At 31.5% G+C, this 63,154-nt stretch overlaps 7 protein-coding genes across 14 annotated transcripts; 4 read left to right on the top strand and 3 right to left on the bottom strand.

The window, feature by feature from the left end:
- The first annotated feature begins 2,050 nt into the window (after nucleotides 1–2,050).
- LOC101506548 (plant cysteine oxidase 4) lies at nucleotides 2,051–7,680 on the top strand. Of its 2 annotated transcripts, none has more exons than XM_004505425.4 (6): nucleotides 2,051–2,332; nucleotides 2,856–3,164; nucleotides 3,715–3,869; nucleotides 3,963–4,113; nucleotides 7,069–7,272; nucleotides 7,365–7,680. In XM_004505425.4, exons 2-6 carry the CDS (start codon nucleotides 3,062–3,064, stop codon nucleotides 7,481–7,483), a joined length of 732 nt encoding a protein of 243 aa, XP_004505482.1. In that variant the 5' UTR covers nucleotides 2,051–2,332; nucleotides 2,856–3,061; the 3' UTR covers nucleotides 7,484–7,680. The 2 variants fall into 2 exon arrangements, with proteins under 2 accessions (XP_004505482.1, XP_012572635.1); XM_012717181.3 differs by having other exon boundaries at nucleotides 2,903–3,164.
- A 3,938-nt stretch (nucleotides 7,681–11,618) lies between these two features.
- Nucleotides 11,619–12,412, bottom strand: LOC140920653 (uncharacterized). Its single transcript, XM_073369455.1, has 2 exons — nucleotides 12,114–12,412; nucleotides 11,619–11,907 (listed from the first exon to the last, which is right to left on the bottom strand). Exons 1-2 carry the CDS (start codon nucleotides 12,410–12,412, stop codon nucleotides 11,619–11,621), a joined length of 588 nt encoding a protein of 195 aa, XP_073225556.1.
- Nucleotides 12,413–17,095: 4,683 nt separating this feature from the next.
- LOC101506881 (uncharacterized) lies at nucleotides 17,096–21,138 on the top strand. 4 transcript variants are annotated; one of them, XM_004505428.4, is made up of 4 exons: nucleotides 17,096–18,206; nucleotides 18,478–19,514; nucleotides 19,606–20,685; nucleotides 20,776–21,138. In XM_004505428.4, exons 2-4 carry the CDS (start codon nucleotides 18,489–18,491, stop codon nucleotides 20,800–20,802), a joined length of 2,133 nt encoding a protein of 710 aa, XP_004505485.1. In that variant the 5' UTR covers nucleotides 17,096–18,206; nucleotides 18,478–18,488; the 3' UTR covers nucleotides 20,803–21,138. The 4 variants fall into 4 exon arrangements, with proteins under 4 accessions (XP_004505485.1, XP_004505483.1, XP_004505486.1 ...); XM_004505426.4 differs by having other exon boundaries at nucleotides 17,096–17,392; XM_004505429.4 differs by having other exon boundaries at nucleotides 17,096–17,392; nucleotides 19,690–20,685.
- Nucleotides 21,139–25,834: 4,696 nt separating this feature from the next.
- On the top strand, nucleotides 25,835–38,560 carry LOC101507841 (serine/threonine-protein kinase EDR1). Of its 4 annotated transcripts, none has more exons than XM_004505430.4 (17): nucleotides 25,835–26,346; nucleotides 27,222–27,618; nucleotides 28,664–28,867; nucleotides 29,665–29,853; nucleotides 29,975–30,219; nucleotides 30,495–30,614; nucleotides 30,845–30,934; nucleotides 33,512–33,607; nucleotides 34,114–34,212; nucleotides 34,733–34,853; nucleotides 35,472–35,760; nucleotides 36,493–36,616; nucleotides 36,716–36,735; nucleotides 36,993–37,149; nucleotides 37,631–37,919; nucleotides 38,042–38,114; nucleotides 38,265–38,560. In XM_004505430.4, exons 2-17 carry the CDS (start codon nucleotides 27,370–27,372, stop codon nucleotides 38,345–38,347), a joined length of 2,448 nt encoding a protein of 815 aa, XP_004505487.1. In that variant the 5' UTR covers nucleotides 25,835–26,346; nucleotides 27,222–27,369; the 3' UTR covers nucleotides 38,348–38,560. The 4 variants fall into 4 exon arrangements, with proteins under 4 accessions (XP_004505487.1, XP_073226299.1, XP_004505488.1 ...); XM_073370198.1 differs by lacking the exon at nucleotides 25,835–26,346 and adding an exon at nucleotides 28,141–28,273 and having other exon boundaries at nucleotides 27,479–27,618; XM_004505432.4 differs by lacking the exons at nucleotides 25,835–26,346; nucleotides 27,222–27,618 and adding exons at nucleotides 27,626–27,778; nucleotides 28,141–28,273.
- Nucleotides 38,561–38,826: 266 nt separating this feature from the next.
- LOC101508786 (F-box protein MAX2) lies at nucleotides 38,827–41,604 on the bottom strand. The gene has a single exon (XM_004505434.4). The coding sequence runs from the start codon at nucleotides 41,197–41,199 to the stop codon at nucleotides 39,067–39,069; it is 2,133 nt and encodes a 710-aa protein (XP_004505491.1). The 5' UTR covers nucleotides 41,200–41,604; the 3' UTR covers nucleotides 38,827–39,066.
- An 8,716-nt stretch (nucleotides 41,605–50,320) lies between these two features.
- LOC101488447 (peroxidase 17-like) lies at nucleotides 50,321–52,035 on the bottom strand. The gene is made up of 3 exons (XM_012717182.3): nucleotides 51,711–52,035; nucleotides 51,197–51,388; nucleotides 50,321–51,089 (listed from the first exon to the last, which is right to left on the bottom strand). Exons 1-3 carry the CDS (start codon nucleotides 51,912–51,914, stop codon nucleotides 50,475–50,477), a joined length of 1,011 nt encoding a protein of 336 aa, XP_012572636.1. The 5' UTR covers nucleotides 51,915–52,035; the 3' UTR covers nucleotides 50,321–50,474.
- An 8,011-nt stretch (nucleotides 52,036–60,046) lies between these two features.
- On the top strand, nucleotides 60,047–60,490 carry LOC101509104 (protein AGENET DOMAIN (AGD)-CONTAINING P1-like). The gene has a single exon (XM_004505435.4). It carries the CDS (start codon nucleotides 60,047–60,049, stop codon nucleotides 60,488–60,490), a length of 444 nt encoding a protein of 147 aa, XP_004505492.1.
- Nucleotides 60,491–63,154: the final 2,664 nt, after the last annotated feature.

The raw sequence follows: 63,154 nt of genomic DNA on the forward strand, positions 1-63,154 counted from the left end.
ACCGTTAAATTAAATAATTGACGAAATCGAGATAAAATTCAAAGGTTGTGTTCCCCAAATTTTTCAATAAAAACTTTAATATAGAAAACAACAAAATAATAATAATAATAATAGCATTATAAAAATATATGACGATGATCGTCGTCAAATCACAGCTATGGAGAATCGTCTAACTTTGCTCTACAACAACTCTCAGAGTAGCCGGCAGGATCTCAGCGGACAAATCTGAGTATCAAGAATATTTCCAAGACTTTAGAAAAATCTATTCTAAAGTTTAGCTAACTCTAAGAAACCATGAAAATCATTTAAATATACTCTAAGCACAAAATAATATTTTTACTCAAATCTACATTTTTCTATGAATTCATACTAGGATTAGAGTTGTGCATTTACCTCAATGAGTCTCAATCAACAACCCTCAAGAGATGGGTACCCTTTTTCTTCCTTAGAACACAAACCCTAACCCAAAAATCTCAACCAAAAGAATTTGTAGGAGTTTGAGAAATTAAGCTTGTGAGGATGTTAAATCTCTTTTAAGGATTGAGGGTTTGAGTAATAGAGTGAGAAGAAGCAAGGAGAAGGGAAGAAAAAGAAAGAAAGAAAAAAAAGCAACAAAAATGGAGGAGGGGAGTGTGTGCCGAGGGGGAGAGAGAGAAAAATAGGAGAAAATGAGGGAGTGAGATGGAAAGGGAGTGAGAGTGAGTGGGGTTAATTTGTTTTTATTTATTATTATTATATTTATTTATTTATTTTTAAATTTGGCATGGGTTTTGCTTTTTTTTAAACCTATAAAGTATTATAATGGTATTACCTATTCACTAATTAATAAAATTATAAATTAAATATGATATGGATGATACATCAACCTCATTAATTGCCACATCATCAAATTCAAGAATCAAGATTAGAGTTGGATAAAGTGTCATAATTTAAAAAAATAAATAGACTAAAATTACAGATAAAAAAATAAAATAAACAAAATTATAAATTATATAAAATAAAGAGACCAAAACTATATATATATATATAAAACTTTTGAAATTATTGGAAAAAAATAGTGGGGCACCTCCTATTTATTTGTTGGGACAAGTTAAAATAAAATTTTATTAAATACGTTAAAGTGACAAATTTATCCTATGAGTCAATTTCCCCCACTGACTCACGAGCCTAAAAACTCTGCTACTTGATAAGAGAGCAAGCGTGCAAGACTAGTTAAAACAATTTTAATCCTATGTTGTTCATATTTTTCATATTATAAGTCGATAAACGGATTCAAAACTAATTAATTATCAATAATTATTAAGTGTAATAAAAAGACGAAAGTTATCTTTAAAACACTCTTTAATTTTAAAACAACTAAATAAATATATATTTTCAAACATTAGAGTAATATTTTTTGAGTTTAATTTTTACTTATTATTTGTCAAAAATATTATAATATTAATATATCATAGTCAATCATATATTGACTTTAAAAATAATTTATATCTATACTAAAAATAAAGACATTATATTTTTTTGGTATAGTTTATTTTACTTTCGGTTATATTCTTTTTAATTTCAATCCGTTTTATCGGTCGATTGCAGTGCTAACCAAATTAAATTAACGTATATCTTTATTTTTTTCTAATTATAATCAGTCAACTTCACTATTTTATTTAAAATAAAAATTACTGTGTATAATTAATAAACGTTAACGCAATAAAAAAATATACATATAGATATTAAGTATTCGTCTGGATTCTAGTCACAGTAGAGATAAAATGTTTTTAATTAAATTTGAAAATTGTGAGTAATAATATAAAAAATTTACATAAAAAATTTAAAGAAACTATATATAATTTTTTAGGATAAAAATAGTCACAATAATTTATTTATATAGAAAAAAGTCACAATAATTTTAAGAGTAGCTTTCTCTTAAGAAAATGAAATTTACCCAATAGTCTTTATATTTATCCTGAGTAAGTCAAAATCAACCATGTCAAATTTTAACAGCTGTGAAGAAGAAGAACATGTCGGACACACCTGGTGTTTCAAAACGGCTCTAAAATCCACAGAAAAGCTGAAAAACAAAGCAAGGTGCAATTTTTTAATGAATTTTTTATTCCAAAAAATAGAGTAATGACGTGGATAAGATCTTCGTTGGGACCATTTTGTTTTCACCCTTTGTTCTTGTTTCCTCGTTCTTCTGTTTCTTATAGTAATCCCTCGTTTCTCTTTATATGCACACTCTTCCATTCACCTTCAATTCTTCAACCCATTTTTCCACTTCTTCATTACGCCATCGTGATTCAGATTATTCTCTTCCTTCAATAGTGGGTCTCTCTCTCAGGTATCATTATCCTCTGCATCTTCCATTTTTGGTCTTTTCTATTTGAATCTCGTATCCCCATTTGATGTTTTGATTCAAAAAGTAATTTTTTTTGTGTTTGCACAGTTTTTCAGCTCACCCCTTTTGTTGGGTCAGCTTCTATTTCTCGTTTTGCTCATTGTTACTTATATGGTTTAATTGACAAAGTTTGTGATATTTCTGAGATAAATGGGGGAAAAAAATCTATGCTTACTCATGAAATGTTATATTCTGTTGTGAAAATAGTTTTTACTTTTGTTAAGTGGGAATGGTGAAAGAATGAATATACTTGGTTTTTATCAATGGAAAGCTTGTGTTTATTTTATTTTATTTTTAATTTCAATATAAACTTGTGCATATAGTTATATAGAAACCATAGAGCAAAATGCAAATGGTTTATATTGTTTTTCAATGAACAATTGGTGTCCTAAATGTGTTGACGTCGTTAGTTAGTTGTTGCACTTGCTGTTTTCGGTTCTGTCATTGATTTTTTCTTGTTCAATAGGTCCATGAATTAGATTAGTTTCAAAGAAAACAGATTGCAACATGCAGGTTCGTTACCGTTGGTTTGATTCCGAGGATAAAATACAGTTGTTGTCCAATTCAATATCAAGTCCATATTACAATCGATAAGCCAGTCGCAGGGTGTTATTATCTTGTTGACCATAAGGGATTTGGTTTGAGTAGATAAGTTGGTCACAAGTTTACAAGATGCCATATTATGTACAGAGGCTTTATAGGCTGTGCAAGGCATCCTTTTCGCCTGAAGGACCGGTGTCAGAAGCAGCCATTGAAAATGTTCGGGAGAAGTTAGGTATGTTCCTTATTTACCATTAGTATAAATTCATATCTATTGTCAACTTCACAGTATGTGTGTGATGCCTAAAGATGAGTGAAAATTGTGACTGCATACAAGGATAAATTATGCTTCTTTTTTTTTTCTTTTTTGATTCTACCTTTTGAAGGGTAACTGTTTTCTCTTTAAATTTTAAGATGAATTGAGACTTGAAGCTTTTGCGGTAAACTTCATTTGTTATTGTCATTTATCGATTTAATCTTTTACTTGCTGATTATCTTTTAATGCCAATAAACAGATTATCCGTTTGATATATAATCTTATGCTGGACCGTTGGCCAACTGTTTATCCATAAGATTTTTGTTGTGTAAAATATTTCCTTACTCGTTAATTTAGATAACAGATGTGGACCTATTATTTTGAAGAGTGGAAAAAAGGGTATATAGCTGCATGATTAATTTTTTTTTTTGTGGATAATTTTCTATGTTAAATGATTTTGATCTCGCCACTCAATAGTTTTTATGCCCGACTGATACTTTCTTAATAACGCTACGTAATGTTTCTATAGATAGAATCAAGCCATCGGATGTAGGTCTCGAACAAGAGGCACAAGTGGTTCGAAATTGGTCAGGTCCGGTGTTTGAACGAAATGGGAGTCATCAGAGTCATCATTCTTTACCACCTATAAAATACTTGCATTTGCATGAATGTGACTCCTTCTCTGTAAGTGAAGTCTCAAAACTCTAGATCGTATTTCTTAGATTTGCTTTAGCAGCTGAAGTTTTTTATTAGTAATTTTTAATTTATCTTTTGCAGATAGGAATTTTTTGCATGCCGCCATCGTCTATCATTCCTCTCCATAATCATCCTGGCATGACAGTGTTGAGCAAGCTCATATATGGTACATTATATGTTAGATCCTATGATTGGATTGATGTACCCGGCTCCAGTACCGATTCATCTGAAGGTCTGTTTTCTATTGCTTTACATATTTTAATGTTACTAAATCCAATCTATAGTCCTCTGTATTTGCATGGGAATGTGGCATACCCTTCCTTGTAAATCCTTGTCAAAGAACACTAACACCGCCTTATCTAATTCCTGATCTATATATTCCTATTTGGTAATATTAAGATGGGAAAATATTTATTGAATTGTTTGAGGAATTCTTCATCACAGTCAATTTTATACATATACAAGATTTCTAATTTAATATTAAAACCTACATAAATAAGGAAACTAAGCAGGTCATATGGCACAAGTGTTATATGACAACTCTAAAAACGAATTGTATATATGACAATAGATTATATACTCCCTAACTTTGAGAGATACTTTCCAATAGTCCTCCTCAAGTTGATGCATGAAAATAATATATGTATGCATCAATCTTGTTACAGATGAACTAAATCTGAGGACCTTGAAGAGATTTCATGAGAATATTTGCAAGGTAATCATTACTCACCAGAGTTTGCATACTCAATAGTAATTTCCTAAGAGAAAACTTTTTCCCTTATGAAGTGACTACCAATTTCTATATGCTAGGTTTTTTCATGAAAAGACTAGGTTTGAAACAATGTGAAGAGCAGTTTTATTAAATAAGATCTCATCTCGTTGACACTGCCAAATTTCAATTCACGAAATAACCATTTAACCATATAAGTTCACAAGTAACCATTTCCATAGCTCAACTTTTTGTCTTAGACCAGATCAAGAACCACATTTTGCTTCTTACCTTTTTGGGAGACAAGGTTTCCACACAATACCCTGAAGTAGACCACCTATCTATAAGTGAACCATCCAAATCTGCTTATGAATATTCCACAATATTAGTGTTTCCTTTGCCTTCATCCAACACAACCCTTGACCAGAGCATTCTTAATATATCATAAAATTTGATCCAATGATCAACACGTGGAGATTGCATGAAATTTACTAATAATGCTATTTGCGAAGAAAATATCTTTTTTAGTTATTGTGAGATAGTTCAATTTCTCAGTCTAACTCTTTTTCATCCAAGATTTGAATAACGTTCCTCCTAATTGGTAATGATATACATTTCTGATTGATAGAAGTGTCGATATGTTTACAATTGATCACACTAGTTTTTTTCGATGTATCTATGGCATATTTTCTTTGTGAAACCACTACACCATTCTCTAGTTGAGATATCTAAACACCAAAGAAGTATTTTGGTCTCCCCAAGTCTTTGATTTTAAATTGTTGAAACATAGAGTATGAATTTAAAAATTGTTGAAGTCACACATTAAAAAACTTTCATATATTGAGTAGTTTTTAACTCTATAAATACTAAAGTACTACATTGGATAGAAAACATATGTGGGTTTGCTTCCATCAAGAGTATCAAATTCTTGTGAAAAGCACACAAAAGTTGGATGCATTACCCAACTTTATCTTTTCTCTCTCTTTTCTGTTCGATGTATTTCCAAGTTTATGTCCCTTCGATATTTGTACCGTAGTCCTTTTGATACTTTAGAGCGGTTTTGTATCGACTTTTGAGTGGTCCTAATACCATTATCCTTTTAGAGCGGTTTTCATGCCGTAGTCTAGTCGATTTTTTAGTGGTCTTAATACCACTATGAACGGTTTTTCTGTCGTAGTTTTTTAGAGCGGTTTTTGTAGATTGGTTTTTTGTGTCGTAGCGCATTCGATTTATGAGTGGTCATAGTACCATATTACTTTCGATTTATGAGTGGCCATAGTACCATATAACGAGTGACTTTAACTGCCGTATTAAGATTCGTTTTAACCGTCATATTGAGCGTGTAATTCTAGAACGGTTTTATATGATACAGTAGAACTCCGATACAGTATGTCTGAGTTGTTTTATCCTGGGGACTTCGTGATTGATAGTCTGTCTTGCACAATTTGGACAGTGTCGCGAAATCTCTTAAAGAGAGCGATCTAGTCCGCGACTCAATTCACTAATATCTTCAGTGACATAAATTTATTTTGAAATAGTTTTTCGAAACTCAAAAACAATAAAAATAACTTAAGAAATGTTCCTTAAACTGAGATATTCTCTCATAATTATTACTTGTAGTAACTATATCATCTATATAAACTACCAAATAAATACATCTCCCAATTGAAGAATGATGATGAAAACTGAATGATTGGCTTTGCTCTAAGTCATACCAAATTATTGTACAGCAGTACTAAGCTTTGTGAACCAAGCTCGCGGATATTATTTTAAACAATAAAGAGAATACATTACTTCAACTTACACCAAACCTAAGTAATTTCTCTCTGTATATATATATATATATATATATATATGTATATATATATGTTTTCTTCAAGATTACCATGAACGAAGACATTTTTAACGTCTAGTTGATATTACAACCATTGTCTAATAGCTGCCATAGCAAGAAGTCACACTAATGCCATCTTGTTCTCTAGAAGTAATGTATCACCATGATAACCGAATCATTTCTGCTGTCAAGTCATGCTTCTGGTTTCCTTGTTAAAATGTGATCAACATTCTTTTAGACATTTGACGGTGTAATGGATCAACTATGAAAGCTTATTGAATGTATAACATGAACTAAATGAAGGTTCATACTGTATCACCAAAATTTTCTCCAAAAAGAATAGAGAAAGTGAAGGTTCATGTATCAAATAATAATCTGTTATAATACCATTGAATAATTTCAACATCTACATGTTATGCACACACATGAACTTCATCGAAAATCCAAACCAATCAATTATTAACATTGTATTGTGATGTATAACCATGAAGTCCATTTTTTCATTGTTGAGTCCTATAATTTTTATCGAGTTTTCTTCTCTTCAAACTTCCTATCATTTTCTCCTTCTCTTGTTAATCTATAATGATTAATAATTTTTATTCTTTCTCCTAGAACCAATTTTTTTGTTAATCTGTGATTGACAGCTAGACCTGCAAAGCTTGTGAAAGATACAGAGATGACAGCACCATGTCCAACAACAGTTCTTTATCCCACAAAAGGAGGAAACATCCATTGTTTTGAAGCCATAACACCTTGTGCAGTCTTTGACATATTATCTCCACCTTACTCTTCTGAGGATGGACGACACTGCACTTACTTTCGCCGATCCCAAAGGAAAGATCTTCCAGGTAATTTCATTTAGTTTTCTCATTGATCGCGTGTTCTTTCCGAACCTTGTCAAATGTTTTTCATACTATTAACAACGTTGTTTCACATGCAGTTAATCTCGAGTTGGACGGAGTTACGGTTTCTGAAGTGACTTGGCTTGAAGAGTTTCAACCTCCTGAGGACTTTGTAATCAGGAGAGGATTGTACAGGGGTCCAGTTATGAGAACTTGAAAGTCTTTATTGTTTTTTCTGTATTTTATTTTATACCATAAATTAAATTTCTTTCTTATCTTTTGGTTACAACTTACAACAAAGGGAACAGTGTGATATATGTGAAATAATTATATTATATTCTTTGTTTGTGTAAATTAGGCATTTGGGTTTGTACATAATAGTTATGTACTAATGTAATGTGTTTACAGACCTCAGCTTAATCTGTTAGAATTTTTACCAAATTTTTTAAAATAAAACTTGTGATTGTGAGTGACTCTTTCAAAATTTTACCTTAAAGGGTAAGAGGGTATTATTGTGACTTGGTCACTATGGAATGGTTACATAATCTATGCTTTGATCTATCATGGATCACTTGTTTGGTGGTTTAATCTCAAAAGGATTATAACCAATCCAAAAAATAACTATAAATCGATTTAAAAAAGAAAATGAAAACCCGGGGACAAATGGAATATTATTGAATAAGTTTGGACTTTTTTATAATAACCGCTTAGATCAAATTTTGGATTTTTTTCTAAAAACCGAACCAAATAACATTTATAAGTTTTAATATTTATTTATTTTTTAATTAGTATAAGATTTTGCATTAAACTATTATTTGTTGGTTTAAATTAATTTTTAATAGTACTTATTTGTTTAAATTGATATATTTTATTATTATTTCATATAACTCAACACCCAATTGATCTATATTATTTTGTAATATTAATTTTTAGTATACTATATATAATATTTTGCTTCAAATTTGTTACATAAATTGTAATTTGTATCAACTGAAAATCAATCCAATTTAAATCGCATTAATTTGGATCGGATTAAATTTTTTAGTTGTTATTCAAATCGAATCAAATTGCAAATGTTTTAATCTTTGAATTGGATGAGCTTTCTCTCAAAATTGATCCAAACAGCACCGTGAACACCCATGTCGGGTAATTCAACCTTACTTTCACTAGGAATAAAAAACAAAGATTAGACTAAAAAGCTTGAAATTAATAATGATGTGGATTTGAATGCTTCCATGTGAGATTGAAAGATCTAAAAGTGATTTTTTCAAATAAAGTGACAAAATGAAAAGAGAAAAAGAACCAAAGATGGATTAGGTTGAGAAGATGAAGAATGCACCACCGTCAAGGATGATTGATAAGTCAATGTAGAATCGTCACAATGGTAAGGAAGTCATTGATAAGATTCTTCTAATCCAAGAATTCAGAGAGGAAACACATCTCAGTCACAATTTTCCTTAGAGAAATTATAATTCATTCATAAGATTTTTTATGTATCAGTACAAAATATTTCCATAAATTTTATATTTATCACTTACTATATTTTTTTTCTATTAGAGAAAATTATTTATTCAATATTTTGTGTATACTTATCAATGACAAAGACATGTCCTGTATTTTTTTTTTAATATTTATCATTGATAAATATCTGTCAAGTGTTTTTTATGTATTAGCGGCAAATACTTGTATTATAATTTTTATATTTATCACTAATAATATTTGTCTCGTGTAATTTTTTATATTTATGACTGACAAATATTTATTCCATATTTTTTAATAATATTTAAAATTAAAAGAAAGATGAAAAATAAAATAAAAGATCAACAAATATTTATTTCACAAGTTTTTAATAATAATTTTAATAATAGTGATTGAAAGTGATGATTGTCAAATATGACAACATGTGGCTCTCCAAGTGGTAATTGACAATTAGATGTTGGCGCAATGGTCAAAGGTGGTGGTCCAATTGAGTTATGGAACTTCCAAAGTTTTGATTATAATTGTTGTTTTTCAATAAGAAAAATGCAATATTAATCCTTCACATAATTTTGGGGATTTGGGGTGGATTATAATCTACACCAATCTCCATTAAGCTCCTCCACAGGTTGAGGTGGTAAATGACAGCAGTTAGAGTGGCGAGGAGTGACGCGGTCTTCGGCCATTGGTATTGACATATTATCTTTAGAATAATAATAAAAATTATAAAATTTATTTATGAAGTTTTAAGATCTAAACTAAAACTATCGAAAAATTAAATAAAAAATTAATTTAATGGCATTGTATCTTAATGAGTTCTGTTTTCAAACTTATCTTTTAAAATTAAAACAAAATATCCAAACTTAGAATCCTCCACATTTTCCTTTTTATCTTGAGCAATTTTATCATTTTACATATTAAAAAAGGTATATAATTTAATTTATGTGTATGTATGTATAAGGAATATATCAAATAAGAGAAATTTTAGAATGAGAGGGTGAAAAGTTTTATCACGAGAGATTGAAGAGTTTTCCAGAGTTAAATTTTGACAGTACAATCATACATAAATTATTATGATTAAGAGTTATTTAAGTGACACCTGATCAGTTAAAAAAGTCACATAACTTTTTCTTCTAATCTTGAAATGATTGTGTGATCAAAATTTAACTCTCTCACTCTCACTCTTTTATTATAAAATTCTTCTTATTTGATATACTTTATATGTATAATAATATAATAATATTAATTATAGTCAATTATGTAGCATCGAAGATAAATATATCTAGAAAAAAAAATAATAAATGTTTCTAACAATGTATTCATAAATTTTATTTTTCAAATAGAACTTATATTTAAGAATATAGATGATTTATTATATTATTTCTTAAAATTTTTAACAAACATCTAAATAGTAAAATATCAATATTATATATTTAATTCAAAAACTCTTCCGTTTATTTAGCATTCACTATCTAGATTTATTACCATGTAAGAACCATCAATCTTTGATTAAGAACACAAATTAAATATAACATTTTTATAAATATAAGAAAATATTGATCGTATTTAATCTAAAATATATAAATTTTTATTAACTCAATTTTATTTTTTAATACCAAAAAGACTGGTAGGAAATCAAAAAAGGCTCCAAATTTGCATCACTGCTCAGAATCAGTTGTACTTGCAGTGGTTGCCACAATTCGTTGTTTCAATCATGCAACTATTTTATGGTTGTTGCTCCTAATCAATTTCTCTTTAATTTGGTCGTCTATTTTGTTCTCACCATATTGGTTATGAACTTATGCTACCAAGTCTGTCATTGGTCCTAGTAAGTTCCTCCTTTCTGCTTCATCACTTGTAAAGTTAAATACATGCATGTAACAACTCAGTACCACACTAATTAAGGAACTCCTAGGAAGGACAGTAATAAAAGTTGGTAATTAACCTTTGGCTTCAATTTTGTGTCTTTACCCAAATAAATAAATATAAGCATCTGATTTGAATTTGATCTTTCTAGATGTGACTGAGATGTCATAATTGCAATGTTTAGAGCAAAATGATATCAGTTGAGAGAGTATTACAACTCACTAATATACCGAGTGAAGGACCTTTAATAATTCAAGATTGTAGGCCCGAGCCAGAATGGCCTAGCTAGAAAAAGAAAAATTGAGCTGCATAACCTTCATATACTGAAAATTGACTAATGTATTTAGGATGTATCTTGTACTTTAACATATACTATTGTAACAGTAATGAAACCTAAGGTACTGTGATTATAAGATTTATCAATGTTCAATCTCATATTGTGATCAAATGAAAGAGACTAGCAATGCATATTATATTTTGTATAGTATTTACACTGTGCTACGTAAAGCACATAGCTAATTAAGTATTGAATCTCATTAATTGAATTTCATCAATTGATTGAATTGAATTACAATGAATGGAATCCTACTTTGTATAGCATGCATGATCAGTACAAAACAAAATCCAAAAGAGTTCTAATTAACTTGCACAATCTCTAACTAATTCAGATAACTAACTGACTATTTTACAAAGTAGTGATATATAATCTAATATCTCCCTCAAGATGGATAATAGATGTTGATGATTCCCAATTTGGAAATGAGAGTGGAGAATGCCGGAGTGGGAAGAGTCTTAGTAAAGATGTCAACTAATTGGTGCTAAGTTTTGACATGAATGAGTTTTAGTAAGTTTGATTGAACCAACTCTCGTATAAAATGGTAGTCGATGCCGATATATTTAGAACGTTCATGGCGAGCAAGATTAGAGGCGAGATGGATGACAAATTTGTTGTCACAAAAAACCATAACTGAAGTTGGAGAGACTTCAAAGTGAACAAGTACACGGCACAATCAAACAACTTCGCTGGCAGCAGAGGACAACGCCATGTACTCAGCTTCAGCAAAAGATTTAGAAACTGTAGGTTGCAGTTTTGCCTTCAAATAAACTAAAACATCACCAAGGAAGAGGTAAAAATCAGTAGTGGATCTTCTGGTATCCACACAACTGCCGCAATCAACATCAACATAAACAGAAAGCGCAAGAGAATTAGTTGAAGGAAACAAGAGACCTTTATGTTGAAAGCGCAAGAGAATTAGTTGAAGGAAACAATAGACCTTGACCTGGTGCAAATTTAAGGTACTGCAAAAAAGATGGTGAACAATAAGGAGATGAGGTTGTCATGGCTTTTGCATATATTAGCTTAGTTTATGAACAACAAAGCTAATATCAAGTCGCAATATAATCAAGTACATGAGTTTTTCAATGAGTCATTTGTAAAGTGATGGATCGTTATATGTCATTGCTTGACTTAGCAATTTCCAATCTTAGGAAATACCTCATGTTACCAAGAACTTTTAGTTTGAACAATAACTGAAAGGAGGGCATGAGACTCAACAGTTTTGGTGAAATTTGGCTCATCCAATACAATATCATCTAAGTAAACAAGTAGAATGGGCAGAGAGGGACTTGAACCAAAAGTTAACAAGAAATAATCATTTCTTGACTGAGCAAAACCATGAGCAAGCAAGGTGGTGGAGAACTTGCAAAACCATTGTCGTGATGCTTGTCTGAAGCCATACAAGGATTTGTTCAGCTTGCAAACCAAACCCTTTTTAGCAAGATGATAACCCAAAGGAGGAGTCATGTAAACCTCTTCAAAAAGCTCACCATTAAGAAATATATTGTTCACATCTAATTGCGACAAATGTCATTTCTTTAGCCAGTTAGAGCAACACTAAATGTCATTTAAGTGACACTAACGTTTAACTTCGAGTGATTTAGTATTGACCCGACACCGACGCTAATTTGACACCTAATCAGCGTTTGTGTCGGCTTTTACTGAGTTTGTGGCCAATGCTAAAAATAATTTTTTTAGTAATGAATAAAATTAATAAAAAATGAAAAATACATATATAATAATTAACATTTTTAATAATAGATAAGACGACTTTGTTCAACTGATTAAATGAGTAATTATTTAGTTAATCAATTGATTTGGTATTTATTAAATTACAATATAATTTAATTGCCTTTGATTCATATATATATATATACAAAAGAATCTGTTAGGTACATGAATAAGTCTGAAATAATTTTTTATTTATTAATAGATGATTTTTAACTTTTTATTTATTGATTTGTTATGTGAATCAATTATAGTTCCAATTAGACTATGACTAAAAATATCATTAGTTTTATCTTAGTTTATTTTTATTTAAAATAATAATTTATACTAATCATGTATAAATATATTAGTTTCATGTCAATCTAATGTTTTGAAATATTGATTTATACACCAATCATATATAAAATGTTTATTAACATTTTCACTGCACTTAAACAATGTAATAATTTTCCATAAAAAAAAAAAACAATGTAAAAAGAATATTACAACAAATATATCAAATACATATAACAATAATTGAACACAATCACATAATATCTTTTTAGGAAAGTGAATAACACCATAAAATTCATAATATATCATAATATTTTTCTAGCATATTTTCCAAAATAGTTTAGTAAAAAGATAACTAAAATTAACCAATATAAGGTGTTAAATTTTATAAAAAATATTTAACATCTACAACATCTGGCAAGTCGACCCTTGAACAGTAACCATTAAAACGCAGCTCACGCTGCAGATGTCGTTTTACTAGATTCTCTGTGGGTTTCAACAAAAATACAATTTTTAATCATTCTAACACAAATTTATTAAGTTTCAACCATCAATAGAGTTTTAAAATAATTAAATCATAAATAAATATATTTTAAAAATCGTAATTTTTTCGTAATAGACAATTAAAAAAATCTCAATTTTGTTATATACAGAACCAAATAAAGTATATTTTAATGCGTTTAAATATATAAAAGATTTATTAATATTATTATTGTTGTATTAAATTTTATGTGAGTTTTTTTTTTTTGACAAAAAAGTCAATGTAAGTTACCGCTCAGTGTTAAGGGTGATTGGTAGGGATGAGAATATGTTAAGCCGTTCGTCAGGGGTTTATGGCTTGACCTGACCTATTTAATGAAAATGTTAGGTTCAAACTGCTTTTAAAACCTATTTATTTAAATAAGTCAGACTCAAACATATAAAAAAGTCTATTAGGTCTGACAAACCGACCTATATAAATTTTATTATTTATTAATATTATTATTTATTATTATATTAATGATATTATTTTCTATTTTAAATTCTATCAATTATATAATCGCTCAGTGACCATTTCATACTCAGTAGCAGTTCCATATTCGGTAGCAATTCCATATTTGGTAGTCGTTTCATATTCGGTAGCCATTCAATTAGTCAAAATCACTCGGTAGTCATTCCATATTTGTTTGAGAGATAATAATGAGTGCATTTGTTTCAGAAAAAAATCTATTATTTGAAACCAAAAATTATGTTTTAGGGTTTAAAGGATATTTATTTCATATTTTTTAAAAATTATTTTGTTAGAACATTTAAATGATTTAATGTGAATAAGGCTTTTAAATAGACTTCAGGGTCATGCCGAAAAAAAAGTTTATGATAGGTCGTAGGCCAGACTTAGACCTAAAAAGTAAATCGTAGGTCAAACATTTCAAAACCTAACCTGATTTATTCCCACCTATAGTGATTGAATTTCGTGTTGAAAAACTCCAAAGTAATTATTACACCACAACAAATAATTTGAGGTGAAAAATTAAAGCGAATAACTGTTTTGAGATTATTAAAAGACTAAGAAAAAAAAATATTCATTCATATATTAAAAAATATATTTTTGGTTTTAAACATGGAGCAATCCAACCCACACACATTTTTAAAGTGGATTAAATAGACAGGACCAACTAACTGTTATTTTTTAGGCTATACTTTTACAATATGATCTAAATTAAAGTATGTTTATGCAACTTGTTTTTACAATAAGGATATATTCCTTCCCATTACATAGCAACTTGTTTATGCATATAGTAAAACAATATTATTCCTTCTCGTTAGGGTCCGGAAAGATTTGGACAAGTGCTATTATCGTCCTAATACGATCATTGTTAATATTATATCATTGTTACAATGGACATTATTGCTTTGCTATTAATAATTATAACCAAATATATCCCACATTTCATCATCATTTTTCGCATTGAAGAGGAACTTTTATTGTCATTTTGTTAGTTGGCTTTACATAACCAGATGCCTGCTTGCAGAACTTTAACTTCTATTTGTCATGTTCCTAAATTCCTAAATTCCCATCGCTCATATATTGGCTAGATTAGTAAATATTAATGTATTTACACGATTTTTTCATTTGTGGTGTATCCTAATCTGAGTATTAAAACAAGAGATTCATTTCGATATAACGCAACACCTTTTAATACCATCAATCCAATCACAAATATTTTTTTTAAAGCTAAACATGATATAAGAAAAATGTTAACAAATTACTTTTTAAATAAATAAATAAATATTATTTTTAATTTTTTAATAAGTGTTTCAAATAGGTATGGCTCAAAGGGACAACTACGAGGGCTTTGATCCATTAGTTGATATTTATATTATTTTACAATAATTAGTATTATATTTAATAAAACTATGTATATATAAAATCAACATGAGTTGAGTTTAATGAAAGATGGTAGACTCATATAATTCTTTTATTTTACAATAAGTGTCATTTTTTAAATTATTATTGATGTATTTTTTATTATAATAAATATAAAATAAAATTAACATTTTAAAAATAGAGTACATATTAGTAGTTGAAAGTTTATTGTAAATAAATATTAAAATAATTCAATTAATTTAAATGATATAGCAACTTCCACACTTCATTCCATAAATTTTTGATCAATTTATCTCCAATCTTAAAATACTTATTAACATAACTTGTATGGTTAAAATTAAATATTTTTAATAGTTGAAAGATTGTTGTTATCGGAATACAAATATTTATTCATTAAATTCATAAAACAAAATAAACATAAAAATCAAATTTAAGAAAGGTGGCATTTGCCTTGCCTTGCTCGCATGAATGCAAAAATGTAGTGTACCCCACATGCTTAGCTAATATATACTATAACCCTCAATAATTGAACACGTAAAATAAAGCAAGGTGGAACTTTAATTTTCATGTGTTCCCATTTTGAACCCTATCTCCCTTCATCCGTACTCATCTCACATTTTTCATGGTCATTTAACACCTTGGCTTGATCCTTTATCACCCTCTTCTTCACATGATCCAACACTCAAGTGGCCCTTAAATTAATGCTCAAAGAACGTCGACCAACATTAAAATATATACTATCACACACCGTATTGTACATTTTTTAAAAGAGACCCTAATGATAATAATTTAAAAGTATAAATATTATTTTATAATTGTGTTTTTAATATTTAAAAGTTTAAACATTACTTTATTTAATAAAATATTAAACTTTAAGTATCTTTAAAATGTGTTCTTAAAATACATGTTAATATGATTTTTTTAATTAAATTTGTTTGTTTTTCAATACAAAAATAATAATAATAATAATAATAATAATAATAATAATAAAGAGATAAGATAAAATTGGTTTTGATATTCATCAGATAATAATATAAATATTTTATTTTAATTATAATTGTTTATAAAATAATACGACCACCATCTTTTATTATAAGTATCTTTTTAATATTATTAAGAAAAATAGATAACATACTTTAACGTGTTGTTTTATATGTAAATATTTTTAAAATAATTTTTAGATTTGATCGTGTTAAACTTTTTATGCTTTAAAATAAATTAATAGTATTAATAAAGTGTATATTTAAAAAAAAAAAAATACATGTAATAAATTTAGAAAAATGTTTATATTAAAGAACACATTTTTGTCCCAAATAAATCCTTACAATTAAGAACAAAGATAGTACATAGTGTTAGTTATTGTGATTTGTTTGTATAATTCGTTTTACACCATTTTAACCGATTAATCTCTTTAAAATATGCTAACAATTCAAAAATGTAAAATAAAATTATTTATCACATATCACATTGTTTTACACCATTCTCAACTTTTATTTTTATCATATATCACATTTATAATATTATTATCTATTTTTTTTTCTCAAGTAGTCAATTTAATGTATAAGTATATATTATTTATTTTTCATGACTTAGTAGGTAAAATGTAAAATAAAAAATATCTGACACTTCTTTAGATATATACATCTTGAATTTTTGAAAAAGTAAAAAATAAAAGAGAATAATATAATAAATATAATAAGAAAAAGAAAAAAATAACAAGGAATACCAAAGTTAATGCATATCATTAAAAAAAAAAAACTCTAAAAAATCTGTGAAAATAAGAGTCCTCTTATTACTTGCTCACTGTCTGGACAAACAGCACCAGGCACCAGCTGGTCTGGTAACTTCAGAAGTCAGAACCAAGCGGCATTAAACAAACAGTGTAGTTATACACAAACGTTAAACCATTACGAACTCTTTTATTCTCACACGTTATTTTCCACTCCCTAACTCTTTCTATCTTCTTTCACTTTCACCCTCTCATACATAGGAAGGAACCTTCCTTTTCTTCCATCTTCTTCTCTCAGTATCCATTCTAACTTTCAACGCTGCATTCATCAACTCTCCACAACAACAACGTGAGTTCATTTCTGGCTCTATTCTCTTTTCTTATCTCTCTCTTATGTCGGTCGGTGTTTCTTGGGTTTGATGAATGCTACAGTTGGGTTTGTTTGTTTCGTTGGAAAATGTGAAAAAATCACATCTTTTATGTTCTTGATGAATGGAATTTTAATGTCCCTTCTTCCTGTTTAATGAAGTGACTTTTTAGTATTAATTATTAGAATAAAATTGAACTATGGTCTTAGCTTTAACCAATGAAACTCGTGTGTGTTGTGTTGTCCTTGAAAGCGAACATGTTTGATTTTATCATGATTTAAGATTAGGAATTGGGTAGGAAGCTATACTTTCAGATCAAACGTTGGAATTGGAATTTACATAGGAAGCTTCTCCATGCCTACTCTAAATTTCCTACCTTTCATTCCCCTATTCTTGATTATGACCTTTTTCAATTTATGCTATTTGAATTACTATTAATATTTAAAAATTTCATAAAGATGAAACTGTGTCCTACTTACTATTTTTTTTATGTTTCCTATTGGTTAAGGAAAATGGAATATTTGACTTTTGTTGAGTGACTCAATTTTGAATTTTCTACTCCATAGAATGCAAAAGAAGCTGGTTGAGAACATTCTCTATTATAAGCCTATGACTCAAGTTGTTTCCATCTTGTAAAAAGCTAATAACATAGTTTTCAATGCTATCATATTCTTATTATGTGATTTATTTATTGGATGGTCCACATAGTTTAATTTTGTAGGGTAGTATCAGATTGATATATAAAATCTTACAAGCTATATATCATGATTTTGATGTGAGCTCTATCTTCATATTGTGAGTCATTTCAGTCAAACTCAATCATTGTTGTATCATTGTATCATTAATGTTTAACTAGAATCATATAGTTGATTTCTGGTTCTGTTCTTCTATTCCAAATAAAAATTGTCTTGAGATTATCCACTTTCACTAATTCATTTTCATCTTTCACTGTAATTCCTTGAGAATTTGAAATTGTGTAACTGTTAGTTTGTTTTCTTGGAATTAGACTATGAACTGATGATGCTAAGTTTGAGTTTCAATTTGACTTAACTCTGATGTTTTGCAGAAGCCAAATAAATGATACTAAAAACTCTAATGGAAGAAAAACAGTTAAATTTTAATCAGCCATTTCTATCGGTAAGGCGATTCTCATCAATAGCAGACTCAGAAGATGACAATAAAAGGAAAACTGATAAGCCATCAGCGAAACGATCTTCACTTCCTGCTTACAAATCAGACTTAAAATCAGGTCCGGTGAGTAATCCGGGAACTGTTCCTTTTGTATGGGAGAAGACTCCTGGAAGACCTAAGAATGACAGCAAATTACAACAAACATGGCCTGTCGAAGGACTTCACATCGCTCCAAAGCTTCCACCTGGACGAGTTTTAAAAGTTGAACTGCAAGATTTCGAAAAAGTTACTAAGGGCGCATCAGTTACTCAATCCAGAACAGAAAGCACTGTTTCTTACTCTCCGAGTGTTGCATCTTTGGATAGTAAAGAGGCAAATCACGAAAGACGAAAAGAAGTGATTTTGGAAAAGGGAAGTTCTTGTTCAGATGATGAAGATGAGACCTATCTAGATGCTCGTGATACACTTTCTAGAACTGAATCATTCTTCATGAACTGCAGTGTGAGTGGTATGAGTGGATGGGACGATCAAGAGGTTCGACCATCTGAAAATTTTTCGGCCGATCAACAGGCTCGTGATTTCATGATTGGAAGGTTCTTGCCTGCAGCAAAGGCAATGGCTTCTGAAACGCCTCATATGCAATACCCGTCAAGGAAGCCATTTGTTAGACAAGTAGAACAACCTAGACAGGTAAGGAAAGCAGAAAGCGGAGCCAAGTCCCATCCCTTGGATCAGAAATGGCAAAAAGTTTTGCCACATTATGCACAAGATACAAGTTGGGATGTAAGTGACGATGAAAGCGATGTCAACGATAGATATGAAAGCTATGCTCCCAAAATTTGTGGACTATTTCCTCGGTTCTGCCTTTTGAATCCATTACCAGGATTAAGAATGGAGGATAAGATTCTAAATTCTGCAATTCATGGAGTGCATGGTAAATCAATTGCTTCTCACAGAAGATCTAAAAAGGAGGTATTAATTTTCCCCCACCTTTTTTCTTTTTACTTTTGTTACACTTTCACTTTAGGCTCTAGTATTCTTTTATTCACTTTTTTTTCTGCAGCATGCAAGGACTGCTAATTATAGGGAAAAGTCAGTGGATTTCCAATCTGTCTTTACAAAAGAGAAAGATTTTCTGTGTATGCAGGAAAAATCTAAGCATGTCATTGATCCACATCGAAGAGGTTACGAAAAATCATCGGCCTCTGACAGAACTCAATTTGAATCAACCTGTGAAAGCCCTGTTGTTGAGAAAACTCTATATGTAGATTCTGTACACATGGTTTCTTCTGAAATGGAGTGTCCAATTGATCACAGAAAGGATGATTTTGAGACTTTAAGAAAAGACCTTAGCATCGATAAAAATCCTTCTGTAGATTATTCAAATGAGGATAGCAAGCACATGGTTCTTGTGAATGAGAAACCGGCATTACAGCCAAAAGATTCAGTGTTTCGAGATTCATCTCTCGTGGGTTGTTCTGATAAATCAAGTGATGATATAAAATTGAAGAAAATAACTAATCATTCCAACAGAATAAACACAGAAAAGCAAGGGTTGACCAAACTTGGCTACCAAGTCAGTAAACTAGATCACGATTTTAGTGTGATGTCAAGGTCCGAAATTTTCGAACACAAGAAAATAGAGTCGAAAAATGAAGTTTCAAGCAATAAAATAAGCTCCGACGGCCTAATTCAGAATCCCGCTCCACGGAGAAACGTGAAATTGGCTAGTGACTCGGAGTTTGGTTTAAAGAGCCAAGGTGCTGCAAAATTGGTTGATCAAGAATGCACTCATGTTCATGACTCTAATGAAAATGCTAGTGATTTGACTAGCTCAAAGAAGGTAGGTGGCAGGAAGAATGACTTGGAAAACCAACTTCCTATGAAGCTAGGCCACTTATCGACATCAAATGCAAGCTCTTTGAAGCATCCTCTAGCTCTTCCTTCGCCAAAAGCTCCTTCAGAGTCTTGGCTTAAACGCACTTTACCAACCGTTTCCTCCATGAATATGCCTTTGCGGTCTAATCTTGCTGCCAGCATTCATGCTCCAGCTCAAACTACCAATGCAGCATTACAGGATCCCAAATGGGAAATAATTGTTAAATCTTCGAATGCTCATCGCGGGCATCTGCGGTTTGCTGAGGTAATTCAGTTAATTCATTTGATCGATTCGTGCAACTGTTACACACTTATATGTTTGGTGATGCTTATATTCCTTCAAATTTTTTTCCAGGAACTAGCACCGATTCCGGAAGCTTGATTTTTCTGAAGAGTGGACTTCTGATCATTTTATTTTGCACTCTGAATTTTCAACCTTTTTGTCAATGTAATTATTTGCTCTTTGTTTTCCTCCTACAGGTTGGTCTCTTTTTTGCTTCTATATACATATATAGGTGGTATAAAGTTCAAAGCATAAATCAAAATTGTCTTTTTATCCTGTAAATAAAATGTAATAAGTTGTCATTATGTAAATCACATCATCTTAATAGTGATATGTTCCTGCAATAATTTGGAGCAAAGGTATTTTGCCCAAAAATAACTGTATCTTTAAAAGATGCTACAGAATAATTTTATGATAATGATTTCTTCAACTGTAGAGTAAATTGTTCTTAGTCTTAGTATTGATGTGTGATTAAAGTCAGATACTAAATGGTCCAAGCCATTTGTTGGCGAAATTATTGTTTGCCAATTGATTCTGAGAATTGGATTTGCTATAGAAGTGGCCTATCTAACATGAACCTTGTGCATAGTTTAAATGTGTTTCATGAGGTACATTTAGTGTGTTTGGATGGATTCGGTTAAATGTGATTTTGAATGGAATTGATTTGCTAAAAGTTCAGTTTAAAATAAAGTGATTTTTGCATGTAAGTTAAATGTAATCACTTCTAGTTATACTGCTGTGTTGAAATAAAATAAATTTTATATAACATCAACCACACATATTTTTGTTAAGTCTGATAGAAATGTAATCAATTCTATTAATTTTTGTCCTGTGGTTCCAAACACATATTAAGTAATCTCCATTTTTTTTTGAACAGAAAACTCTAAAATTGTATGACAAACAGAGATATACGATAACGAATACAAGAATGAATGATAAATTGTGAAAATGTTGTTTGGTTGGTTGATCACTAGCTACCAATAAATGCCACGAACCATCTTTTATAAAATGGTTAATTGTAGTGACAATTAATATTAAACCAGTTGACTAATATTCTATTGATAGACTAACCATAGACCTAACAAATCACATTATGATTATTATTTTACTGCAGCTAATTTGGATTCCCTTTCTTCGTGACCTAACAACACCACATATTTTTTCATTTTGAAAGATTTTAGAGATTAACTTAAAATTCTTTACTAATTTGTATGACCATTAATCTTTTATCAAGCCCAATATTATGACTAATTTGATTAATCGGATATGTTTTTAGATTTTTTCGTTTAGTTATCTAACTATTATTCGATCTTACATTGATTAATCTCTTAATTTAGTTTATCTTATCCGTAAAACAAGAGTCGTCAAAATGGACTAGTTCATACGAGTGGTTCGCCAAGCTTGATAAACTATAGGGTGGGGGCCTTAAAATTTTAGCTCGAAATTGTTTAGGGCTTTTTAGTGTGACCATATATGTCTCTTAAAAATTTGGACTAGCTCGTATGGACTACGAGTAGTTTGTATAGACAAAAACAACTTTAAAAAAATTAAGTGATGGCTCAACAAATCCCTTAAATTTGTGTATTTTTTGACATTTCTTTATCGAATTATAGATTCCGATAGTATATTTAGGGATAAGGAAACAATCATGAGATGAATGAACAATGGCAAAAAATTAAAATAATAAGTAGTGGGGTGGATTGTGTTGTCAAATCCAACCCAATATAATATACTCACGAGATACATAATCTAACCAAATTTAAAGACTAAAGTAACAAAGAAAAATATTAACAACTTTTGTATTATATTTAAAAGAAATGTTATAGTATTCAAAGAGTTGTTTAATTTTAAAAAAAATATAATAATTTTTTTAAGCTAAAAGTGGATTCGGATAAAAGAAAGTAATTAAATTTAGAGTTGCCTCGAAAGGTTGCAACTCATTTTAGTTGGAACGATCAATATTAGTAATTAGTATTGTTAATATTGTTAGTATTTTTCTAAGTGTGGATCGAATCCACAGCCTCCTTATCACTCCACTCTCTAACTCTCTCACCTCAATTCACAACTCGTTTACGGTCACATTTGAGTAATATTTTTCAACCCGTTTTAAACAAGACTTTTACCCTAATTTGATAAAAATATGTAGCTTGTTAAAGTCGATCATAAACGTGTAGTCGATCATGAGCGTGTAGGATAACTCATTTTGAGATTTCTATCTAAAACCAACTAGTTTATTTATTTGACAAACCTTCCCATATCTTCATTTTAAAGAACAAATTAAGAATTGTACTAAAAAAAAGAAATTAAAAATGTTGTGACATAATACTCAAAATACCACAATACACATGGTACACATGATTGGGTCATGAGAGGATTGAAGATAATTAAGTTGGGCTAGGAGCAATCTGATAAGATCCCAACTAATGAAGACCCAATATTGAGGACTAAGTGAAAGAGGTTAACCCAACTATAGGAAAACACATGTGAATGAATGATTATGTGTGCTAAGGAAGGGAATCTTGTGATAAGGTATTGATTGTTGTTGCATTGTATTAACTATGTTATTTAAATTCCTTTTTTTTTATGCAAGTTTGTTATATTGTGTTAGCTGTATATGATGTACTTACTAAACTCTTAAAGGCATGTTGAATGGTAAGAAAATTCTATTCATTCCTAAATTCTCTTTTTCTTTCTGAATTTTTAAATTTTTATGTGGAGTACATACTTACTCAAAAAGTGCAAATATCTAAACCCTTGAGATAAGTCAGGTTTATGATTGGTGATTTCATTTATGAATCATTCAAAATTATGATCGACCTTCAATCCAAATTTGATGCTCATGGACCCTCATTCAATCTTCCCTTGATGCCCATTCGGAATCCATCCATTCCATACTTCGCCAACATTTTGTTATGACATCGTATGAAGACGTTGAAGGTGATCTATCCAAACTTTCGCAAACGGGGTCGGTAGATAAATTTCAAGGCCACTTTAAGGATTTGATGAATAAAGTGACTGGTATTTCTAAAACCTTGATTGCTGGTTTCTCTGTCACTCAGCTGAAATATAATATTCATCGGGAATTACAGTTCCACCGTCCCCCCACATTAATGGAAACTTTTGCCATGGTCAGGGCATATGATGCCCATTTATCTGACAACCCATCTCCTAGTAAAGGTTGGTCATGTGGCCCTTTTCACATACCAACCCAAATTTTCAAATCATGTGTCCCAGCCCGACCCAAACCAATGTAACCCAAAAACCACACCTTTGCCCCGACCCTTTAATGATTTGTATCATGACACTAACTATTATTTATATAGTAATATGAGACATTTTAATTTATTATGTAGATTTATTTAAAGTATAATAAATTTCTTAGAATAGTTAGTTTGTTAAATGGAATATTAAGCGTGAGTTATTCGTGAGACTTTATTGAACATAATAACATTATTCTTAAATTGTTTGTAGTCAAGTTTTACAGTTAGACATGACACCATTAATGCATAGAGACGATTACATGAGTAGACTGATGATCACATCTTACAGATTATTGATATGAGATATCAAATCTTTATATATGTATAAATAGTAAGAGTAATATTTATATTAGATTGATCCAGAACGTCATACACCTTCATTCATAACTTAATACTTATATTAGTCTTCACTTCGAAAAATACTTATATTTAAACACCTTGAAATAAGTCAGAAGTATTACAATCATACAACTAAATTAAATACCACTTTTTCATTCATAACTTAATGACATATGAGCTATCTTACTATTCAAAATCTACTCTTTAGATACTTGATATACTAATACATAATAAAAGAACATAAATTCATATGGCAATTACTAACTTGGTCTTATTCTAGTTCTCCAGGTGTGTGGGAGCTTGCCAAGGGTTTGAATTGATTGGAGCCAATTGACCTATAGGGTCCACTGGGATCGTACCAACTTGTATCAGAATACTATTCTTATACTAGTTGAATCTACGGTTGTCGTTTAGTTATTATTCATTTTGAATATTATTGTACTTCTTTTTCATTTTTCAATCATGCTATATTTAGTAGTAGAAATAAATCAAAGGACTACTATAAAATTCACCAACAAAAATTACTAAATTAATAGCGCCAGTAAACTGTCGGTCATAGATTCATCATCATGCCAATATTTTGAAATAATTTAAATATTTGAATTGTTCGATCAGTATTAACAAGTTAATAATTAATAACATAGAAATAACAGCATTTTAGAGATGTATATATATTCAGCAAAAAAAAAAAAAAAGATAATAGGTGGGTTAAAACTATGAACTTGATTTGTTTATACTTTAATTGATACTATGAACTTGATTGGTTTATTTTTCTCACCGTATTTTTTTAATTCAAGAGTATAATTTATCTCAGTAAACATAATAAAAGACGTGTAAAAAATAAATAATTTTATCATAATATCTTTTTTATAATATTAGGAAGTAAGTATTTTCATTTATAATAATTTTTTTATAACAAAAAACTTACAAAAATTTAATACGTGACTATATATAAATACACGACAAAATAAATTACTATAGAATGTTTCTAAATAAATCGTTGATCCTATATATTATTATTCAAATTTCGTTTCATTTTAAATTAGATAGCAATACCAATACCTATTTATGTTAAATTAATAAGATTAAATTAAAAACGATTTATACAAAAGAAATATTTCTCAAAATAGAAATAAAAAGCTATTTAATACAATTAAAAATATTTAATAAAAATTTAATGACGATTGATTTTAATGGTATGAGTCAGTCTTCTACAAATATACCTACATTTAGTTTGGACAAAGTCTTAAACAAAACTACATCTAATAAAAAAAAGAAGAAAGATGTCAAAAAAAAAAAAAATCAACAAAAAGATATCAACTGATGTTTGACTAATAAATTTACTAAAGTAACTGCAAATAAATTATATATATGTTATACATGAATCACATGTTAGACCTAGGAACCCGTTAGTTAGTTGGTATACCATAAAGATTAAGAAATAAAAAGAAATGAATGAATATCTTCAGTAGTGAATAAGGTAAGTGTAAATTCTATATATGTTATACATGAATCATCAAATGTTAGACTTTGGAAGGCAAGTTAATTCTATATTAGTACACTAAAGATTAAATTGAAAGAATAAAGGGAAAGAAGAAGAGTGGGAAGAGTTTTTGATTTTGAGTCACGCGGAGTAAAGGAAAGGGAGCCAACTCTATTATCTAGCTGGCTGTCGGAGAGATCTCTCTCACCTATCGCCTCTGCACGTGACTCACCACCTCACCTCTCTTTCTCTCTCTAAACTCTCTTTTAACACTCTCATAACAACTAAAATACTCTCACTCCCCAAACCCAACGCGAACCCCATCGCTTTCTTCTCACCTTCCATCAATTCTAAACCCAAAAAAACTATCAAATCTCTCTCTCATTTCCTTGTTTACACCATCACGTTCTTCTTCATTCTCTCTCTTATTCTCTCCGCTCCTAATATTGGTGTCTAGGTGTTTCTTCTCCTGCATTTCACCGCATGAACAATTGATTCAGATTCAAATGCTATTCAACTTCATTCCACTTTTGCGTTCAAATGCTTCGATCTTCTTCAGAGGTATAATAATTATTACTACTCTTTTTTGTCTCTTCCTTCTTCGTCAACGCATTCTTGGATTTTACTATTCTTATTGGCGGCAATTTTAATTCCGTTATTTCTCACTTCCGTAGCAGTTTCACTATCACTTTAAAACCTTCTTCTCAATCTCTCTCATTGATACATTTTAATTTTCCCTTTTCGTTTTTGCTCTTATAAATAGGTTTGGATGTGTGCGTAATTTTGGATGGATGATGAACTTTGAAATTGTGTGCTTGAAAAGTTGTTTTGAGAAGCTTCTTTTTTTGCTTCGCGATTTCCGAGTTTTGATATTGTGATTGAAGTACTTAGTTCTTTTTATCAGCGTTTAATGCGTGTCGGTGTAGTGTATAAATCGTGTAAGAAAGCTAATCTTGACCGTGGAAAGAAGAGAGTAGAATTGAAGGTTTGTGTAGTATTAGAATTAGAATTCAACAGTTGTTAGGGACGGGAAAATGAAAGTAACTGAAGGAAAGGGAGATAATTGTGAATCTATCTGATCTTGTGTATTTTGATGATAAAAACTGAATAACACAGTATTTATAGTTAGACTTAGAGTTGTCTCTGTAACTGAACGAATCTGTTTGTAACGGACTGGTTCAGTTAGTAATATTAGTTCTGTAATTTTTCTCCTGTGGTTGCATCTAGAGTAATCCTAGCGACTGACACATTAGGGTCAGTTGTAACTTGTGGCAGTTTAATCCGGAGACAGGTTCTCGCACATGAGTAGCTAGGTGTTTTTAACCAAATTTGTTACGTTTATTTTGGTAATGTTTATTGACTATATTGCCTGGAAATGCTTCAGTTTCTTGTTATATGCAATCAATTACACTATACCTTGTATTTGGTTCATGCAGGTTATGCGGCCTCCAGCTTGAAGCCGTTGGAGGTGCTAAAGCATGTGTTTCAATGACTTGTGGTTTCGGAACTACCTTTAGCTTTGATACATCTCGTATGGATTAAGAAGTGCAGAGAAATGGTTTTAAATTCAGAATTTATAAGAACATGGAGAGGACACGAGAAGATGCACGGCTGACAGAGCAAAGGCAGTCCAATGTGTCGCGGTGGCCTTCAGATTTCGTTGGAAAATTGGGATCTGTTTCTTTGGGAACTCAAGAGGAGACCTTAAATAATAAAGAATCACCTAGATATACCAATCAAGATTTTATGTCACCTCAGAGGGCATCGCAAATTCTCTGGCACACCGGAATGCTTTCAGAACCGATACCAAATGGGTTTTACTCAGTTGTTCCGGTGAGGATTGATTCATGTCACTTTACTAGTCAGGATATGTAATTGCACTTGGTGTGAATGCACGAGCTTGGAGTATATTGGTTGATCATGTTATGAATGCACAAGCTCGGAGTATAGTTGTGTTTTCAATATGACTTATTGAATTGGAGATATTAATTCGGTACGATTTATAAAGGAATTTATCGGAAAAGAGTCTTTTCTATTAGTTGAAACTTGAGAATAATTAGTTGAGTTGGAACTTCTAGTTCTAGTCTCACAGTAGGAAAACATCAAATGAAATATCAATTTTTGTTTATCGTATCAATTTCGAGATATTTTTCCTTTGATTATCTAATTCCACATATTAGGACGATATTATCTTCTGTTTTGTATTATATTCTTTGTCCTTTTTTAATTATTTTTTTAATAAAAATTGGAAAAGAAGACCCATAAGTGAAACAGCTTTTTGTATGAAAGTTAAGGGTTATGCAAAGTTTACAAAATACAGCATTGAGCTCAAGTACTTAGTTATATAAATTGTAGGAAATCATCAGGGAACTTTTATGGCGGCTTGGTAAGAGTAATGTGGCATACATGTAAGTGCCAGGTGGTGCTTGGCGCAGTTAGTGGAGCTAGGTAGCAATGTGCTTGTGAAGGCTCATGTCTACTTTGCCTGGTAAAGACTTATGGCAAAGAAATAGAACTTGTCTTTAGCCTGTGCAAAATAGTTAGTGATTATGGTATTGTACTATCACAAGCGGTGGTATCAGTATCATTGATTGTTAAAGAAGGGTTCATTTAATTTTGCAGGAAGAGGTCAACTCAGCCCATTCTGGAATTTGACATGGTTTTATTGAAGCTTCCCGATGGAACTTCCTTATTTTGGCCCTTTTGTACTAAATATTTGCTTTGTAGTATAGTTTTAAAGAGCTATACGACAACCTTAAGCTCATTTATGTCATGTATTATTCTTTGAGTTTATATGTGATATCCCTGTTCTTGATGTGTAATCAAGATGCTTTCCTCTACATCTTTCATTGTCACTAATTAATCCAATGATGCGCAGGAGAAAAGGCTCAAGAAACTTTTCGATAGTATCCCTACTTTGGAGGAGCTTCAAACTTTAGGTGGCGAGGGTTTTAGGGCTGATGTCATTGTTGTGGATGCAAAGAAAGATAGAAAATTATCTATGTTGAAGCAACTAATTGTCACATTGGTTAAAGGATTGAACACAAATCCAGCAGCAATGATCAAGAAGATAGCTGGATTAGTATGTACTACTACTACTGTATCTTATTTCTAGATCTTGTTTACTGTGTCGGGATTTCCTCATATATCATTATTGCTCCATTATTGTCATTTAATAGGATTTTTTTCCTTGTGCAAAAGTGTATTTTACAACGTCAAATACTTTTCCAAATTAGTCCATGATAAGTATCTGAGCCCTTGGAGAACCCTCCCCTAAAAGCTAGCTATCAAGGGGAAGGACCAATTCACTTAAATACTCCATTGACTGTCTCGTGCTACTCGATGTGGGACTTGTACCCACGTCCCTACCATAGCACTGCCCTTGAGAGTTGACGTCTCAACAGCTGCACTCTACAACACTTTACTCAGTCGTTTCTAGTCAGCCCCTCTGTAGGTAGCCTTTCTGAGCCACCACCAACCACTCTGATACCAATTGTTAAGTATCCAAGCACTTGGGGAACCCTCCTTTAAAGGCTACCTATCAAGGGGGAAAAACCAAGCCACTTAATTACTCAATCGACCATCCCATACTACTCGAATGGGACTTAGGCACTCCATAATACCCAAGTCCCTATCATTCGATTGCCAAATTTTAAGAGACTTGTTATCCTAGTAGGTTTTTCTATTCATATTTTCTACGTTCTGATTTAGTCAACCGCAACTTATTTCAATTAAATTATTCCACCTTAATTATCTACTACAAGTTTGTTGGCAGGTACATTAATAATCAATTAATGCCTTTTATTCAATATTTATTTTATTTTCTAAACATAGGTTAAAAGGTGCTCAACATTTGTTTTGATCTTAATTCCTGCACAGGTTTCTGATTTTTATAAGCGACCAAATGTAGAAAGTCCAGCAAAAGCTGCACTTGAGGAATCCTCCCACATGTTTGAGAGTCGTGGTGTCCAGATGCTGGGGCAAATAAGGCATGGTTCATGCCGTCCTCGAGCTATCTTATTTAAAGTTCTATCAGATACTGTAGGTCTTGAAAGTAGGCTTATGATGGTAAGCTCTAGTTTATTTTGGTTGTTATGAAGTGCAATTACTCCCTGTGATACTCGTGTTTATCAATGTTCAGTCTAAAGACAATATATAATTTTGAAGGATTCTTGTTTCTCTTCGTCAGGGTTTTCCAACTGATGGAGCTGCTGATTGTGTAGACTCATACAAGCATATGTCTGTGATAGTTGTGTTAAATTCTGTGGAACTGCTGGTTGATCTCATGCGCTTTCCTGGCCAACTGTTACCACGATCAATCAAGTCAATTCTTATGACACACATTTCTGCAGCGGGAGAGAGTGATTCGGCAGAAAATGATTCTTGTGATTCACCATTAGAACCAAACAGTCCTTTATATGGGGTTTCAGATAGGTTAGATCCCGAGAGTTTGGAGACTGTTATTATTTTTTTTGCTTCGGCTTAATTACATACTTGCTACTTTTTGTTTCTCAAAATTTTGTTGTTCCTTAATTTTAATTTCATCAATTCAACAATACAATCCTTATTTTTTCAATAAAATAAAATAAAATCCAGTCTTGTATTGCAACTTCTGACTATGCATTGGCCTAATGACCTTTAAACCATCCATTTTGTCCATTACAAGAGTTCCTAATTGACTGGCATTGATTTTCTTGGCCCCCTTACAGTGCTGAAAAAGATGAGAATCTCCAATTCCATAGAAGATTTGAAACATCTTCAAATATTTCAGGTCTTCCCTTGCGAAATATGATGTTACGATCAAATACCAGTTTGGACAGGAAATTAAGGTAATACTTCTATTGCTCATCCTTAGATCTTATCCGTTAGTCTTTTTGTTTTGTTACTTTTGCTCAGTTAAAGATTCTATTCTCTTTCTTTTTCTTTTTCACTTTGAAGTGTTATTTTTCATTATGATTGATTAGGTCATTTTCTATGGTTTGTGAACCTTTTTTGACTTGATTTTCTTAAAATATAGAATACCAACTGTTTCTTATTGAATGGTTGTCAATTTCTTCAGCTTGTCTCATAGTGAACCCAACATTGCAACTTCAATTGGTCGGCGTAGTCGAAGAAAGGTCATTGCTGAACAGAGGACCGCTAGCTCAAGGTTATTCCTGATTTGTGGATTTTGGATAGATATGTGTATGCATTTTAGGTTTAGAACAAGTTGTAACCAAATGCAAAATAACTTAATAGTTTACTACTTTACTTAAAAGCTCTATAAAAATAAATCACATTTTTCCACAACCTTAAAATCCCTTTTTCTTTTAAGCTCAAATAAATGGGCCGTTTGTCTGTGTTTGTGGTGTGAATAGCCTATAGTGTTTGACAATATTCCTGGCTTATCTAATATTGTTGCCAAGAGAAAAAAACCCTGTAGTTGCCAGTATGAAGAAATGTACTATGAAATTGCCCTATACACCAGGTCTGTTGGGATAGAATAGCTGCACTCAATGATGAGTACGCTACCCAAATTTGAGGTTTTTCTCATATTTTAAAATTTTCAGAAAGAAATTGATTCAGATCAGTATTTGTGAAATTTGTTGTTGCTTTATCAGTTATCACAGTTTTCATGTTTACTTGGAACCAGTTGTCTTTACAAAATGACTCTCAACATGTAGACATACTTGTCGAGACAGAGAATGATAAAAGGAGAAATTGACAATTAAATGGTTATTTCTGATAGAGACAAGTTTAGACTTCAGAGAATGTAGTCTTTAATTGCCAGTTTAGAGGAAAATATTTATTTCTGTTGTTCTTGGCTTCACAATGTGGATATTTAGTCACTTGTCCTGGCAGACTATCCTGACTTTTGCAAGTAGTGCATGCATTTTTTTACTTTGATGTTTTCCCGATCTGGCAGAAGATGGTAGAGAACTAAAATAGCTTTTGTCAAAATTTCAAATATGAAATGGTTGAGGAAATTTCATTGCACTTGGCCCAATTTCATGAAGAGCAAATTATGTTAAATAATAATACTTTAATTATTGGAATTAGACAGATTTGTAGATAAATGACCATATTGTCTTCAATTAGGGAGCACCTAATATGGTCCCCAAAAGTATGAATTCACCCGTGGTCCTCGTTTTTAGACTTCTAATTGCCGGTTAGCATTTTATTATTTTTTATTTGATGCTTTGTAAATATCTAATTTTTCTATTGCCTTTACAATTCTGCCCCATCTTCTACCCATTGTTGACACACAGTTAACTTGAGACAAACCCATTCTTCTCTTCAAACCACACAGATCGACTCTAATAGCCAACTTATTGTGGCAAGGATGTAACTCTAAGACACAAACCTGTACATAAGTCGTTCACCTTATTATTGTTTTGATGGCAAAGATGAGATAATGGTTATTAGATCCCTGATTACTTTGCTTCTGTGCTGTAAACTTTGTACTTTTTTCTACTTTTTTAGATGCTGGTATATATGTTTGCTGGGTGAGGGTTTGATGTGTTGTTCACCATTGAGGTAAAAGGTGCAGTGTGTTTTGTTCTTTAAACAAGGGTTATAAGTTAGCGTTGATCAACAATCTAACATATCTGATCTTATTTTGTTTACCATTGAAGTAAAATGTGCAGTGTGTTTTGTTCTTTAAACAAAGGTTGTAAGTTAACGTTGATCAACAGTCTAACATATGTGATCTTATTTTGTTAACATATTTTGTTATCATATATTGCAGTCGAAGATAGACATGCTCGGAGATTTGTAGTTTTTGGGGGCAATAATTATATCATGGTCATGGACGGATTAAAGACCCCCATTAAAATTATCATCTCATAAATGTATGCAAGTTCCATAACACACAGTACACGAGATGTGACTATGAGAAGTATAACAATTCCCAACGACCAATAGATGTGACTATCAGAAGTATATTTGTTTTGGTTGGTAGGATTCTTCGAAATCAAACAACTAGAAGATGGGGCTGAAATGTAAAAAATAAAAAACATAAAAAGGCAATAGAAAAATTAGATATTTACAAACAAAGTACTGAAAAATAAAAAAATGCTAACCAACAATTACAGGTCAAAAGCCAAGGACCACCTGTGAACCCATAATTTTTAGAAACCATGTTAGGGACTCCCCTTCAATTTTATACGTTTCAAATTTTTTTCTATATCAAATTTATCATAAATTCAGCTTGTCTGATTATCAAAATAATCTCTGATTATCTAATGGTTGGATTAAAGAAAACCACATTCTGCAACAAATTATTCATGGTTAAACTATCACATCTTCCAATGTATTGTGCACTTGAATGTGCATGTTCCTGTCTATTGTCAATAGATGTGCTTGCTTGTACTTTGTTTTCAGCATTGTTTCCCTTGGTGAAAGACGGCTTCTCTGTTGCTGAATAAGTGATACTCACCCTCATCGCATATTGATTATGGGTGATTGGAAACCTCCCTGAGTTTGCAAGTTGGTTAGAGAGGGTGAGATGATAGGCTATTAAAATAATAGGTAGGAGATATGGGAGGGGTTATCTTTAGTTTTCGAAAGGAATTTAGAGTGGCAACCTCTTACAAATAGGACTTTCTAATCTTGTCTTTCTAATGGATCTGTGTTTTATCAAATTTGTGAATCAGTGGCATCACTATTTAAATGATCTCAGAACCCAACTTACTAAAATACCTTAGAATATTAATAATTTGTGCTTCCAATTTTTCTTATTTTGCAGTCCAGAACATCCATCATTTCAAGCTCGTGGACAGTCTAAGCTTGGCGGTGGCAAGACTGCATTTAGAGATTTTGCTGATGACCAGGCTACATCAAGGTTTATTCCTCTATGGTTCCCTTAATATTTGCTCGGACCCTGTGATTGGTTGTTGGCTTTTTATTTTTCACTTGCACATTTTAACTTCACTGGGCTTTTATTTCTGAAGGAAAACCAGTTGTCCTTATCTCCAACCTTTTTTTTTCTATCCGAGTTTGCCCTTATAAATCTCTAATGACCAGCTCAAGTTTGGATAAAGCAATGATATTCATTAGTTCAAATTTTCTAAAGAATTTGTGCTTAAAACTGACAAAGCTTAACAATGATAAATTATCATTACTCTTGGTGTTGCAGTGGACTAGAAAAACAAGTTGTCCTTATCTCCTCAACGTTTTTCTTTCTATCCGAATTTGCTCTTAAAGTATCACATCACTTCCTTTTTCCCTCATGAATTTGTTTGTGAGGACATATGGTCCTGATGGTCATTATATCTAGTTATGTACATATATGAAAGTGTTTTCTTCCTCACATTTTCAAATAGATGACTTTTTTTTTTTTCCTTTCAGATCCAGCTATAAGTCAGATGGTGCATCCTCATCAGAAGCTCGTAGGATACGAAGAAGAAGCATCAGTATAACACCAGAGATCGGTGATGATATTGCAAGGTTGGTTGTTGTCAATTATGCTTCTGCATTTGTACACACTAAGCTTGCTGTCCTTGGTGCTGATCAATGTTAAATTGTTTATTGCATGTTTGCTATTGGTTGGTGTTAAATTATTACATGTTTGCTATTACGTTCATGTTTGCTATTGATCAATGTTAAATTGTTGCATGTTTGCTGTCCTTAAGTATTTCTTTTATTCCAACTTATAAAAGTTTCAGGCTAGGACTGTTGGATCAATTAACCCTTGCTCGTGGTATAACTTAACTAAATTTGATAGATTGTCTGAGGCTTGGTTGTCATAAATGGTTTGTGCTTTGTGCTAAACTACCAATACAAAGAATGTATTAATTATGTTAGTACTTTGGTCAAGCAAAGTAGTGATCCCCTAGGACCACCCCTACTTGCAGTTTTTATTGGGCATGCCTGTTATTTTAATTCAGAGGTAATATATTGTAAATGTGCTATTGCCGATTTACAAGTTGTTTTATTACTGTGATAACTCAGGATCTAATCTCTGTAGGGCTGTGCGGGCAATGAATGAAAAACTAAAGCAAAATCGTCTTCTAAGGGAACAAGAGGATGATAGTTCATTGTCTCACTCTCCCAATGATCGAATTAGTAGTGAAGAGCTTCAGAAAAATGTATGTGTTGTGTGTATTTTTATAGTAATGATGAAGTATGCTATCATTTAAACCACCTTTCTCTTGCTGTGGCATCTTCAGCATCTCCTATGCATCACAGTCTACAAGATAGCAATATCCTGTCGTTATTTTTCTTCTTAAAAAGAAAGCTATCTATTTTTGTCAGTGACCGCAATATGATTTTATTTTATAATATTTGGGAATAGAATCATAATCATAACGATTGTGGAGTTATGTGTGTTTCATTATTGTGTCTTGTTTTAGATGGTTTGGGCATGTGTGGAGAAGATGTACAGAAATACGAATTGGAAGGTAGCTTAGATACAGGATTAGCCCAATAGTTATTAGTTAGAAAGGGAGACCAAGGAAAATTATAGGTCAAACCCATTGAGAAGGATTTGGAATTAAACGACCTGTTGTTAGACATTATTCGCGACATTATGATGTCTAACTCATATAGCAAATCTACATAGTGGAAAAATGCTTTGATTGTTGTTGTTTCAATGTTGATGGTTATAGTATGAACATGTGTAATTTAGTGTATAGAAATAATTTGTTTTGGTTTCTGTTTTAAACACGATGTTTGACGCACGTGACTCCTGTACTGAAATATCACAGCTGTCAAATTTTCGCCTTGATGATCAAAATGAAAGGTCCCCCTTATATCCGCTGCACCGCGACAACGTAACTTCTCATAAGGCAATGTCATTACCCTCTTCACCACATGATTATCGAGGACAAACTTCCGAGACAAGCAGGCCGTCGGGATATGAAATAGGTGATGAACTGGAGTCGACTTGGAATAAAATCCTTGAATCATCAATGTCCAATAATAAACCTCTGTTACCATATGAAGAGTGGAATATTGATTTCTCAGAATTGACAGTTGGAACTCGTGTTGGGATTGGTATGTTTTCAGATTTTACCTTAGTTATTGAAATAATATGACTTGTGATTGTGAATCACTGTTTCCAGCTGATTTACCTGACTCAAACTATTTCAGAGGTTGGATTTCTACATACTTGTGCTTGATTGTGAAAGATCCAGATAGATCTGGACCAGATCTGATTTTTTTTCTAGGGTTTCCACCAACTGATTTTGAATCCAAGAAATCGATGTTTGAGAGCCATAGAAAAACTTCTATTTCTTCCACATGAAGGAAAAAATTAAAAATAAAATTGCATGATTCATTTTCCCCCCTCTTGTCTATGAGTGTGATTCTCCTTTAATGGAAGAATAAAGGAAAAGGAAAGGAAGCACTGTAGTTTTAGCAAAGGAATTAGTGCATGGGATGAGAAGTAGGAAAGAAATTAAATAGTTAGTTTCTTCAAAAAAAGTTAGTTAATAAATTAGTAAAGAATTGAGTTTAAGGAAAAAAAATTGAGTTTTTGAAATTCATAAAGAAACCAGAGTTGGAATGGAGTCTCATTATTTATGAAAGACATAAAATTGGAAAATTCGATGTTGTACTTTTGATCTAGTGTTACTTATAAGTTTATTTTTATTATTTTTACCAACTCAGTATGATACCGCCGACAGTTCAGAAGTATCCCTTTCAATTCTATTCATGATTTGAACTTCCCTGAAGAAAACTAGCTTCATATAATTTATGGAACTTGATTGCTCTATTCTTTTTCAGGGTTCTTTGGTGAAGTTTTCCGTGGCACATGGAATGGCACAGATGTTGCAATCAAGGTTTTCCTAGAGCAAGATTTAACTGCTGAAAACATGGAAGATTTCTGCAATGAGATATCTATTCTCAGGTATATTTTGATGATTTTCTGAATGTCATTAATTTTTATGTTACATCCAACATTTACTGACTCCCATCTCTTTCTTTTGTCTCTTTTTTTGTCTTCCAGCCGACTTAGACATCCTAATGGTACTCTCTATCCTCTGAACTTGATATTTATTTAGTTATATGGCTTTTCACTAATTGTTCTTCTAGATTGCTTTCTAGAATGAAAATGTATGCAAGACAATCTAAATTTCTGTATCATCATTTTATTGAATTCTTAATGTTGTAAGAATGATATTTGTACATATACGGTCCTCCTACAGAGTATCTCATGTCTAAAAAAAATCTCATATAGCATGTTTTCTCTGAGATCATCTAAATGTAAATTGAATTTTATGCAGTCATCTTATTTCTTGGTGCATGCACAAAGCCTCCACGCTTGTCAATGGTGACCGAATATATGGAAATGGGATCTTTGTTCTACTTGATTCATGTGAGCGGTCAAAAGAAGAAGCTTAGTTGGCGAAGAAGACTAAAGATGTTACGGGACATATGCAGGTAAGTAATTAAGTATTCTGATTATTCACATTTCACACCCTCCAGAACCTTCTCTTAGTTCTCCATTGTTTTCCTATTTAGTCATTTAAACTTTGTTGTACATTCACATTCATGTCAGATATTGTTGATTTTCGCAATTCCTTAAAAAATATCAATATATATGGTAGTAAATTTTGTTCATCCAATACAAGACAGATCCTTCCATAGTGATATAAGGCAAATAATAATAATTTAAGGTTTTTCCCCGATGAAAGAGAAATGCAACTTACAATTCATCAGAAGTTGAGTTTAATTGATTTATCATTGCTGAATTATTATCAAGTAGATTGTATTTCATTTTAATCAAATTGTATCCCTGTCAGGGAAACAATTTGTTCTGCAAGACTTATCAATTTGATGGATTATTTTATTATGATAGTTGATATTGGTAAGATTGTATTTCATTTGTTGACATTTTCGAAAACATCTCGGTGGTGAGTAGGGGCTTGATGCATATACATCGAATGAAGATTATTCACCGTGATGTGAAAAGTGCGAATTGCCTGGTGGATAAGCATTGGACAGTGAAAATCTGTGATTTTGGACTTTCGAGAATAGTAACAGATTCTCCCATGAGAGATTCTTCTTCAGCTGGAACGCCAGAATGGATGGCTCCTGAACTGATTCGAAATGAACCGTTCACTGAAAAATGTGATATCTTTAGCCTAGGGGTGATAATGTGGGAGCTATGCACTTTGAATAGGCCATGGGAAGGCGTACATCCAGAGAGGGTATGTTTGATAGATTTGTTACGATTTCTATTTCGATTATGGTTCTATATAGGAAACATATGTTGAGTCTTGAAATCAAAATGATAATTTATGTTGCACATTCTTTATTCTCTGTTGATTAGGTGGTTTATGCTGTTGCTAATGAGGGTTCCAGATTAGAGATTCCTGAAGGCCCGCTAGGCCGGCTGATTGCAGGTTTCTGCTACTTACATAACTTGATTCATGACCCTTTAATAGTATTGTAATCATAGTATATTATAATTCAGATTTTAATAGTATTGTAATCATAGTATTATAATTCAGATCCCATCTACTTCAACTGGTTTCTTGATTTTTCATGTGCAGAGTGTTGGGCAGAACCTCATGAGCGTCCAAGTTGTGAGGAGATCCTATCTCGTTTGGTAGACATAGAGTACTCAATGTCCTGATGCAGTTGTTATCTTTTGTACATAGTGAACTCTGGGTAGAGTTATCACATTGTATTTCGGCTCATGTTTATTGTAAAATAATATGAATATGAATTTTATGTTCTCAGAACAAGTTGAAACGTGCATTGGTGCATTCTTCAAGCTTTGCTGCTAAGTCGTCGCTTATGTGATGAAAAAAAAGCAATGCTGATTTCTATCTGTCTCTTATTATTACACAGTTGACCTATCATTTAGTAGTTGAAGATTTTGAAAGAAGTCATTTATGACCTAATTTAAGATGATAACCAGTGTAATCCTTCTTGCTTCATTGTTTTTTAATAAAAAGTTAATTCTAAACAAAGATACACTTCAAATTCAAAGAGACCTCTTGCAAGAAGACTTGAATACAAAAACCATTAATGGGGTTCTAAATAATTTCTACTTTTTGCCTGATTTATTCGTGAAAGATGGTGCATGTAATCTATCGCTCATTTGTGGAATGAAAAGCACAAAATATATTTTTAGGCCGAGTAGAATTAGAATGGTTACACTTGAGACTCAAGAATCTGACGTATCCTGCAATTTTACAATGACAAAAGAGAGGGAAAGTTACAAATAATCTACCAAAACAGTAAGTGATGTTAACAAGCTTTAAAACTTCAAAGAACAGTATCCTTCTTCTCTCGGTTATTGAATCCTATCGGTGCCATGATTGGGGCTTAAGCAAACATTACAAGTGATCAATCACAGATTTGACGCCTATTCAATGCATCTTCAAAGCGGCTGCATGAACCCACCCTCATCTCTGTGCTCATGTCATTCTCCGGTGCCGGATAGTAATCCTCCCTCAACTGAACATCTCTTAAGTTTGGTATCTTGAGGAAAAAGTTCATGAAGTGTTCATGAGTTGTCCCGTGAATGAAAAGCTTCCTCAGAGTGTAACATTCTTGTAGTAAGCCAGCAGCTGGAAGTGACAGGCTCCTCTGGTTCACATCTTCATCTTTTGGTGGCCAATAATGAAGCTCATTTAGACTCAAACTGCCAATCCCATTAAGGAAGAACCTCTCCCACAGGCTCAAGTCCATCTGTCCAGAAGGCGCCGTGTAGACATAACCTCTTGTATCACCACAATCCAACCACATCTTCGACAACTGAGGATAACAAGCCAGAATGCTCAGACCAAATTCGCTCTCCGCTGGCTTCGGCTGCCCTCTGCAATCTCCTTCAACCTTTATACGAATCTCATCCAGATTGGGGCAATCCTCCAACCCTGCTAATGGCAACTGAGTCAGAAGATCACCAACCTTTATCCACAGAGAAAGATACTGCAGCCTGTCCCAGAAATTGCCATAGTAACCATTACCATTGCTCTGCCCAAACAGATCATCCTCCTCCTCCATTCCATACTCGCATCTCCGCCTCTTCCTTTTGCTCGTGTCTTCTCCACATTCGTCACCCACAAAGCAATCCATTAACTCATCACCATTCAGTTCATCCAAAGCATTCGGGTCAAAGTTGGGAAAACCATGTCCAAAGTCATCACTTTCCTTCCACACACAATCCAAGTGAAGCCGCTCAATCCGGTCCCGAATGGGCTCCAAAGCTCTAAGAGTCGCGGCAGCATCGAGGTTGACACAATTAGCAACCTTGACATCAATCAGAGTCCTTCGAAGCAAGCAAGTCATGGTCCTCAACCCTTTTTCTGTAACAAGCTTGCAGCCCTGAAGCTCAAACCTCACCAACCGTGAACACCCTCTGGCAATCTCAATCAACCCCATGTCATCAAGGTCACCACAGCTGCTAACAGACAAGGATTGAAGCCCATGGCAAAGGGCAATTCCGTCAAGCCGTGACCCAATTGCCAAGCAAATCCCTTGAAACTGACCCAACTTAACAACCTTCAAATTGGGGCACTTTAAACTTAACTTCTCAAAAGCAAAACTACTCTGGGGGACATTTTTACAAACATCTAGAACCAGCTCTTCCAAAAGGGGAAGCCCTGAGAACAACGCTAGAAGCGTCGCGCGGCTAATCCTAGCATCCTCTCCGCCCAAACCCTCTTCCTCTCTACTATTCGAAAACGACGACGTATCTGACATGTGAAGGAGCGATAGCTTGGGGCAATTGGAAGGGATGGCCAAGAGCGTTTCGTCACCGACGAATCCGATGTATCTCGGATCGAAAGTGCAAGCCACGAGAAAGTGCTCCAAGTTAGGGCACGATGAGGTGATGGACTCGATTTGGTTAGATTTGAAGCCCTCTGTGAACGATGTGGTTAGGAGGTTCAGACGGCGAAGAGAGGACGCGGCTGCTGTGTTCGCTGCCAGAACAGGTGGGAGATCCTCCGGCCAGTGGTAGAAAGATGAGAGGTCCAGCGAGGTGAGCGATCGGCAGCGCGACAACAAGGCGGCGAAGTCGGAGCCTGGTTGTAACCCCGGCGGACGTTGGTGCCACCTGACGAGACGAACGTCGCGGAGCTCTGGCCATGGGTTGAAGAGAAGTAGATGGAGCGTTTCAGGGTCACGGACGTAGACAGTGAGTGAGGTCACGCGCGGGAAAGCATTTCGGAGGCGTTGAGCGAGGATAGGAGAGTCGACGGTGGTGGGAGAGCAGAAGAGCGCGTGACCCCACGGCGATAGGAGCGACACGTCGAGGTTGGTGACATACGTAAAGGAAGTTGGAATCCTGTACAGGTCACGCGCGTTTCCTCGGAGCGTGAGAAAGGTTCGCGTCTTCCTCTCCAACCGAGAGAAGCTCTGACAAACAAGGGAGAGCGAGTTCCGAGTCCGTGTGTCAGTGATGCCGGCAAACACCTTCGACAGGATCTCCTCCGGCAGGTGGCTGATGGTGGTTGCTTCGTTATTTCCAGCCATCGCCGGTAAGACTTTTTATCCTTTCCTTTTTTAAGAAAAATAAAATGGAAGATTTATTTATTTCGCTATGGTAATTGGGGTATGGATATGAGTGAAATTTAGTGAGTAATATTCTGGCAGCTTGTAAGATCCAGTTAAGAGTAGTGTTTGATTTTATTATAGGGGATGCTATGGTTGGTATTGATATGTATTAGAGTGGAGGGACTTAACTTTGTTGGTTGGGCCAAGCATAGCCACGTGAATACGATGTATCTGTCTATGCTGGAAAATTGTGTGTGTGTGTGTGTGTGAGAGAGATAGAGATAGAGATAGAGATAGAGACAGAGAGGTTGAAAATGAGGGATGGTTTTGGTACTTTGTTAAAGCCAGCCACCCATGGGAAAGAAAAAAGAAAAGGGGGTAATGGTGCTTACGAAATCTGTCTACATTATTATTATTAAGATAAAGGGAAAAAGAATACAGACAAACAATTGAGGATTGGTTGGGTCCACATACAGGACCCATTTAATCCCTTATCAGATAAATAGGGTTAAGTTTTAGGCATATCACATTCTGTCATTCACGTTGGATTGATTTTTGTTTTTCTTTTCTTCTTTGGTATCTTGTTCATTTTTTCTTTCTATCTACTATGTCAAGGTCTGTCTTTTCCATTCTGAGTCCATTGTGATTGGAACACAGTCACACACTATATAGTGCAACATACACTTGGCATTCTAATCACTATTTTCACGTTGATATTTTCAGATTTGCTATCAAATTAATAATAGTATATACATATGATAAGGCTGGTACTATTATTATCTGTTATGTGTATTGGTTTCAAAAGTTTCTTTCTTCTTGATCATCTGGGTTATTTCGCGGAAATTTATGCCCTCCAAAGTTTGGATATTTTTTTTATTTATATTTTTTTTAATTATATTCTACATTAATTTATATATACAAAAATGTCATATTTTTTTATCTAGATTAAGGTGGAGGTAAACAACTTTCTTTTTTTTTTTTTTTTTTTTGACATCTTTAATTTTGTAGCTTCATACTGTGGTAGCCACTAGTATGTATTTGATAACATGCTCTAGTTATTTATCACCTTCTTCGTTGCTAAAAACTCAATCTTCCTTATATCATCATCAAAAACATAATTGCTTCTACCAACAAAGATTACAAGAGAAATAAGGCTAAATTACATTCGTGGTCCCTTAACTTAATTTCAGGTAACGTTTTAGTCCCTTATCTGTTTTTTTTTCTCCCGATTTAGTCATTTATTCCTAATAATATCAAATAAAGTATGAAAATATGAGTTTATTTGAAGATTTGTGTTACGGATTTGATGAAATTTGTATTATATTGAAGAATATAATTAATTTTATGAGTTTTGATTGAATTTTTTTTTTAATTTTTTTTAAAAAAGGATAACGTTGTTGAAATTTTAAAACATAAAATATCAAATTGTCATTTAAAATTAAAATAAAGGACTAACTCGGGAAAAAAAAATAAAGGACTAAAACGTTACCTGAAATTAAGTTAAGGGACCACGAATGTAATTTAGCCAGAGAAATAATGTTCCTTACATTATGGTTCTCACTAAATTTTTTAAATATTTCAATGTCTCCATCGCTAATGAAAATTCAACCATCAAAATCTCAAAATTTTCCTCCAAAAATACTTCACACATGAAGAAAGATTTGTCCATTCCACCAACTCTAAACATTCATCAAAATCAAACTTTTTCTCTCATGGAACCAACAAAAGAAAACGTTATGAGAGGAAAACATTCTTGAATTCAAACTCTCAAAATTTTGGAATCAACATTCCTCAAGAACGTTCTCCGTTTCAACAAAACATTATTCCTTTTACTGTTGCTCAATTTGATTCCACCCATCGAGTTTAATCCCACTTTGGTATCTCAACCCCTTCACTCACTTCAAAATCCAGTTATGCAGAGCCATCTTTGCTCACAAATTAACTGTGAAAGAACCTCTCACATGTTTCCCAAATATGGATCTTTATGGCCCATTTTTTCCTCAAGCTCAGTCCATTTCAGGTACTCTTCTCACCATTGGCTCAGCTTTTGCCACACTTTCTTTCTCAATGCTCATTCTCCAAGGCAACCCTCTTCAGCTCCCTCACATGGATGAAGACCTTTGTCCTTCAAAGTGGTCAAAAATTGAGAAGAACACCTCGAAAACTCGTAACGACATCCCCAAGATTTTTACTACTCTCTAAACTATCATTGATATACATGTCGATCACGATAGGGAAAATGTGATCATAAGGGATTGGATGGCCACTTAGAATTTTTCTTACTTTGTCTTGTAATGTGTATGTCTTGTCAAGAGAACACATTTTATTTACTATGGTTGTAAATCTTGAATACATTTTATCAATGGTTTCTCCTTCATTCATCACAAACAGTTCAAACTTTCGTACATCAATACTTTGACATGGCTTCTTCCTTCAAGATGGGTTTGTAGTGTATCTCATGTTTTTTTAGTTGTATCACATTCATCAACTCTTTCATTTTCTTTCCTTCTTAAAGCACATGATAAAAATAATTGGGCTTTAGCATTAAAGTACTTTAGCTTTGTCTTTTGTTGTTTAGTATGCTTCTTTCTTTTCAACAGATGTTGAATCATTATGATCAATTCTTGGTATGAAGTTTTCATCTATTATGATGTGTCACATTCATGTATCTTATGATTTAAGGAATAGTTGCATCTTACTTTTCCAAACGTAGTAGTCTGTACCATCAAAGTAGAGTGGTCTATTTGATGATCCTTCTTCAACAATATATTTAGCTTTTGACATTGCTTCCTGAATCTTTTCATCTAACATTTTTTGAGTATTAATCCTTAGAGGCAGACTCTGATGTCAATGTCAAACACAAGGAAGAGGGTTTGAATTGTGTTTCCCTTTAAAAATTAATTCATGTTTTTAATTTAAATTAACTCAAGATTAATTTTGGTTTTAAAACAAAAGTGCAGAACGTTATTGGTTAGTGAAAATAAATGAGTAATATTATTTCTACGCAATCAATGCTTGTGAGTAAGAAATAATTAAAGATAAAGATAAAAGAATCACACAATGATGTATTCAGGCTCACCCAAAGTAAACTATGTACATTCCTCACAATTTGTGAGCTATTCCACTAATGTGATTTAACAAGGATGTTCTTGCGTTCACACAAACTTTCTTGATCGATTACAATGTTCACCTTTCAGACTTGAAAGAATTTCTTACAATTACCTTTAAATCCAGAAATGGTTTTTTACATGTCACATTTTAATCACAAAAAATATTTTTACAAGCCACTCAAACAATCTTTAAGAATGTAATATTGAGTTTCAAATAAAATATTAAGAGAAGGTTGATGGATCAAAATCTACTCAACACTTGTTTTTGATTTATTTTCAGCAGAAAACTCAATAAACATATATGTGAATTTAGTGAAAGAAAACTGAAACTTTTGTTTGATTGAAAAACTTTGATTTCTCAAGTATGTGTTTAAGTGATTAATTGATTGCACTTGAAACTTTTGTTATTATCTTGACCTTGAGATTCTTTTTAAAGGTTGATGATAGCTCATGTAACCGTTAATAATGCAGTCGTTTAGATTGATATTTTAATAGACATATTTACTATTTTATCATATTGATAGATTTTGATTTTCGGCACCTATGAAATCAAATTTCTAAATCAAAAGGTTCAAATATCGAAGATGCTGAAGATTCATCAAGAACAAAAAAATTCTCATCAAAGATTCAAGTACCATTGTATTGTATGCACTTCATTTGATTTGTTTATTTTACCCTTGGTATTGGTTTAAGAATATTATTATTATTATTATTATTATTAGTAAGAATATTATTATTATTATTATTATTATTATTATTATTATTATTATTATTATTATTATTATTATTATTATTATTATTATTATTATTAATGTTAATTTAAAGGAGATGTACAATCAATATTAAATTGTTTTATATTAAATACTAATAATAAAGTATCACATAAAAAAAATATTAGATAACACCTTTGATTTAATCACGTATAATATAACGAAACAAATTAAATAGTTATAATTGGTCAACGGTATCAAATTATTTTATGTCGTAGTGCTTATGTCACTGCATTTTGTGTTTGTATTTTGATGTGAAAATATCACAACAATGTTATTAATATAACTTTGTTTCATCTCTTTGTAATCTTAAAAAAAATTCTACCTTAAAATGAGACACTATTTCTAAGAACATCAACAAGTTCAATTCCCCGTCTATATTTTTTTTTAATATATGTATAAAAGACAATTAAAGCTTATAATTAAGAACCAAGGTAGTATTTTGTAATAATTAAAATATGATTGTATTAAAAATGATTAGTTCTAAAGAGTGTCATTTATATATATAAAAAAAAGTGTCGTTTTAGTTTTAAATTAAATGTAATTTTATTTTCATTTGTCAATTATACCTTCTAATTAATATTATAAGCACTACTTTTCATTCAATTATGATTCTTCACCTTGCATTCATAAGCTAATAGGAATTATTATTCTGATAAATAAGGTTAACTTGGTAAAAAAAATTATTCTATTAATTAAATAAAGTTAGATATTTGTATAAAGAGATTATTAATGTGTAATATTTTTGAAAATTGTCTTATATTAAGTGATGTATCCATATTCACAAACTAAAATCAAGACCGGAGTAACATATTTAGAGTCTTAGAGCAAATATTATAATTAGACATTTATAAATAAAAAAATTTATAACATAAATCTTATAAAAAATAATCCGGAGCATCCAAATACGAACGCAAGTCAGGATTTACATGATACTCTTATCTTAAATAATTAAATTTGACGAACATTTATAATTAATCAATCATATTATATATTTATAATTAAATTATTTTAGACTTTCTTTAAACTCAAAATTTTGAGTTCTAACACCCTAGCTCGAATTATTTGGCAATGGCTGAAATCCTTCTAAATAAAGGGCAATCTTGTATTGCATTTATCTTTGACATGTTTAATCACAATTTTTAAGTTGAACTGCAAAAGATATATAATTATTATCTATCTTTGTTATAAGTGATGGTGAAATTGCTCTATTCTCGTGTGTGATAGTTTAGCAGAAGGATAACATATACTGAAAATATTAATTGTCCCAAAAAGCAAAGATGGGAAGATAAGATTTGTGTAAAGTGTCTTCAAATGCATATAAAATACAATTAATTCAATTAAGATCGATACAAAAATCATTCTCTATGAATGGATGTTTCCAAACTTTTTCAAAATCAAAATAATTTGTTTATAATCTGTGACCCGTACATTGCATATTGCACAAGTATAATAATAAGTAAAAGTATTAATTAATATCTAGAAATGATTTATTAACGTAAAGAGTATACTAAATAAAAAGGAAAAACAAACTAATAAAAAAGTTACCTACAAATAATGATGTTGATTAATATAATAAAATAGTAGTAACATAAGATTAAGTAGGAATATAGAAAGGACAAGTGAAGTTGAGTTTTGTGTATTCTTTATTTGATCTTAAGATTTGACCAAATCGATTTTTATGTTATAATATAATATGTTCTTTAATCTAATCAAATCCGATCAATTATAAAATAAAATGAAATTGAGTTGGTCTCAAGACGAGCAGCCAACTAGTAATTATTTAACTTCTTTTTTTAGAAAAATAAAATAATTCATAGCAAGTTGTTTATAGTTAACACTTGTCAATTCAATCAAAAGTATTGATTTATAAAATTATCGTACATCAGACTAATCATTCAATCAAAACAAGTTAATGTCTACTCGGACCCATAGATCTTTTATCATGTCATAGTTTTACTCTTTAATCAAGTATCAAAACAATTAATAATAATAATAATAATAATAATAATAATAATAATAATAATAATAATAATAATAATATTGTGATAAGGAGGAGAAATGATCTTTGGAGTATGAAATTTTTTCAAATCTTATTAAATTAATGAAGTGGAGTCAATAATAAAATAAAATAATAAAATAAATTCATTGTTCTTTAGTTTATTTTAGGACGGAACAGATAATTTAAAAAGTAACCTAAATCCAATTTTTTTACTTTATCATATTCTGTCCTTTTTTGTTTTTATTTTTCTAGATCAGATTTCTACATCCCTAGAATTAAGTCCTAAGATGTGTCTTTCAAAAATAAACTACTAACATGTTTGTGAGGTACCAGCTTAAGCATATGAGAAGGGTATTTCGGTCTTTATGATGTCATTTCCCACTTTTGTCATTTTTTTCTCGATAAGCGAGTAAATATCTTTTTATCGGGTCCCACACATTTGATCATTCTTTAAATGACACCAAATAAATAAGAGATAAAATTTAGAAAATTGTAATTTCCTTTCCTTTCCACTATTCCAAACGCACGCTAAGAGTAGTTTTTAAGTCCTATATATGCGTTTTACTAAAGATAAATTATGAGGCCTTACACACTTAGATTGGTTAATTATACTACTAGTCTTTTTATTTTAGTTAAATCACAAAAATAAGTTTTTTATTTTATTTTATTTTTCATTTTAGTTTTAAAAAAAATTAAAACTTGATGAAATATCATTTTTTTAATGATGTGTCAAAAAAAAAAAGATGATGTGGTATAGTATATGTGGATTAATTGAATTTTAATATTATTTTAAATTTAAAAAATACAACTATTTTTTTAAAACAAATTTCATAATTTTAAAAACAGAATTTAATTACAAAAAAAAAATAAAGAAGATGAAATTAGGGATTTTTTTGTTGTAATTAAATGTTGTTTTTAAAAATATGAAATTTGTTTTTAAAAATAAAAATTATAATTTTCAAATTTAGAATAATATTAAAATTCAGTTAATCTACATAGACTATGCCACATTATTTTTTTTACACATCATTCGAAAAAATGACACTTCATCAATGTTTGAACCAAAATTCTATTTGAGATATTAAAATTAAGGAGAAATAAAATGGAGGAACTATTTTCACGATTCAGCTAAAATAGAGGGATCAAAAGTGCAATTAAGTCAACATTAAAAATGTGATTTGAAGTTAGAATAATTTATAATAAGGTGTCACAACTTATTTATCATCAATTGCATATAATTTTAAGAGGTCCCATATCGTGATTAAAGGATATTTTATTTTGAACACTTAAAAATTATACATATTTGCATACAATTTTTTGAATATTGAATGAATATCATGTATATTTAAAATTAGAAGTAATGATATTTAAATATGTTGTTAGTGACATAATTGTTAAGATTTTATAGAAATCACATCTATGATTATTGAGAAAGAGAATATAAAAAAGATAGGAATGAGGGATACACCACACTCGAACTTCTATTGAGAAGATGAAAAATAAATATTAGAGAATGATCGCCGTAAGAAAATTAGTTTCTATAAGAATAAAAGGGTTGGTCCAATCTAGAACCAACAGATATATAATATCCCAAATACTCAAAATGCTTTTTTATTTTTTATTTTTTTTTATTTTAAAAGAAACATAAATTCTACTATAATTAACTTACACGATATCTCGAGTTTGAACTCAAAACAAAACGTCCAACCTAACAATATCAGTATTTGTCTGATCTATTTTTTATTAAACAAAATTCTTCTCTAAGATTTGTAAATGACATTTTCCCATTTTTGAATTTTTGAATTAGAGTTTGTTTGAATTTCATTAAATGATTTTCTTACTCATGGCTTTGGTATTATAATCATGAGCAACCAAGTGAATCTAATAGTGATTATGATAGCAATAAGTGCAAGTAAAATCATACCAATAATGAAAATAGAACGTCGTACTTCCATTTTATAATTTATAATAAGTGATACGTTAGAAGAACTTCCATTTTATAATTTATAATAAGTGATACGTTAGAAGAAGAAGAAAGAAAAACTTTATTCACACTTTTAAATGTAGTGACAGTTATGAGATATGATGATTTTTGTATGTGAGTTATGAGGTGTAATGAAAGTTGATAAATGTGAGTTATGAGATAATAAATGTGTAACATTGATGGCAGGGGCATTTTGGGTATTTTGATTTTTTTTTAAATTTTGAGGGGTGCGAATAGCAATTTGGGGGGTGTTGGTAGCAATATTGTTTTAATTATTATTAATTTTTTTATATTTTTGTTCATTGATTATTATATATATAATTTCTAAAACATTAGTATTATATTTTACTTTGATAATAGTAAAAAATTACCAATAGTTAATGTGAATAATTTAATAAAATACCTTTTTTTTAATTATTTCATTTTTTAATATATGTTGAAGAATTTAAACGATATTGAGATAAGAGAGTATTATTTGTAGAAGTGAAAGATAACTAAAAAAATGATTTTTCAAAATATCTATGGATCGATTTGTTTAAAATTTTAAAAAATAATTTTTATGATAGCTTACTTAAAAATAGTATTGTTGTTTTAAAAAATATATATTTTAAAAAAAAAATTTATTAAAAGCTTCTCAAAATAATTTTTAATTTTATTTATTTTTAAAATTTAATTATTAAAAAAAATTATAGCAAATAGATAAAATACTTAAAATAATGTTTTGAGATAAATTATTTAAACCAATTTTTCTTTTGAAACTTTATTTTTAAATTTTTTCAAGAAAATATTATAACAAAAAATAAAAAAATCGTAAAAAAATCTTAAATAATCTATTTATATCTCTCCCCTGAGTTCCTTTATAACTGAAGGGGTAACACAATCTACTCTCCTCACATTTTTCTAATAACCCCACAACACCAAGCAATTCAGCTAACACTAAATTTCTCTTGTAGAGTATCACATTTATTAATTTCTTTTTATCTTTCATGAGGCAACATAATCAGAAATTGTGTTACGTTACATGTATCTGGAGTGGCTGATTAGGAAAAGATTACACAATCTAATCAAGAGAAAATAAGAGGAGTGAAGTTGGGTGGAGAATTAAACATAAAGCTAATACATCATTTTTAGTTTTTGATTGTAGAGATTATGAATTGGGAAGGGGGACAAATGAATAATGCAACATCAAATAAGCTTGGCAACATTAATAATCTACCCTTTGTATAGAACAATATTCAATCAAACAAAAGATCATTGCTTATCTTATGAATTGGGATGATGAGATGGTTCACATACTATACAATTTATTTTGTCATTTCATATATAGATTCTAAGTTAAAATGTGGTCTTATTAATTAATCGACAACTCTTGATTACAAGCATGTAATTTACATAGATTTATCATTATTATGCATCTTCTTGTGTTGAGAAAGGAAATGAGCATTAACGACTCTGCAATTCCTCCTAACTTCACCAGGTCGACCAGACTGCAAGTCACCCATTTTCAACATCCCTTCTACAAATGCTTTGAAAAACTCAGTTTGATCTTTACTATACAAACTCACAAACCCTCTTGTTTTAGGGAAAGTGAAAAGTGTTTGATCAGAGTTCAGAAATCCTCTTCCAGCAACCAAATCCTTAAAATATTGGTTATCAAAAACCACAGGAGTTGAATCAAGCTTCCCTGTCACATTTTGATCAACATCTAGTGGACATAGTTTGTTAAGCTCTTTTCTGAAACCAAGATCAATAGCAGGGTCAGGCTTTCCACTACCGGATTGATTGTATAGTCTGAACATTATCGAAAAACAACGACCTTTCCCGATCGAGTGAGATCCTGAGAGTGCTACAAGGTCTTTCACAGAGAGGTTGTATTTCTTGAAGAGGTTGATCAGAGTGCTTGCATTGGCTCTTGGACTTGGCATTATATTGTTTGAGTCTTCTTGATTAGCTGTCAAGCTATCCAATCTTCCTAGTCTTACCTCCCACTCAGGTCCTCCTGTCTGCAATACAAGTTAATATAGATACTGACATAGACACCAGACACGACACTGACACGTTGAATTAATTAAAAAAAAAAAAGAATTGGAAGATAGAGAGAGATACAAACCAGTGCTACAGCATCTCTAGAAGCCATGATTATGATATCAGCACAAGAAACAACACCTGGACAAGCCTTCTCTAAAGCCTCCTTAACCTCATCAATAACTTCATATGATCTAAGCGAATTTATATTCGAAAGAGCTAATTTCTCTCCTATCATACTTGGTGTATCATCAAGCAACATAGAAGCGTCACACCCCTTCACAAATTCAACTAACTCATTCAAACAAGTTTAATAAAAAATAATTTTATTTTTAGTCACTTCACTTACTTTTCAGTTCCTTCAAATTACAAAAATAAAAAAATTGGGATTAAAATTTTTTCAATATAAATAATTCATTGAAAAAGTTGGTGGATCATATCATTAAGCAACATATAGAAGCGTTACACTCCTTCACAATGGAATAACTCATTCAAACAAATAAAAAACTTTTTTTTTCTTTAATAATAATTATAAAAAGGTACTAGTAATTGGAAAAGTTGAATTTTGATAGTAAGAGTAAAGAGATTATATTACTTACATTAACAAAGCAATCATGAAATTGAAAGCGCATAACAGAGGCAAGACTTCTGGGTTCTCTTAAAAGAGCTTTTTTCATGACATTTTTTACAATGGTTTCAGCTTGTGGACATGTATATGAGTAAAATCCAGGTCGAAGATCTGATGATGATGATGATGTTAGTAAGAGTAGTATGTTTATGATGAAGATGAGAAAAAGAAACATAGTTGGTTGGTTTGGTTGTTTTGAAGTGTGTGTGGATAAGAGGAGACAGAAGAAGAAGTAAACAATAAAGCGATTCTGTTTTGTTTTGTAAGTTTTCCTAATATTCGACGAATATTTAAGGGGAGAAGAAGTTGCAGAGACTTAGTCATTCAATAATTGCTTATTTGACTTTTGTTATGCTTCTGTCAGGTACACACTAGAATTAAATATTTGTTTAAAAGATTATTCTTTTAATTGACAAAAATAATCATTCCTTTTGTCTCAAATAATTGATTTTTTTTTTATAAAAAATATTTTAAAATAATTGAATATTTTGATTTACAATATATATTTTTTAATTATATTTTTAAATTAATATTATGTACCTCATTTTTAATATAATATCTTTTATTATGAATTTATAAATTTTTGTGTATAGTTAAAACTATTTTCCTTCCACTGCTAGCACGCCTCTCACGCGAACCATGTCACCACCGCAATTAACAGAAAAAATAGTTATAACATTTGAACTTACCTAAATTCATTTTTTTTAATTTCATGGTTGTTTATCAAGTTTATGGAAACTAATTTCACATTTGTTGATTTGTTGGAATATTGATGTAATGCAAAATTTGTTATACTGGGGTATTAGTTCCTTTTGGTTTAATATGTTCTACCCAACATGAAACTGTGATTTGAATATTCAAAATCAATTGCGTTTTTGCAAAGTAACCATCGTCGAGAAATTGACAAAAAGGGATTGGATATGTGTTGCATATTAAAAGAATGGGTTATCGCTTTTTCCTTGATTCTCAAAACAAATCTACAAATCTTGGTGTGTGATTTGTGTTTTTCATAGATGGTACTTGATTTGGATGGACATACAGAAAACACGCCGAAGAAATTTCTAGAAGCCTTATATTATTTTGATTTCATGAGAAGTACCTTTATACATGAAAAACAATAGAAGGACATGTCCAAGAATTTTCTTAAACTATTGACCCATGACTTTTGTCGTCCTCCAATTTTGAAACTGTTGCAGATTTTTAAGTTATTGACCCATGACTTTTGTCATCCTCCTATTTTAAAACTGATGCAAATTTTTCATCCTTATTAATTTTAGAATTAACATATATCATGGGTTTTGTATTTTGTTCCTTATCATGCCCCCTCAAGTTGGCCGGTGGATTTGGATACACGCCTAGCTTGCTGCGAAATTTGAGAAATCCTTCGCCCGTGGTTTGGTAAAGACATCGGCAAGTTGTGATGATGTAGGAATGTAGCGAGTAGCAAGAGCTCCTATGGCTACTTTTTCACGAACAAAATGATAGTCAAGCTCAATATGTCTGGTGTGAGCATGAAAAACCGAATTAACTGTCATATGTAGAGCACTTATGTTATCACAAAATAGTTGTGGAGCACGAGGAAGAGAAACACTTATGTCATAAAAGAGATAAGTGATCCATGTTAGCTCGGCAGCAGTGTGAGCCAGGGAGCGATATTCTGCTTTAGTATTAGAGCGAGCAATAAAGGATTGCTTCTTAGACGACCAATATACGCAGTTAGCACCAAGAAAGACGCATAACTTGTAGTACTTTGTCTTGTGATAGGACAACCATCCCAATCAGCGTCACTAAACCCATACAAGGAATGAGAAATGTTGAAAGGTAGTGCAACCCCCAATTTTGTGTGCCTTTGAGATAACACAAAATGCGCTTAATTGCCTTTAAATCTGTCACAATGGGCTTGGTGAAGTGTTGACAAGCACTATTAACAACATGATTGATATTCGGACGAGTGAAAGTTAAATATTGTAGTGCACCTACAATGTTGTGAATCTCTGTAGCATCAACAATAATATTATCAAAAGATGGTGGTTTTTCTTTGAGGACTTGTGCTGTGGCCATAGCTTTGCAACTGAGCATTTTAGTTTTACATAACAAGTCACTTATATACTTATGTTGAGTTAGAAAAAGACCATCCTTGAAGCAAATGAACTTTATGCCCAAAAAATAGTGCAAAGGTCCAAGGTCTTTAATGGCAAACTCACGATTGAGTTGATGTATCAGATTTGTAATGAAGACGTCATTGTTGCTTGCAACTAAAATATCGTCAACATATATTAAAATCAATGTGGCTAGTGAACTTGTTTTGAGAACGAAGAGTGAAGAATCTGCAGTGCTGCAAAGAAAACCATGATGGAGCAGAAAGGTGGATAGACGATCAAACCAAGCATGTGGCGCTTGTTTGAGCCCGTATAGAGATTTCTTAAATATGCATGCATGGTTTGGTGAGTTGATATTTACAAATTCGGGGGGTTGCTTCATATAAATAGTCTCTTTAATGTTTCCATGGAGAAAAACATTTTTTTACATCAAGTTGTCTCATTCTCCAACTCAATGAAAGAGAAAGAGCAATGACAAAGCGAATAATGGTGTGTTTAACTACATGACTGTAATTTCATCAAAATCGATCCCATGAATTTGAGTAAAGCCTTGTGCAACTAACCTTTCCTTGAAGCAGTCAATGGAGTCATCTTCTTTTAATTTGATGCGATAGACCCATTTTGATCTGACAACATTTGCATTGACAGGTCGTGGGTCAAGTTCCCATGTTATATTTAAATGTAGAGCACAAATTTCTTCTTGCATCGCATTGACCCAGAGAGATCCTTTAAGGCACATTGTAGTATTTTTGCTTCAATGTATGCTTTTGATGATTCGGTAGCAATAGCAACATAGTCATCAAGGTAGGCCGGCGAATTACGCAATTTGTTTGGCAGTGTCCGAGTTACTGTAAAAATTGTGGAAATGGCTTCAATGTGGTTCAACTCTCCTTCTACCAACGGTGGTTGTTGCTCAAGAAGAGCATTTTCTGTTTGTTGCTTAGTTTGAAGATAATCATTTTCATCTTGGTTTTGAATTAGATGTGCACAAAGTCCCGCAAAACAGTTTTGATCACAAAGTAAAAATTGATTAACATCATTTGGATTTGACTGATCTGTTGGATGATCTCTATTATCCTCCAAAATGGAATCAACTAGCTTGTTCTTAATAGACTGTGTTGCATATAACTTGGAGTTTAACCATTCATCAGAACTAGGACACTCAGTGAGTTCTAGATTGGGAGGAGAAGATACAATTTTTGATGATTTGAAAGGGAACGTGTTTTCATCAAAGACAACAGGACGAGAGATGTAAACACGTTTATTTTTTGGATTCAAACATATGTACCATTTGTGGATTGGACTGTATCCTATAAAAACACAAGGATAAGTTTTTGCAAAAAACTTATTATTCGCTTGATACCTCAGTGAAGGAAAACATTGATATTCGATCACCCGCAAACCATTATATTATGGATGTCATTTGAAAAGCTTAAAATACGGGCTTTCATTGTTCAATGTAGATAAAGGCAACCTGTTTATCAAATATACAGCCATTAGAAAAACTTCAACCCATAAGTGTAATGGAATATTGGTATGAAACATCATGGTTAGTCCAATCTCAACAATATGGTGATGCTTCCGTTCTGCGGTGCCATTTTGTTCTGGGGTCCCTGGACATGAAGCATGAAGTTCAATACCTCAAGTATGGAGGTGATTTAGAAAAGCATTGGAGTGAAATTCTCCTCCACCGTCACATTGAAAAATCTTAATTTTTCTGTCAAGCTGACTTTCTACTAGTCTTTGAAATCTTAAAAAGCAACCTAGCAATCCTGACTTTTTATTTAAAGGATAAATCCATGAAAATCGTGAATAATCATCTATAAAAAGTGCATAATATCGAAGGTTTTGATTAGAAGTTGTAGGTGCAGGTCCCCAAAGATTGCAATGGACTTTGTCAAGAGGAAATTCATAAATTTTATTAAAACTTTGGAAGGGCAATTTTCAACTTTTTCCCATTTGACAACTAACACAAACTACAGGTTTTGATATCCATTGTATTACATTGATCTTATCTTTCAACAAAGATATGATTTTGATGTTTGAATTTCCAAGTCATTGATGCCAAATTGTGGAAGAGGAATCTTTTTTTATTGCACTTAAAGTCTCTTGACAGTCTCCTTAGAGTGTGTACAACTGCTCTTTCTTATGCCCCCGTGCAATCATCCTTTGATTTCAGTTTTTAATAATAAAGCTAGAAGAGGTGAATTCAAAACTGCAATGGTAATCAGAAACAAATTTTCCAACAGATAACTGTTAAGACAAACTCTATATTTAAAGTTTTGATGAAAATAAACAAAGGTTAATTAAGAAAATTAATTATGATTCTAAAATGTTATGTTAATTTGACATGTGTTTTAAGTGGATTTAATTCAGAACAGAATCAAGCAAAGCAGAAAAGACAGCAACAAGATCATTCTGCATCAAAACAGAGAATGTTCTCCAACTTCAAAAAATGTTCATCACAGCATATTGATCAAACTTTTTCTACCTCTTTAACAAATAGTATGCCCTGAAAATTTATTCATATCTAATTAGTACATGGCAAGGAACAAGTAGGATTCATTCAAGATCAAGAAGGTTATCAGATCTCTAAAATAAAAGAACTCAAAGACAAACAAAAATCAAGACAGTTTGTAACTCCAAAAAACAAACTATCAAGAAAGTTCGATCAACCTTGACATATGACAAGAAAATTACAAAGGACATCCAGAATGATTAAAACGGGAACTCTAGATTGATTATTGAAGCTCAAGAAAGTTCAAACTGATAGACCTAGAACGTTAATCATTCTCCGTTTTCTGCACAATTCCAGCAGCAGTGTATCTCTTCTGAAATGGCTTATAATTCTTCTCCAAAATTCTCTAGCTACACTCAAGACTCAAGATTGAGAGTGTACCATCCAAGATCGAGGAAGAAACGTCAAATGCTTTTTCTAAAAAGGACAGAACTGCTTTAAATGCTAAACCAGAAAAGTCAAAAAAAGCAGTTATCAAAGAAGAATTATTTTTATTATGAAATATTGGTTCAGTATAAATATAGAACACATCCAACAGCTCTTTTGTACCTTCATTCAGTGCTTCTACAGCCTATAAATAGAAGGCCAATATCCAGAATCAAGGCAAGAAATTCAAGTGCTGAAAAATCCATAAATCAATCACATACATACTTGAAATTATGCTTTTTTTGCAAAACAGAGGTTATCATACATTCTGCTATTTCACAAAAAAGTTGTTGATTCATATTCATATAGTAGATTGCGTAATTATCAGTAGATCCTTTGTAAAGAATCAATTCTCAAACAAGAGTTGAGAAATCTCAGATTCTGTCAAAACAATCAAATTGTAAAAACTCAAACTATAAGAGTTTCTTCATAGTTTGTTTAAGATTACATCCTATCAAGGTTAGATAGGTGTTGTTATTGCTTTCTGGGTGGAAAGTAATAGAGATTGAAATAGATCAAGGTTGATCTAGACTAGGTCTTGTAAGAACAAGAAGGTTCTTTGTTTTTAAACACTTAGTGGAAAAACTCACAGTGTGAGGACTGGACGTAACCCACGTTGGGTGAACCAGGATAAAATCTTTGAGTGGTATTCTTTATCCTATCTCTTTATTTATCATACTGAATTGATTAACTAAGATAAAACATAAACTGATTTTCTGTTTTAAGCTAATCAAGGAACGTTCTATGTTTTATAACAAAAACCAAGAACGTTCTCCGTTTTCTGTTTTCATAACCAAGATCAATCTTGAGTTATTTTCTTAAGTTTTAACATGAATTTTTAAAAGGTGCATTTACAATTCAAACCCCCATTTCTTGTAAATCGACATTGTTACTTCAATAACAAATTCTTCTTTAAATCAGGAATCACAAGAACATCTTTCAATTTTAAGTTTCCATTCGTTGTAGTAACATTTACATCACCAGTATGTGTTATTGATATGCTATTTCCATCACCCACATAGATTACGTCATTTCCATGATAAGGCTTAATATAGGAAAGATTACCAGCATCATTAATCATGTAAGATATGGCTCCAGAATCTATAATGAAAGATTGGTCTTTTTTGTCATTTTGAGCAAGAGCAACAATAGCTTGAGGAAAATCTTCTAACTGATAAGAATAATCATACTTATACCAGCAATCAATGGCTTCATGGTTTGGTTTCTTACAAATTTGACAATTTTATTATACTCACTAGTTTGAGTATTGTGATGTGGCTTTTCTCCCTTTGAAATGTGGTTCAACTTAAAAGAGAACTCACTATTTTGTTGTTCATTATATCGAATCGTCTGAGTGAATCTTCTTCCTTGAGAGTTAAAGTGACTTCTACCGCCACGTTCTTTTCGACCTTGACCTCATCCTCTCTGGCTAAAGAAAGCTTGTATGCTCCATTAAATTATTTTTTTCTTCTTTTAGAACATCTTGTATCTGATCATGCCCTTGGAGAGCTAACAAAAACTGACTGAAGGAAGGATAAGGTGGTTTAGTAAGCATAGCAAGACGAAAGGTTTCATACCTTGGTCTAAGGCCATAAGCAAATTGAAACATTTTGTCTTGGTCAGAAACAAACTCTTTTATACCAGTGAGATTATCACAAATTGATTTGAATTCTCGTAGATATTCATCAAGGGTTCGTGACCCCTTTTTGATTGTCATTAGCATGTTTTTCAAACTTCGCGCCTTCTCTATTGTTGCTGGCAGTAGTTGTTCTTCAATAGAGGTCCAGATCTCATATGCAGTATAGCCGTTGATCATAGTCAACACTTCTTCCTTCATGTTTCCAAGTAACCATGAACACAAGAGATCATCATTGGTGATCCACTTTGAATAGTTTGGATTTGGGTTGTTTTCACCTTTGTCACCCTTAACTTCCTCTTCTAGTTTTTCTTCACTAGAGCGATGGTGAAGAACAGCAAGACTTCGAACTAAGGGCTTTATTTGATTGTGCCACAATAGGAATTTGTTTGTGCTTAGTTTCATGGACATAAAACTTGAGCATTGGTGGAAATATTGGATGCATAGTCCAGCTTCTATTTTTGGGAGTGGTGTGTTGTTATTGTTTGATGACATGATGTGTTTGGCTTGTAGTTTTACACGCTCTAGTACAATGAAGAAATTTGCAAAAGCCTTGTATTATTTTGATTTCATGAGAATACATGAAAAACAATTGAAGTACATGCTCAATAATCTTCTTAAATTATTGACCCAATACTTTTATCATCCTCTCATTCTGAAGCTCTCTGTCGCAGATTTTTAAAGTTATTGACTTGTGACTTTTCGTCCTTGTTAATTTTAGAATTAACATATATCAACGATTTTGTGTGATAAGTTATAAATATTTTTATTAAAAAATTTGGCCCATTTATTTAAATTAATGTTAAAATTTTACTAGTCAAACATATGACATATTTAATTACTACTTCCCTCTAAAAACCACTTAACAAAACAACTGTTTTTGAAAAATCATTTTTCTATAGAATTCAAAATCCATTAATTAGTTTAATATAAAACAGAAATAATCATTCCATAATAAAAATATGACACATATTAAAAAAAATATAATAATTAAAAAAAATCATTTTATCAAACTACTCATCTTAATTATTAATAAATTTTTATTATTATTAAAATATAATATAATAATATTTTGCAAGTTTTATATATAACAATAATTAAAAAGAAGTGTATAAATTATAGAATAAGGATAAATAAAAAAAGTCCGATCGTTAAATATATTTCACCAAAAACAAATTATTCAAATTTATAAACATAAAAAAATAAAAAGAAAAGGATTTTACAAGTTCGGTCACGAAATTCCCAAAATTCATTCAAGAGATCGTTTTCAAATACCGATCAAGATGAGAAACTATTGGCAAAACAAGAATATCTTTTGTGACAACGATCAAAGATTTATTTTCTTTTGCTTATTAAAAAAAAGATTAAGATTTATTTTCTTTTGCTTATTAAAAAAAAGATTTGTTTTGCTAATTAAAAAACAAAATAAAAGATGAAATCAGAAAGAAAAAAATATCTTGTTTTATTTGAAAAGATTCCAATCGGAAATACACACAAAAAGGTCCCATTAGCTCAAGTATATAAAGAAGACATTATGCGTAATACACACAAAAACAAAGTTTCCATATTCTCTCTCTGATCGATCTGTGATTGAGTATTTAGTTGTGCAAATAATAAAATAAGAAAGCATGCGTCCACCAATGAAGAAAGTTGATTACAAAGAAGGAGACAAAGTTGAAGTATGCAGCAAAGAAGAAGGATTCATCGGTTCATACTACGAAGGTACAATTGTTTCATGTCTTGAAAATGGAAAATATGTTGTTTGTTACAAGAATCTTATAGAAGATGACAATTCTGGTCGTTATCTCAAAGAGACACTTTACCCAAAAGAGCTTCGTCCATTACCGCCACGTGTCCGTAATCCAACCAATTTTAAACGGAATCAGAAAGTGGATGCTTTTGATAACGACGGTTGGTGGTTAGGTGTAATCGCAAGTGAGAAGATGGTTCAACAAAAAATTGATTATTATAAAGTTTATTTCCCTAATTGCAATGAATCCATTTACTATCCTTCTCATCGAATTAGACTTCATCATCAATGGTTTGCTGGACACTGGATCAAGGAACATTAATTCATCAACAATTCCCGAATTACCCTTTTCTTTTTTATGTATTATGAACTGCTTATTGCCAATTTATAAAACTATTTTTTCTTTTGTTATTTCATTCTTTTGTCTTTTCTTTTCTCCTTTATTTGTGTGTTTCATCGTTCTTCTTGTTTTGTATAATTTCTTTTTTGTTGACCTTTCGTGGAAATAAAAAGATCTTTTTTTTTAAAAGGTTGTTGTTATCATGTATCTATTCCCATTAAATAAACACATCGATCTTCTAATTTGAGCACCACTAAAGTAGATTCATATTATTAATGATGTATTGTACAATATTGGTATTTTTGCAATTTGGTAATTCTACTTTTTTTTAATAGATCTTGCCAAACAAATTTCTTTGTTTAAGAGTATTTGGTTAAAGAATTAAAAATAAATATTTTAAATAGAAAAATAATTTTTAAGTTTTTAAAACACAAGTTTCAATATATTTCTAACTGATATTTTTCTATTTAATTTTTTAGCAAATTGCTTCTTAACCTTCGAATTTTTTTTATTAACGATAAAACAATGCACACAATCTTGCTATACGTGTTTTGCTTATTAGGAGTATAGTTCAAAATCACTTGGGAATATCTTATAAAAAAAATCACCGTAATATGTTAGTTATTGTCGTTAGACTCATAACAATCTAAACAAGTTGTTTAAAATATATTTTTGGAACGATTTAAAAGAAAAGATTATGCAGATGCTAAAGTATATTCTTTCCTTGGACCGATCTAAATATGTGATAACTAAAATTTTGTAAAATATTACGCTTTTAAGGTTATAATATGCACACACTTAAAAAGAAGTGGGTATATGTTGGAACATATGTATCTTATAGTGTGAATTTAAAAATGTGTTGAAGTCCCACATTGGAAAGAAATATTTCTTGTAAATTTAATTGGAAAGAAACTTGTTTTTTTTTTAAATTCAAGTCTCACATTGGTAAGAATATTTTTTGAAATTCCACTTTGAAAAACTATCATGTTTTGTGTAGTTTTAATTATATATATACTAAAGTCCCATATTGTTTAGAAAACATATGTGACTTTGCTTCCATCACTATAAAATGAGTTTCAAACTATTGTGAAAAACACACCAAAGTTGGATGCTTTTCCCAACTTTCTCTTTTCTCCCTCTTATATTCTGCTCGCCTAATTTTCGAGCCACTTCTCCCCTTGCTATGCCGTAATCACTTTGTTTTTAGAGCGGTTATTATGCCGTAGTCCATTCGTTTTTTTTTTGTCTTTTTGAGCGGTTATTATGCCGTAGTTATGAATGGTCATAGTACCATATTGAGAGTGACTTTAATTGTCATATTGAGAGTGGCTTAAACTGCCATATTGAGGGTGTAATTCTAGAACGGTTTTCTACGGTGCAGTGGAACTCCGATACAGTGAATCTGGGCTGTTTTATCCTGGGGACTTCGTGGTTGATAGTCTGCCTTGCACAATTTGGGCAGTGCCGCGAAACGTCTTAAAGAGAGCGACCTAGTCCGCGACTCAACCCAGTAATATCTTCGGTGGCATAAATTGTGAATTTTAAATAGTTTTTGAAACTCAAAATCCAACAATTTTAAGACGTTTCGTTCTGCCATGTCAACCAAAGAGATTACTGGATTTGGTTATGTTGCCTCTGATTTCGATAAACTGTTTCAGTTTGAAGCAAATAGAAAAGGATAAAACAGTTGGAGAATTACTCCATGGGAGAATAATGATAAGAATTATATTCTTAATCGACTTGCTGATGATCTGATAATGCAAGATATGCTTGAGATACTCTAAGTAAGTTGTGACTGCTACCTAGAGTATCAGATGTCCGATGACAGGCACATGGAGGCTGATAGATTCGTAGAGGTGGAGGCACACTCCCGTAAAATTCAGAAGATAATTCATGAGATAAGCTATTAAGGTATCATTCATGGGGCATATTTAAATTAAACATTGAAATTTAATATGTCTCTTTTGTTTGAATGTTGAAATCAAAAAAATGTCTGTTTATGCTTACATGTTGTGTGATTTTAATTTTGACATGCTAGACTATGTGATGTGAACACATCTGATTTCAAAATTAAGTAACTTAGTTTTAATTCTAAAGTTATTGTTAAATGATTTTGAAAAATGTGATTTTTATAGTCATTCTAAAATAACAAAGAGTTCACATAAATATGTAGTTAGAGAATCTGAGTCTTTAGATTTATTACACTTTGACATATGTGAACTTGATGAGACGTTACCAAGAAATGAAAAATAAAAGTGAAACACTTGGCATGTTAAGGATCTTTACAGCTGAAATTGAAAATCAATTTAGTATAAAGATTAAGAGATTCCAAGTATGATTTAGTTTATTTAATGAGTTTTATAAATTGTCTGGAATTATACATGGAACAACTACACCATAATTACAAGTGAATGGTAAAGTTGAAAAGAAAAAATAATATAACTTTTATTGAACTAGTTGTTGCTAGTATGTTTAACTCTAGTACTACATCTCATTGGTGTGAAGAAAATATATTGTTTATTTGTTATGTTTTGAATAGAGTTTTTAAATCTAAAAACAAAATATCTCCTTATGAGATAGTGAAGAAAAGACAATCGAACTTGTCTTATTTTCAAACATGGGGTGGTCTGGCTTATGTCAGAATCC

The sequence above is a fragment of the Cicer arietinum genome, chromosome 6 (assembly GCF_000331145.2).
Source record: "Cicer arietinum cultivar CDC Frontier isolate Library 1 chromosome 6, Cicar.CDCFrontier_v2.0, whole genome shotgun sequence".
Lineage (NCBI taxonomy): Eukaryota > Viridiplantae > Streptophyta > Magnoliopsida > Fabales > Fabaceae > Cicer > Cicer arietinum.

Bases quoted from the DNA above. Each gene is read 5' to 3' on its own strand.
- LOC140920653 (XM_073369455.1), bottom strand. From the start codon at position 12,412: ATGACTCCTCCTTTGGGTTATCATCTTGCTAAAAAGGGTTTGGTTTGC. The intron at 11,908-12,113 runs GTAACATGAGGT...TCTTTTTTGCAG, and splicing joins GTTCAAACTAAAAGTTCTTG to TACCTTAAATTTGCACCAGG.
- LOC101506881 (XM_004505428.4), top strand. From the start codon at position 18,489: ATGATACTAAAAACTCTAATGGAAGAAAAACAGTTAAATTTTAATCAG. The intron at 19,515-19,605 runs GTATTAATTTTC...TTTTTTCTGCAG, and splicing joins ACAGAAGATCTAAAAAGGAG to CATGCAAGGACTGCTAATTA. The intron at 20,686-20,775 runs GTAATTCAGTTA...ATTTTTTTCCAG, and splicing joins GGCATCTGCGGTTTGCTGAG to GAACTAGCACCGATTCCGGA.
- LOC101507841 (XM_004505430.4), top strand. From the start codon at position 27,370: ATGGAGAGGACACGAGAAGATGCACGGCTGACAGAGCAAAGGCAGTCC. The intron at 27,619-28,663 runs GTGAGGATTGAT...AATGATGCGCAG, and splicing joins GGTTTTACTCAGTTGTTCCG to GAGAAAAGGCTCAAGAAACT. The intron at 30,220-30,494 runs GTTAGATCCCGA...GCCCCCTTACAG, and splicing joins TTATATGGGGTTTCAGATAG to TGCTGAAAAAGATGAGAATC.
- LOC101509104 (XM_004505435.4), top strand. From the start codon at position 60,047: ATGCGTCCACCAATGAAGAAAGTTGATTACAAAGAAGGAGACAAAGTT.
- LOC101508786 (XM_004505434.4), bottom strand. From the start codon at position 41,199: ATGGCTGGAAATAACGAAGCAACCACCATCAGCCACCTGCCGGAGGAG.
- LOC101488447 (XM_012717182.3), bottom strand. From the start codon at position 51,914: ATGTTTCTTTTTCTCATCTTCATCATAAACATACTACTCTTACTAACA. The intron at 51,389-51,710 runs GTAAGTAATATA...GAATTTGTGAAG, and splicing joins TTCATGATTGCTTTGTTAAT to GGGTGTGACGCTTCTATGTT. The intron at 51,090-51,196 runs GTTTGTATCTCT...CTTGTATTGCAG, and splicing joins CTAGAGATGCTGTAGCACTG to ACAGGAGGACCTGAGTGGGA.
- LOC101506548 (XM_004505425.4), top strand. From the start codon at position 3,062: ATGCCATATTATGTACAGAGGCTTTATAGGCTGTGCAAGGCATCCTTT. The intron at 3,165-3,714 runs GTATGTTCCTTA...ATGTTTCTATAG, and splicing joins AAATGTTCGGGAGAAGTTAG to ATAGAATCAAGCCATCGGAT. The intron at 4,114-7,068 runs GTCTGTTTTCTA...TGTGATTGACAG, and splicing joins CAGTACCGATTCATCTGAAG to CTAGACCTGCAAAGCTTGTG.